Source organism: Carassius carassius, chromosome 5 (assembly GCF_963082965.1).
Source record: "Carassius carassius chromosome 5, fCarCar2.1, whole genome shotgun sequence".
In the NCBI taxonomy this organism is placed as follows: Eukaryota; Metazoa; Chordata; class Actinopteri; order Cypriniformes; family Cyprinidae; genus Carassius; species Carassius carassius.
In genome coordinates, this window is record NC_081759.1 from 19,528,126 (window position 1) to 19,582,405 (window position 54,280).

Sequence of the window (54,280 nt, forward strand, 5' to 3'; positions counted from 1 at the left end):
TTGGGGATGTCAACAGGGTTGCCAGATCTGTGTAACAAAACCAGCCCATTTGGCCAATCAAAACTAGCCTAAATAGCAAAACTCCAAATATGTTTTTATGTGCCCCTAATATATTATAGCTTTGTGTGAAGATAAGACCAAAGGTTTGGGGTGGACCATCCCTTTTATATATTATATATTGGTGAACGTGATTTCACTAAGTACTACAACATCTTCCTGGATCAACATCCTTGTTGATCCTGGAACAACATTTCTATCAACCAATCAGAATTGTGGGATAACTTTTCAGGAAATATCTGTTTTATGTTTACGATCAAGGTTAGGTGCTTCTACACTCTTGTTAATCAGCTATCATTTCACACAGATTTTAGGAATAAATTATGGGTAGGGTTAGGTTTAGGGGTAGGGACTGGGTTAAGTATATATTTTAGTATATCCATGATCAACAAAAGATGTTGATCCAAGAACATGTCTTACTTGGCAAAATCACGGAGACCAGTATATATTATATATCATGTTAACAAAGACAATCTCCAGATCAAAACCAAAAAAAGTATTAAAATATTAAAAGACAGTGTTACATTGTATACTAACTTTTACCTGTTGGGAGAACACCAGCTCATCTTTTAGCAGGCCATTTCCCTGAAGTAATCCCCAATCCATCCTTAAATCCCAGCTCACTGTAACTAGAACACCTGTACAGGTAGCCATGGCCCATATATACAGGTATATCCTCCCTTCCACAAGCAGAGCAGATCTCTCTATGACACACACACACACACACACACACACATGTTTGTTTCTGAAAATTCTGGGGACTTTTCATAGACTTTTATTATACTGTTATACTGACCAAACAATATACCCTAAACCTACCACTTACAGAGTTACACTTACAGATAAACATAATTTACTATATTATATATTTTATTTTATTTTTCCCCTTGTGGGACTGCAAGTACACACACACACACACACACACACACACAGAGAGAGAGAGAGAGACTGTTAGATTGAGTATAATCACATTTCAAGGTCCTTGATATTTGCCTTACATTAACCTAACGTCTAGATATGATTAGTTATTTGTTTGAAATATGAGAACATATTCTCATAAGCTGAGGGTGCAATCAGTTATTTTATGGTATTGTATGTCTTCTTAAACAACCAATACAATCAGTGTAGATCACAGATTACAGTAAGTGCAGGACATGTAAAGCTTTCTCTGTAAATAATGCTTAAAATATTATGCTCAAACAGCTACTATATAATCTACAATCTCAGAATTTCCTGACACTAAATGCTGTGTTAACTTTGCTAGTCAATAGTTTAATGCAGAAGACATTTGCTGAAAATATTTCTACCCATTCATTTGGTGTGTACCCTCTGGCCATGTTGTAGAGGCTGGCAAAGGTGACCATAAGAAACACAGTGAAGTATTTTCCTGCATTCAGGAGATGTAGCGTGTTGCCAGTGTCCCAGAAGCACCTCAGGCATTGTGCAAATCTCAGCCATGGTGGAAAGCATTGGATCAGACAGGTTACAGGCATACTATAAAATCCACAGTCCAGACTCACTGCAGACAGAAGAAAATCTCAACTAAAACAAGACAGGAATATAAAGAGGTTTCTTGAAACATATAGTTCTACAAACTTTGATAAGTAATTCTGCCCTAAAAATTAATTTTACTTTAATATGTGTCCCAATTTTAGTATATAATATAATATAATATAATACTGGAGGCACAAATATATTAGCAATTAGATGGATACCTGTAGCTAGAGGGCTGTCAGACCACATATCTCTCCAGTTGATCTGATATGTATAGAAGCACAGCAGATCCCTCAAGCCAAGGAACAGAGGGCTAAGACTGTTGAATTGATCAGCTAGCCAGCATTCTGCAAAGCCCACAGGCTGAAAAGGAGCTGCCAAGACCTTACTCTGTAATATAGACATTTTAATGCATTTACGAGGGTGATGCAAATGATAATGCACTCTCTTGAGAGCACTGCTGGTAAAATGTGCATTATCTGTAAAACTTTGTACAGCAAAGACAGCAAGGCTCTAGGCGAAAATACATATACCCTGATAATTAATACAGACAAGATTCCAGCATGAACATTAATGTGTCTCCTGGTCGGCTATAGAGGTGGAGTAAAAGAAACTGTAAAACAGAACGGTTTGTACCTACAACATTCTGAAATCTATTTTATATGTATACAAATGCTTTATATGTATTAAAAAAATATATGCTTCATTTAAAAAAAAAAAATAAATCACACGAATGTTAGCAGGATTCAACACAGCAGTGATATTCACCGCCACTGTTAGTAACCACAGCCCTGATTCAGACCAGCAGCATGCTTGCAAGTGTGATATTGCTCTTACAAAAGATTAATAAACAAGGTATGAAATGAAGATACTCATATTTTAGGAAAGTTACATTCTAGATGCAGGAGTGTTTTTTTATATGGTTTGATATGTTTTTTTTTTTCTTCTTTCTATTTTGCTCTGCCAACAAAAAGTGTCCAAATGAAACCAAAAGAGAATAAATCATAGGGCATCTCTGCACAAGACACAGTAGTGGTGCTTTGTTCATGGATAAATCAGTGTTTTTGCATGAATCAACTGAATGGATGATTCATTGAGGATACACTCTAAAAAATGCTGGGATACTGCCCTAGTGACAGTTCGGGTACCTTTTTGTTCGGGGCTTATCGGTGTAACCTTAAGAGAGAGCCACTTAATAATTCCCACTAATAAATACACAGACTAATAAAAAAAAAAGTCAGGTCCTATCTTTGCCATGTCTTACCATTGTGACTATGAGCCAGCGACGAGCCTGGGTGTGAAATATGGAGAAAGGGTTTAGTAGCAGAAACAGGAGGAAGCTGTGAAAAAGTAGTGGGTGGAGCGGCTGTGGGACTGACAACACAGAAGGATGAAGACTAGCCAATACACTGGTGCACCAGCACACAGTCAGACCCCCAGCCATCTGCATTACACAGGCAAACATATGAGGCCTCAGCACAGCAAGCACAGTATTACTAAACATGCTCTAATATGTGATTTCACCTCGATAATATGGTAGTATGAGAAGTGCTCTCTGGGATCCAGTCCAAAGATGAGCGGGTGGTTTATTGCTGATATATTAAAGCAGTACAGGTTCAGTCCAATCAGGAACAGAAATTCAATCAGCAGCAAACTTCCCTTGTAAAGCTGCAGCTGAGGCTTCATGAGCTCCAGGTCTGTTACACTGAACACTTTCAAGAAAACTGGATATGTTACCTACTTAGAACATACCAACTAACAAATAGATACAGAGGCACATGACTTGAAATATGCTATTATATCATAATTATATTTTTGCATGCATAGTATATGGATTATTAAGAAGGAATGGAGACTATGTAATAGAATATCAGATATTATATTACATTGTTATAGTTTGTTTACAGTTTACAGAAGAAATGGGGGAAATGAAAGATGTTACCAACCTCTGAAAGCTATAGCTGTAAGTAAAGCCATGATGAGGCCGCAAGCAAAGCCAATCCGAAACATTATCCACACTCCGGCTTTCTTTGTACAGAGGAAAAAAAGACTATAACGTAAAGCATTTAAATAATCCAAAAGTTATGTTTTGAACAAATTTTTTTTTCTATATATAATTCTGACTAAACTTGCTTCACTGGTCAAAAAGGACTTTAAATTCATGATGGAAGATCTAGATTATTCAGTACCTCTGTAAATTAATTCTCCATTAACTGGTGTTAAGATTAAATTGTAAAAAGCATGGGAAAGTAATAAATGCAAATGGTTACTACCAGACCAACACAAGATTGTAGAACATGTTAAATAATAAAATAATAAACCAAATTATGTCATCTAGCAACAAAAAATCTTGCATCTGTTTTTTGGTATGATGGATTTAGATTTCAGATTTTTTTTTTTTGCTATAGCATATTTAATGTGTGAGTGTTACAGTACAGCAAAAAAACAACAACAAAATATATTAATCTTTTAGTGAAGCAATAGTACACCCTTTAAAGCTAAATATTTTACTTTTAATGTATGTTTAAAAAAAAAAAAGTTTTTACTATCAGCATGTGCCAATGCAGTCACTTTTGGCATTAAAAAAAAACTGCTGTCAGGATTTAGTAAAGACGCGCAGTGAAAAGTTTATGAAAAACCTTATTGGATATGCATTCATAGGAGTTTCCTTTTCAGACACAACGTTTATGGGAGTAGAGTATTTAAATGAATCATGCAAAGTGATTTATGTAGGTTTTCCAGTAGTCAGTTTACTGGTATTTGTGCCATTATTTAACACTCAAGAATGAAAGAGTAACAATGTTTGTTACGGTCGTGGGGGTCACAGGGACTGAAGGCCAGACCCCCTCCGGCTCACTCATGGTGCTGTCACTGGTTCGTTAATTTGCACATTATCTGTAGATCAACTTTCCACTCCCACAGGTGCCTTTTTATTATTTTTTTGGGCATTGCAGTCTTAGGCTAACTTGCCCTGTTTAGTAAATCTGTCCCTTAGTCTGTTTAACTGGAAAACATGATTTAGTATACTTGCTGATTGACAGCCAATAGTTTTATTTGACAGATGAGACATTTTGTTATTACCGATGTTTTGTCCATTGGTGGGACCTCAAGTCTTTTCATCACTCTCAATTTGTCACCCCCTTCCAGCTGAATCATGAACGTCTGTAGAATCACATTCAGTGTTTTATCCAGGAGCTGGGAGTCTTGTGATGAATAAAGTGAACTAAAAGAATGGTTGCAGTGCTACATACTCACCTCCAGTTTAGACATGAGATGTTCACATTTGCCTCTGTCTGTGTTGAGCAGAGATGTGTCAAGCCTTTCATTTCTCCATTTTAGGCCATGTTCACAACCAAACTTTGAATCATAAATTGTGGTGATCTTGCAGAAACACTTGTAGTTGAATTCCTAGAAAAACAAAAAAGTACTGGCACAAATGGGCATATTTTATGCCATTTCATTTTTTAAAGAAAATATTGTATGTAGTAATTGTACTATGTGGTAAATTTTATTTGAAATTGCTAGTACAAATATATATTAAAACAGAAAAGTTATTTGTCATCAGAGAAATGCAGAGATTTATATGTTAACAATATGGAACTTCAAGATTTTTAAAGAGCACCTGGTATTTTTGCAGAAAGGCCAAGCTCAGGTATAGTTCACCAACTGCCATTTTGATTTGTTTTAGATGGGTTCTTCTTCTTTTGGTAGGTGGGACAACACTGATGACACAATTATCTCCTGGAACTTTGGATCCAGAAACTTCCTGAGCTACAATCCCAAGTGTTGCCAGTCTGTTTTGAGCTTCTGATAGCTTCTCTATAAAATAGAAATAGGTAATACTGAATATGTATCAACATGTATTGTAAATGATTCGCAAACAGTACTTTAGAGTTGTTTACCTGAAAAGAAGAGGTTCACCTTGTTCAGCTCTTCCTCACAGGTTTTGAAGAACTCTTTTTTCACAGACCTTTGTCGGTTTCCTATAAAGTGTTTCATTATTACTGATGGATGAATGAAAATGTAGTCATGATGTTATTCACTTGCTCCCTTCACACAGCCATTCACATATCAATCCTGTCCCTTTTTAAGCATTCAGCTTTGCCAAGTTATTAATGATTCATTTGACCTGCTTCACCTTTGATATTGTGAGGATACCTGCCATAGAAAGTCAAAATCTATCATGCATTTAATTTCAAAGGGAATAATTTATGAGATTATACTGCTGTATATGACAGTCATAAATATGTCCGGGCAGCATTTTATTATTATTATTATTTTTTTTTTTTTTTAACAGTGTGAAAATATAGCAAATATGCAAATGACTATGATACATTATTTTAATAGTGGAATACTCTCACGTAACTAGATTTCAGCAGTGAAATCGACCCAACATATTAATGCTCTTACCATAACAAATGAGCCTAAGCCTATCTTCCTTGTTCAACAGAGATTTCAGGGTCTAAAAAAACCACAACATGTTATCCTTTATTTGGTTAAGTAATCATGTTAAGTTGCGAATTCAACTATTAGAGTCTATAAAACCCTAAAAGTTTAAAACATAAAGAATGTATCAAGGAACAAGAACCCAAACTTACCTCATAGCTTATATATTGCTTTTTCCATTCAGGAATCATGTGTGAAGCTGGGTGGTCAGAAAATGTCATTTGGACTCCCTGCTCACCAGTACTGAGTGATCTTCAGTGTTTTCTCCATGTGTGTGTGTGTGTGTGTGTGTGTGTGTGTGTGTGTGTGTGTGTGTGTGTGTGTGTGTGTGTGTGTGTGTGTGTGTGTGTTGTGTGTGTGTGTGTGTGTGTGTGTGTGTGTGTGTGTGTTTGTGGGCCTTATAACAATAGAAAGTATGAGACGTGGAGGGAGGGGCAGTCACAGTGCAAGAGCACAAAGAATCACTTAACTCGTGTATAATTCAGTGGGTCATCTAAGCATTTAAGCACACTTCTCATACAGTTTTATGTCATGAGCTTTCTTATTTGAAGCATCTTCTCTCTTCAGCAGATAAACAAAACATTTAAGAAACATGTCATTTATTGATTGCATGATTGCTGTATTAATATAATGTAAAAACAGCAATCAACAATCCAAAAAATCCTAATCCAAACAGATGTTTAGTGAGCACCGGGGTCCAAAAATAATAATAATAATAATAATAATAATAATAATAATAATAATAATAATTTATGGGATCAAATTTAATCCTGGAAATAAACAAGTTGTAGGATTTAAAAAATAGCAAAATAAATAAATAGTTAGAAAATAAAAAGAATTGTATCACACGCTTGTATCATAATTGTAATTGTAATTCAATTATTAAAAATTGTTTTCACCAGTGGTTTTAGACTTTTGGAAACAGCTGAAGGTCCCACTGCTATCTATAATTATCAGAAAATGTACTGTTAACACTGTACTGTTCATTTTAAAAGCAATAAGTTAATTTGGATATTTACATTAAAATTTAAACCTGATTACTTACAGGTAATACACAAATGCACTGCCTTTTGTTGCTACTGTAAGAACTCATGTGAAGAGATTTACGCCTGTAAGTCTTGGGGGAACTTCTTGTTGGAAGTTGAAATTAAATAAAAAATCACCCTACCCATTCTAAATTAAACACAGTCAGATTTTCTAGTCACTGATTAATTCACAGTAATATTACTAAACAATGTGACAAATAAAGATGCCCACAGAGTCTCTCAGTGCAGATACAGGACTTTTGAGATTTAAATGAATTCATAAGAGAACAAAATAGGACAACTTGGAGTATTTTAGAATCAGGTCATATGGTGCCTGTTGAGAGGAAGCTTTCAAATAAAGAACAAAGATTGTGCGATTCTGATACAATAATTGGTCATAGTTATCAAATAAATCTGGCTAGGAAGTTGTTAAGCAAATTTGACTTGTACGATAATTTTATGTCTTATTTAAACTGACAAAGTCGGTATAGCTTTCTGCTTTTTAGTGAAGCTTTGATTTTCAAAGATGTGATAAAATTTAAAAAAACACAGTAAAGTATATATATTGTTACACAATGATTTTATTGCAGAGTTTCCACCTTATCCTCCACCATAAGGTTCTTCAAGTCTAAAAGCAAGATGAAGTACCTGGAACTCAGCTTGTGCACCTGAAAAGCTGCCTCTTAAAACATGAGAAGACAACTAAATTATTCACAGTTCTAGTTCACAGAACATCCTGTAAGATGCCACGGACAAAAGTGATGTTTGCAAATGTTTCCTGTATTTGCACAAAATAAAAGGCAATTTTATTTTGTAAAACCTTGGCCACACCAGACTAAAAATAAATATACCTCCATTATACATTTAATGATCGACTCATACATGTGTGAAAAACTACTTCAGTTTTGTTTATAGTAGGTTTCATAAGGCCACATTTCAGTCCATAGCCAAGTGTGCAAAGGCCACACACAGTTTTGTCTTACAAATTACAAATATTACAAATATTTAAAAACAAAACAATACACAATATGATAAATGTGTGCCCTTAAAGGGACAGTCCATCCAAAAAGGAAAGTTCTGTCATCAGTTGTTTCCACATGTTGTTCCAAACCTGTATGCATTGTCTTTCTTCTGTGGAATGCAAAAGAAGATATTTTGAAGAATGTTGGTTACTTAATGGTTTCATGGATAAAAAATACTATGTAAGTCAATGGGACTCAAAACTGCAATGGTTGCCAACATTTTTCAGAATATCTTTTTTTGTATCCACAGAAGAAAAGTCATACAGGTTTGGAATGACTTGAGGTTGAGGAACTGATGAGAGAATTTTCACTTTTAGGTGGACTATCCTTTCAAACAGCCTATCAACCATCAATAAATACACAAATAATATATTTGTTCCTTTAAAATGTTAAAACGGTAACCCTGTTGAATATTATTCTCACTCACTCCATGCCATTCTTCATTTAACTGAGAATTACTGAATCATTGCAGTTCAAATCGGAAGTAAATATCCTTCATGGGATCAATATTTTGGGGGTATGACCACAATGGGCTCTCCATTTCTAGGCCGCCACATTAGAACCTGGGCATCATTGGCATTAGGCTTAAGCAAGGCATTTGTTGGGATGGGTTCATTTTTAACTAGGACTTGAGGCTGTTCCTGGATCAGTGGCTGCACAACTGTGGCTCTTTGACCCAGAGGCTTCATTGGATCCACTTTAATGCAGAGCTCCATCCTCCAGCGGATGGTTCGGAGTAGCACCATCTCAGCTGTGGTTTCGTTCATGGCCACTAGCCACGTGGTGAAGCGTTGATCCCTCTGGATGGCGCTCAGGAGAGGGGGACTGCTGGTGGTGCCCACTGGGACACTCCACGTCACACTTGGGCAGAAGTTATCATTCATGCTGACGGTGAGTTTGGTGCTCTTCTTAGTGGGACCCACTACTGTGTACATCTCAGTGGTGCAGCCGTACCAGGGGTAATTCACACCATCTGAATCACTAATGGCCTGGATCTGCCCACATTTCAGCTCCGGGAGCTCCCAGCTGGATCTAAAGAGGGAAGATCAAACTTCTTATTCAGATGTTGTATAGAGAAGTGAGTTCATAAACTCTTGCATCACAATGTACCCTAGTGAAAGGGTGCTGTCAGAATGAGAGTCCAAAAAGCTGATAAAAAGACCTTTATAGAGTTTTATTGAGTCCTCTGTATCTATAATATTGCTTTCTCCACTGATCCTTTTATGAGCTGTGTTCTGATGGCAACCATTCACTTTAAAGGATCCACTGGAGAGCAAGTGACGTAATGCTAAATTTCTCCAAATCTGATGAAGAAACAAACTCATTTACATCTTGGATGGCCTGAGAGTGAGTACAATCATTTTTGGTTAAACTAGCCTTTAACAGTAAAACAGTTTTGTTTGTTTAGGTTTCAAATCAAGAAAGTTATAATGACTAAAAAAGATCTTAATCAACAGCCCTGTAATTTCCTAGAGAATGAATGTTGTGAATAATTTTGGTAGAAATAAAGCCTCCGCTAGGTCTCTCAGGACTGACGTTGGTCTTTACCGACAAGCCCTTTGTCCTGTTAGGGGTGTGTTCAGCTTTGCTGCTTTTAAGGAAACAATCTCAGGAAATTGCACCATAAACATTACTAACATCCTGAAAAAGCATTTTTACATATTTCCATTTTTATATCATGCCACCCCTAAACTACATAGAGTTCATTTTTCTTCAGTTCATTTTTACAATATTTCAATGATATTTTGCTGCCCTGTAAACCAAATGATGGAAGTTTCTGATACAGATATGCATAACTGTGTTGTTGTTTTATTTCTGCTTAATTTGCATCATAATGTGCATTATAAATGCTTATTATTCATGTTATTATTATTACTTTTAGGCAGAATAATTTTGCAATTTACATAGGTGTAAATTTATTATCATTTTTGTCTCGATTTTTAAAGTGTACTTTTTTTTAACCTGAGAATGAGTGGCTTTATTCATAAAGTAAATTTTTAAATAAACGTAAAGAGTAATAACCCAAAGAGTACATTAAATACCATATTTTACCAATGGATATTGTTGGGTGCAAATCGTCAGAGACCCATAATGTGTGCCATTTATGGGTTCACTTGAAAATAAAGGTTCCCAAAGGGGAGGTTGTAGAAAATAGAAACTTTTGTGCAGTGGAAAAGTTCTATGATTGTTAAAGGTTCTTCCTGGAACCATAGATGTGAATATTAAACCTTTATTTTTAAAAGTGTTTTTGGTAATCTAAATATCAGCCTCTAGATTCCCAGGGCTCAAATCAATAAAGTATTCAAGAGCTAGGTGTATATTTTTGTACAATGAACACACTTACACTCCTTCATTCCCATATATATTAAAGAAATCCATTTGATTGCAAGCCTGGATCCAGCCAACGGTCCAGATCTCTTTGCAAAGCATGGGTGGCACCTGCACTTGAGCTGATGCCCTGAAGTAAGGCGTGCGGTATCGCAGAACCACATTTGATGACTCATCGATGACAGTTGGACTGGCATCAATGGAGGCCTGCAGTTCCAGGACCGTGATGTTCTCATGAAAACTTGGCTTGAGCTTTACACTCTGTACACATCCCATGGTGGAGCCTCTTTAGACTGGCAGCACAAACACCCATCAGTATCCAGATGAAGCAGTAAAATTCATGATGAGAGAAAAAGGGCCCAAGTCTGTGGTCACAGTGCTATGACATGATTGTTGGCATGTCAGCAAAATGGATCATCTCACATGTCTAGTAATCTCTTAATACAGCATTAATAAATCCCAGGTCTTTCCCTACCTTCCTTCAGTCAAGCTAAAATAACAATAAAAACCTTACATGTTTAATCTTATAGTTATTATAATACATTTAAAATAAGTAAATATCTATATCGTGTTGGTTGGTTAAAATATATGTCAGTTCATACGTGCCTTTGACTTAAAACAGAATTATGTAAGAAGCACCTGACAGGTACCGTCCAACAGTGCGACATTACGAACTGTTACGATGCGCTCCAGTCAACAGTCTAGTGAGGTTGAGTCGCTCCATGACAAGAAAAATAAGCAACATTACTTGAAGTTGAAATCCATGGTCCCGTTACAGGTCCAACTCCACGCTGTGTCTTCTGACATAACTTGAGACCAAAATTTCTGGTGTCAAATCTTATGTCGTTGCTCTTAATTTCCGCGTCATATCTTGACAGATTTAAAGAGCGTGACCAGTCGGGTTAGTGTCGCCCTTGTCCTATTATGGGCTAGTCAGGTTCCTCTGGTGTAATACAATACTTCAGCTGTTGGCTTTTTTTTTTATCCAAGCGGCTTAGAATTAGACTTCCCTTCTTGGCGACGTTTTGCATCCTGGGTAGTGTAGTTTTGTGTCAGAGACATTCAACAGTCATCTTTTTTTTTTTTTTTTTTTTGAATGAATGAATGAAACAGATGATGGACCATTTTATGAGAAGCAAAATAGACTGCGGTGGATGACTTTTATTTATAAAGCTTATCGAGTACACTGTATAGATATTGTACTAAGTGGAACTATTAAATTCGAAGCCACAAATAAGCTTTCATTTTGACAATTTTCCAGACGCTCTTCTCTTGAAAACATTCAGGAAAGCAACAATAAAACAGCAAATAAATGAGGTGAGATATATCTAAATGGAGTAATAGATTTTTGGAACATTTGTTTTATAGGATTTTAACGTTATCAAAAGGGGCCTTTTTTGAAAATTTACATTTTATATGCTGATAATAGTTTAGAAACATTTTAGGCACTTGCTCGTGTGGCATAGTAATTTAAAGTTAAATAAACATTATACTATATTTACAATTTTTTCAAGCTTACCCTATTTTTTTTATTTCTAAAGCAAAGACAGTGATTATCTTAGCTGAGTGCCATTTGTTTATATAGATTTTCGGCAGCATGTGGATGCGTCTCATGTATCCAGGCGGCTGGAATGTCTATTTTTAGTATAACTGGAATAGAAGTCGCAACACTTAGAACAGAGCAAGATATGATCTGGGAATGGACATGGTAGACCGTCTCTCTGTGTGACGAACAAGACAGTAAAACACATTTAGTCCGCAGAAAATCAAAATGCCTGCGAATCAGACTCGATCCAGGGCGAGGGAACGAAGCAATGTGCTGAACAGACCCGAGTTTATGTCTCTAAATCAGCCTTTGAAGAGCACGAGCGCTGAAGCACGCGGCGCTGCACGGAGGCCGTCGCAGAGATACCAGCAAAGTCAAAACCAGCAGGGCGCAAACGCGCAGCAAGAGACGCCCGAGAACAATAAGGAAAAGAAGGAATTACCAGAAGAAGACTGTATGCAGCTAAACCCCTCATTCAAAGGCATCGCTTTGAACTCTCTTCTGGCCATTGATATCTGCATGTCTAAACGGCTCGGCGTGTGCGCGCACAGCACATCCTCTTGGGGAAGCGTGCGCTCTATGGTCAAGCTCCTCGCGCTCACTGGCCATGGCATCCCGTGGATCTTCGGCACAATTGTGTGTCTCACGAGAAGCAACACGTTGGCCGGTCAAGAGGTTTTGGTCAATTTGCTGCTAGGTGAGTTTTAACGCATTTCTAATGATTAAAATACTGGCGCTTTGGAGAACGTCCGAGTGTTATTCTGAAAATGTGTGTGGCTATAAAAACATCACTATTTTGGTCACACATATAGGCTACTATGATTGAGAAATGTATCTTTGTAAACCATACCACCAAAGTGACAGAGAGAGTATATTCTCATTTTATATAGGCTACTGACTTTAGGATAATTTTTAGGACACTGTAAATAACTAAATTCAGGAATTTCAGTGTTAGATACCCTACATGTCGTGTTGACTGGACATATTGAAATGCAATGTATATTTTTTTGACCCACTGTTTACATGTGAATTATTTGATTAAAATGACATTCAAATCAATCATGTACATAACTGAGAATGAAAATAAGAGAATGACTGAGTAAAATTGTAATGGTGATCAGGTCAATCACAGAAGATTTTGATGAATTTGAAATCACACGGGTTTTTTTTTTCAGCTTATGAGGATGCTGTTGGGTTTGTAGGTCAGTGGATGAGGGAATACAAGTATATGTGTTCTGAGTGACAGCTGCATGTGACTAGTTCATTACACTCCAACATAACGAAAAGCCACTCTAGAATTTATTATTTTAATTTCATTCTTTTTACGAAACTGAATGGAAACCCAGAAGGATGACTTTATTTGCTCTCAGAACACATAAAGTATTTCAGCATGGTAGGTCCAAACAATGCAAGTTAATGGTGACCAAAACTTCAAAAGCTCCAAAAAGCTCATAATTGTATTGTATTGTAAAAGTAATCCAATGGTTTACACAATTTTTTGAAGTGATTTAATCAGTCTTGACATCTTTATTTTATAGCTGTCTATTTGATCACAATTTCAAGCTTGATTACACTTACAAGTGCAGTCTTGTGCTCTGCGCATGTGCCAAATATAAACCTTAAAATATCAGTCTTGCCAGAGATGTTCCTATTATGGGACGAGACCAACCTCTTGAGCTCTACCATGGAGTAATCTTAAAGGTACCCTTAGATTATGTGTGCGTTGATAACCAATCACTAGATAGCATGGATGTCTTTGAGCATTCAGTAAATCGCTGTTTGCAGATAACATAGAAATCAATGCATCATATGCTGAAGCCTATTTGTCACAAAACTGGCTGTATATTTTAATTTTCCAGTTTATTTTTTCATTTTTAATTTTTTTTGTAAAGCCTAAAAATGGATTAATCAATGTTTAAACAAATGTTTAATGGCAAATATTAATTAAGAGATAAGCTCTTTCTTTTTAAAAACAATTTATTCACCATACTAGTCTGTCCTCTATTGACCATTGGTACTTTTGTCTCCTTTACAATGTTTTGGCCCTGTTTCTTTTCTGGTTTTTCATTATTAGCTCATGTTCCTGTCCTCGTTTAGTTTGATAATGTTCCTATGCACCTGTGTTTCCTCAGTTATCCTTTGTATTTAAGTCTCTGCCTTTGTGTTCAGTGTTTGTCGGGGCTACTTGTTTTCTATGTCTCTTGCTGAAGCTCCTGTTGTGGATTATTCCCAGTGTTTCCTTGATTAAAGACTGTTAAATGTTTGTTCGTGCCTCCAGTGTGCTCCCTGAACAGCGTAGTGTGACAGAAGACAGATACCTCTGTGTCTACCCTCCGTTTTTGTTTCTTCGTTTTTACCCAGTGTCTTTTTTTCCATGGTGCCCTATGGACCCCTTTGTTCATCCCAAATTCCTCCTCATCCTGCTGGAGCAGGGGGACAGATCTCTCAAGGACCATATGAGACCATATGTTCCTGTTGGTAGCTAACACCACCAGCTACCTGGACGATGTGCTCTGTGTGTTCTACGATGCCAGTTTAAACACTGCATGCAGAGCGCTGTGGTCTGAAGATAGTCCTCGAGAGGACTTCACCCCCTTTGTGGAGTAGTACCACTCCCGACCCAGAGCCCAGCCCACCATCTCCCCACAGTGTGGAGTATCAGCTCAAGCCCACCAATGACGGAGAGCCCATTCCCGCAGCGATCGACGAGTCAGCGCAAAGCCGAGCAACTGAGCAGAGGAAGAGAGACTCAGTCACCGAGTCCAGCCAGGAGTGGGCTTTGATCCCAGCAGGCAGCCCTGAGAGCCCGGATGCACACAAATGCATACCCAACCGCCTGCTCCTGGCAGCCCCTCTGCTCACCCTGAGCCCACCATCAGTACTGTGTGAGCGCCATAGGTCTGCTATCCTCCATTGTCGTCGTGGCTGAAGAATCCCTTACTTCCACCTCCAGCCTCCGAGTCAGTAGACCCAGCAGCTCCACCTTGGATCCTAGCTCCCTCACCACCACTGTCACCAGTCAATCCACCAGCTCCACCAGTCTCCATCGTCCCTCCACCTCCACCTTGGTTGGGCGTTGACCCACCATCGCCTCAGGACTCCATTCTCTGTCTCCGCCTTGGGTTCCCCCGCCACCTGCTCTGCCAACATTGTTCATGTTCCAGCTCCCTCATTTCGTCTCCCTGGCTCCTCTCTCCATTGTCATCTCTCTGGTCTCTGCCCGTCGTCCTCCTCCCAAATATCCATCCTCCTCCTGAGCATCCTCCCAAGCTTCTACCTTTGCCTCCCTTTGTTGTTATCTACAGTGCAGGGACGAGCCTTCCTGGAGGGGGCCGATATGTCAGGATTCTGGACCTGTTTTGCTTCTGTTTCTGTTACAGATTTTCCTTATTTGGCCATGTTCCTGACCTTGTTTAGTTTGATTATGATCCTATGCACCTGTGTTTCCTCAATTATCCTTTGTATTTAAGTCTCTGCCTTTGCGTTCAGTGTTTGTTGGGTCTGTTGTGGATTATTCCCAGTGTTTTCTTGATTAAAGACTGTTAAATGTTTCCTTGTGCCTCCAGCATGCTCCCTGAACAGCATAGTGGGACAGCACCACACTGTTAGGGTTTTTTCACATTTGTCTGCAGATTTTCATGAGCAAAACCTAGTAATTTCAATAGGAATCCATGTGATCAGGAATTTCAGGTAAGGGCAAAAGATTTCCTTATGCAGATTTTGTAACGGTTTTAAGTTTTCATGAATTTGCCACATTGATCACCCGAAAGCATCTTGGCTTGAAAGTGACTTTCTGTGAGCTATTCATTGCATAGATTTTTTGTCTGCAAAGTTTTGCAAAAAATTTCACTGTCACCACACCTTTAAAAAAATTTTTTGCCCAGACTTGGAGACTTGCTTTAAAGTGGTTTCTTTTTTTTCCCAACATTCCTTGATTTTTCTACTTATTTGTTATGTAAAAGCAATATAACACACTCAAAGAGTGTGTTAAAGCTGTATATCATGTCAGATGTGATAACTTGTGGCCAAATGAGCATAAACATTCCTGTGAGTTTGCTATTGCTTTAAAAATGTAAATGTACAGTAAATGTCATTGCTTTACAGCTCTCTTACTGGATGTGATGACTGTAGCAGGCATGCAGAAGTTGGTGAAACGCAAAGGGCCATGGGAAATGGCGCCTGGTTTCCTCGACTACCTGGCCATGGACATCTATTCTTTCCCAGCAGCCCATGCAAGCCGAGCAATCATGGTATCTAAATTCCTGTTGGCACACTTGGTGCTTGCAGTTCCCCTGCGTATTTTGCTTGTGTTATGGGCAGTCCTAGTTGGCATGTCCCGTGTGTTGCTAGGTCGCCACCATCTGACAGATGTCGGATGCGGCTTTGCCTTAGGATTCCTTCATTACAGTTTAGTGGAGATGGTGTGGCTGTCTTCCAACACTTGCCAGACTCTAATATCAATAGGAACATTCAACTGGAGCCCCCTCTACTGATCAGTACCTGTCTTTTGAAGGATTTCTAAAGTCGCCATAGGTGTTTTATTTTATTTTATTTTTTTCAGTTCATTTTAAGCACCCTACATCTATTCTAAAAAGTGTGTGATAGAAACATGTACTTTTCTAAAACATTAACCTAAGCAGCACACATCCATAAGTTTGATCTGAACATTTCATGTTCCATTTCTGCCAAAGCAACAAAAAATTTAAGAAATGCTTTGGAAAAGCATCAGGTGCACAGTTTTCCCTTTCACTTTAAAAGAAAGGATATGGATGCAAGTATTTTTTTATAATTGCTAACACTGATGAAGGCCAAATCAGTATGTGTGATTTATATCAATCAGCTGATGGATTTTACTGATCACAGTAAGTGAGCGAAACATTTGCTCAGGGATTACATAAAGCAGCATAATGAGTCATTTCAGATGTCTATTTTCTTGGAATTGTATATAATTTTCAGACTATTTACATTGCATTTGAGAAAAGTTGTAAATGAAACCACCACAGATAATTCTGCATTTTATGGACTATTTTGAGTGTCTGGAGTTTAAATACAATTGTACTGACATTTCATGATACTCTGAATGCATCACATTTATATGAATATAACTACTTAAGCATTCAAACTGAACATTTCAAACACATTTTTCACTATTACCAAAAATTGCAATGTTGTTTTTATGAAATTTGATGTTGTTTAATTCCAATAACTGCAAGCCCCAGATATGCCCTTTTGTATGATTTCCACAGCAGTGTTATGTATGGCATGGGCCTTTTGGAAATAAATTAATCCCTTCATTGAATTTTATAAATGATTATTGTAAACCAAACATCTTATAGTGTTGTACAGATTGAGGAAAAAAGATACATAAATCAAACAAGTTCTACATCTTTTATGAACAGAGTTTATTAATTTTGTGTCAATTTAAAACATGTGAATATGTATGCAAGACAATTATGTGTGTGTTTTGGATTCGTCATGCCTAAAAATGGAGAGATAAATGTGATATGAATAAAATACTTTTTATGGAACGTGATGACAACTTTGTGCATTATAACATTAAACAATCTCAAGAAAATCTCAAGGTTATGTCAAAAGCTTTTATGATCTGCAGATGGAAAATGAGAGACAGAGAGATGAAGAAAATCATTACTTTATTGTGATAAAATTACTGCATGTTTATGTGCAACAGAAGAGTTCAAGCTTTTTTATTGAGATGGTTACTTAATATCTCAGCAGCTGTCGATGTCAGTCTCCCCACCCTCTTTTGCTTGTAGCAGTGATCTGCCAGTTCCTGACCCTGACTCAGCAGTCTATAAATACCAGCAGGGGTCAGGCTCTGAGTCCATATTCATGCTACCGACTATTAGGATCCCAGCAATGCTCTTGTGACCTACATACACACACATGTAAAGACTGCTCACTACTGACATAGAGTTGATTTTTGTTTAATAAGCATCATACATTTTATAGAGTTTCTTTGAGCAAAATTCCACTGCAGATTGAGCTAAATTCTTAAAGGTATTAAAGTCAAATTTGGTCAAACAAAAATACTATTGTTCTTTAAGAACAGTTACACAACCTTAACACATGATGAAAAACGGATGAATGAATGAATGAATGAGTGAATGAATAAACAATAAATAAATAAAAGAGTTTAAGGAAATAGCCTACATGTTGATCTGTAGTTTTAAAATGAACTGTTTTCATTTCTCTGTCTAGTTTCAATAAATATATCTTTGGAATGTAATAAAAGTATTCAGTTAAACTCTAAATGTGAAGGTTCAGGCAAATTTTACATTAACATAAGTAATAAATACAACTCCAGCAGACATGCATTTATCTACTTTATTATTAGACTTTATTTTAACCTATTATTTACAGAGAGGACTAAGGCCAAAATCAAACCCTCCGATTTAAGATTATTCTACATTAAGTGTAAGCTCTACATATTAATTGACAAGTATTAATATAATTATTATGAAATGTATTGGACTTTTATCTAAATTTTAATTTACAAATGTAATTGAATCCCTAAATTCCAAAGATATATTTATTGACTATATGATGTTCAAAGAACATATTTTACCTGAAAAGAAAGAGTAAGTTTTAAGAGCATAAAAAACTTTATCGAGAAAAAAAATAGTTTCACTTTAATTTGATTGTCCCTTTAACACATTCTGTTGACTAAAAGTAACTTTGCACATACATATCTACAAAGTCTCACTAGAGTGTTAGTAGAGTGTTTGTAGACTGGTAGGGTTAGGGTTAAGTTGATGTTCTTGCAAAGTTACTTAAAATGTTTGTTGGGAGACCATCACAATCAAGAGTTATTAGATAATAATCAGACAGACAACTAATACTCTAATGAGAGTTAGTTGACAGGTGCAGTGTTACTTATTGTCAATAGAATGTTCATAAAGGCACCATCAAAATAAAGTGTTACCTACTTTTTTGACATTCACTATGATAGATAGATAGATAGATAGATAGATAGATAGATAGATAGATAGATAGATAGATGCTCTTCGATCCATTCTAAAAAGAAGATACACACACACACACATATATTTTTTTTTCTTCGTATAATTTAAGTATAATTTGTAATGAAAAGTAAAAAAAATAGTTTGCCATTCCATTATATTGTTGCGTCAGATACCACGCAGGGCAAATTAAGAGCTTTTACAATTCATAACGCAGTTTATTGAACAACTGAATTTAAGACACATTAAGAGTAAGAGTAAGATTTCTCTGCATATAATTATATATATAATTTATATATATATATATATACAAATATATATATTTGTAAATACACATACAGGCACAATACGATACAGGTTAATGCACGTTACGAGGGCTCGTTAACACGTGCCTTATACCCTGACGTATATCCGGTTTAGTTCACTAGCATAAAGAGCAGGGACGTGCACGACAAGCTGAACGCCCCGTTGTTGCCTAAAAATCAAACACTTCTGCAAGTAATCTTCGACAACATGGCAGAGAGCGACTGGGATACCGTGACTGTTTTGAGGAAGAAGGGATCAGCTGCTCAGTCAAAGTCTAAGCAGGTATTTCACAGCCATCTGCTAACGTCACGTTACATAGTTTGCTGACGCTATTAGATCACGTTTGGCAAACACATTGTTGCTGCGACCTGCGTTTAATTGTTTCGCCTCGAATAATGCGCAAAATGGCTTTAATCTGTCAAAGTCTAAAATATCGATCTGGGTATAAATGCATCAGAAATATAATCGTCGACTTAATCAGGGTAATGAACGATGTGGAAGCCCAATAAAAGCTGTTCACGGATGTACACGGAGTTTCGATTTATATAACGCAAGCAGTACTTTTGTTTCAGGCTATAACTACTGCTCAGAGGAAAGGAGAAGCCGTCGAAACATCCAAGAAATGTAAGAACATTAAAACCTTTTCGTGTGTATTGCGTGTATTTGCCAACTGGAATTCAATTTACAATTTCTGCTTCGAAGGGGCTGCTGGACAAAACAAACAGCATCTTGTGACCAAGAACACCGCCAAGCTGGACAGAGAGACAGAGGAGCTCAGCCATCAGAGAGTGCCTCTGGAAGTAGGGAAGGTGATCCAGCAGGGCCGGCAGAATAAAGGCCTCACCCAGAAAGATCTGGCAACTGTGAGTAATTTACAGATTTACTGTATAATCTGTAATTTATTCGTGTGTGTATATATATATATATATATATATATATACACACACACACAATTATAATTGTGTGTTTTGCAGAAAATCAATGAGAAGCCGCAAATCATTGCAGAGTATGAATCTGGGAAGGCCATTCCCAATAACCAAGTCATGGGGAAGATTGAGCGAGCCATTGGTATGATTTGCTATCTCATATACTGTATCTCATAGCTTAATGCCAGGGAGGGTCATTGTAGAAATGTTCTATTTGTAGACCGAAGTGTCACTTGAAATGTATTCTGCAGTCAAGTTTCTGATAACGGGAATCCCAAGATAAAGTTGATTTGTTGTTTCGGCCTGTAGTGATCTCTCTATGGATTCACCATTGATCTATGTAGAATAAAATCTGTGGGGTCGGTTTTTTAAGGTTTTTTTAAACCTTAGTCTCTTATACTCATTAGGGCTGTATGAAAAACAGTGAAATTACTTTTTTATTATTATTTTTTTTAATGCCATTTATTCCTTTGCTGGCAAAACTGTTTTCAGCAGCCATTGCACCAGTCTAAAATGTCACAAGATCCTTCAGAAATATCTTAATATGCTGATTTGCTGCTCATGAAACATTTCTCATTGTCAGTGTTGAAAGCAGTTGTGGTGCCTAATCTTTGTAGATACTGATGCTTTTTTTTCAAGATTTTTTAATGAAATAGAATGTTCAAAGGGACAATGTTTATTTAAAATATTTTTATTTAAAACAACAAAAAAATCTTACTGACTCCAAACTTTAAATGGTAGTATACAGGTGCATCTCAATAAATTAGAATGTCATGGAAAGTTCATTTATTTCAGTAATTCAACTCAAATTGTGAAACTCGAGTATTCACTGAAGTAGTTTGTCTTTGATTCTTTTAATTGTGGTGATTTTTGCTGACATTTAACAAACCCACCAATTCACTATTTCAACAAATTAGAATATGGTAACATGCAAAGGTTTCCTGAGCCTTCAAAATGGTCTCTCAGTTTGGTTCACTAGGCTACACAATCATTGGGAAGACTGCTGTTCTGACAGCTGTCCAGAAGGCAATCATTAGCCGTGTTTCCACTTTCGAGCTTAAACCGGGCGTGCTAGTACGTGCCAGGGCCAGTCGCGTTTCCACTGTCACTTCCGGGGCTTGATCGTGCCTCATCGGGGCTTCCTCGGGGCCAATGGCCAGGGTTTTTTGGCCCAACGAAAACCTTGGGCCAAAGCGGGCCAGCTGGGGCAAGAGGAGTGGTTATGAACAAAGGCGGAATTTCTCCGTGTCTGGAGAGCTCAGCGCTGCAGATCATTACAGAAAGATAACAGCTATAACCCCACTATTAAAGAATTTTTTAAATAAGTTGAGCTCAAAACTCACTCTTAGTCAGCAGTGAGTGTTTGAAATAACTATCCGATGTGGATTATAATCACTAAACAAGGCAGAAATATTTATAAGAGATGTAAAATACTGTGCACGCTAAACATTAGGCTAACATTACCACAGTAAACATGGTAAATGCAACCACTTGGATAAATCATATGTCAGCTTCTTATTCTCTATCACAATTGTGTATTTATTTAGTAACATATTTTATCTGTCATAAGTCTCGTCTCGAGTTTAGCTCCGTGTAGCATATGTCATCAAAATATAATGATGATTTTTGTTTGGGAACTTTTATAAAAATATAGAGTCTGCGCTGAGGATCATTTCAGAAAGCTAACAGCTATAACACCAGCATTAAAAACTTTTTTTTTTTAATAAGTTGAGCTCAAAACTCACTGTCAGTCAGTGTGTTTGAATATAATTTGAATCAATCCGATGTGGATTATAATCACCATACAAGGCAGAAATATTTATAAGCAGTGCAAAAGACTGTGCATGCTAGACATTAACATTACCACAGTAAACATTGTAAATATGACCGTTTAAAGAAATCAGACATCAGCTTCTTATTCTCTATCACAATCATGTATTTATTTAGTAACTTAAATTATCTGACATAAGTTTAATCTCAGGAGTTTATCTTCACGTAGCTGAACATAAAAATATAATAATGGTTTTTGTTCGGGAGCTTTTATAAAAGTAGAGATATTACCATTCATTCTAAATGTCATGTATGGGCTACTGTGGCTACAAATAAACAGAAACAGACTCTACTGAATAAGCAGGCTATTTTCATAAGCGTTAAATAAATAAAATAATAATAAATTTATTTCTGTGTGATTGAGTCCTGATAAATTCATTATGATCAATGTATCATTTATTCTATAGTAAAACATCGATGCTTTTGAATTTTAATATTTAACAGCAAACAAACGGCTGCTTTCGTTTTGTGATCGCGCTAGTTCCACTGACTGACTTAGTCTTCTGATAACTTCTCATTGTCGGCGAAGTGATGAGGTTGCATGACGTTGTTCCTGAGATGTGTGTAAAGGGCGTGTTTTAGTGACGCGGAGCTTCAGGCTCGACTGTGGAAACCCTGCGCTATTCTGGCCTCGGTGCTACTGGCCCGAGGCTATTAGCCCCACCCGGTAGTGATGCGCGGGTCGGGTTTTTTCCAACCCGCGGGTGCCGCTTTTATGAAATTATTTGGCTCGCCCCGCAAATAAAATAAAATTTCTTGACCCGCCCATGCATCGGGACACACGGAAGTTACGTTGCTACTTATACCTTCGTATCGTAACCTTATCAAAGAACCTAATAAAATATGAAAAAAAATCTATTCCAGATATTTAATATAGGCTATAGGTAATTGCACTTTGATGGTTTGTTCGTGAACAAATCTTTTAGGTGAACGAATCGTTCTCGTTTACATAATCCACTGACCATCGACAGTAAAAGACCCCTTTCTCGTTCAATGAAGTTCTTCCCACAGCTGCATCACTACCACCCGGCCCATTTTAAGCCCTGGCTCGCACTGGCCCGACAGTGGAAATACGGCTATTGACACCCTTCACAAGGAGGGTAAGCCACAAACATTCATTGCCAAAGAAGCTGGCTGTTCTCAGAGTGCTGTATCCAAGCATGTTAATAGGAAGTTGAGTGGAAGGAAAAAGTGTGGAAAAAAAAGATGCACAACCAACAGAAGCCCCTTTCACACTTCACGTCGGACTCGGCAAATTGCCGGAACATTGCCGGGTCGCCTTCTGTGTGAAGGCAAATGCGTCCCAGGATTGATTCCGGCATTGAACCCAGGTCGGGGACCTAGTAACCTGGCCGGGTTCAATCCCGGGACGAGCGCTGTGTGAACAAAAGCCAGATCTAATGCCGTGTCGTAGTGATGATGCAGGTTATCGCGCAACTCTTTTACTGGCTGTTTTGAAGGAAGATCAACGTTTGCGACAAAAAACTGCAAACTGTAATGAAGCAGAGATCAGTTAGTTCCTCACTTTCCGCGCTGACTCCGCGATCGTTCGCTTGCTTCAGTGAAAGTATAACGTGCCTAACGTTTTAGACTAATACATTACACGTCACGACCTGATGTCGCGTGTCATTACGGGACCTTTACGGGTTGTGTGAAAGCACGCACATATCCTGGGTAATCACTGGCAGTGTGCAAGTGCAAAATCTAGCAACCCGGGAACAGTTGCCGGAACACTTTACCTGTGTATTTGCCGGAATCGCAGTGTGAAAGGGGCTAGAAAGAACTGCAGCCTTATGAGGATTGTCAAGCAAAATCGATTCAAGAATTTGAGTGAACTTCGCAAGGAATGGACTGAGGCTGGTGTCAAGGCATCAAGAGCCACCACACACAAACGTGTCAAGGAATTTGGCTACAGTTGTCATATATTCCTCGTTAAACCACTCCTGTACCACAGACAACGTCAGAGGCGTCTTACCGGGGCTAAGGAGAAGTAATGGACTGTTGCCATTGGTCCAAAGTCCTTTTTTCAGATGAGAGCACGTTTTGTATTTCATTTGGAAACCAAGGTCCTAGAGTCTGGAGGAAGGATGGAGAAGCTCATAGCCCAAGTTGCTTGAAGTCCAGTGTTAAGTTTCCACAGTCTGTGATGATTTGGGGTGCAATGTCATTTGATGGTGTTGGTCCATTGTGTTTTTTGAAAACCAAAGTCGCTGCACCCGTTTACCAAGTAATCTAGGAGCACTTCATGATTCCTTCTGCTGACCAGCTTTTTGAAGATGCTGATTTCATTTTCCAGCAAGATTTGGAACCTGCCCACACTGCCAAAAGCACCATGGTGTTGCTGTGCTTGACTGGCCAGCAAACACACCAGATCTGAACCCCATAGAGAATCTATGGCCTATTGTCAAGAGGAAAATGAGAAACAAGAGACCAAAAAATATAGATAAGCTGAAGGCCATTGTCAAAGAAAACTGGGCTTCCATACCACCTCAGCAGTGCCACAAACTGTTCCCTCCATGCCACGCCGAATTGAGGCTGTAATTAAAGCAAAAGGAGCCCCTACCAAGTATTGAGTACATGTACATTAAATGAACATACTTTCCAGAATTTATTTATTTGTCTTATGAAGTATTCTTATTTGTTGAGATGGTGAATTGGTGGGTTCTTGTTAAATGCCAGCCAAAATCATCACAATTAAAAGAACCAAAGACTTAAACTACTTCAGTCTGTGTGCACTGGATTTATTTAATACACGAGTTTCACAATTTGAGTTGAATTACTGAAATTAAATTTTTCCACAACATTCTAATTTATTGATGTATCTATTGATCTTTTTAAACATTTGTTAAAATAACTATTATTTTTATGTATTAAAACATTATATTATGAAAGTACCACACTGCTTTTACACAAAAAAACTTTTTTTTTTATTCGACATTAATTCAAAGGAATTTTATTCCTTTTGTTTTTACTTGTTTAAATATATTTTTTGTTTCGTTTCATTTTTAGGCCTTAAGTTGCGTGGAAAGGACATTGGGTTGCCTCTTGATGCTGACCCCAAGAAGAAATGAGAACAAAATCCTCGAAAGATCCACCATTCACTGAAACCTTTCAGTACTTGTATGATCTTTACAGTTAATCTTTATCAATTGCTGCATTACTTCATATTTTCCCGATCCAATGGTGGATCAGACATGCTCATATTGGCACCCACACAAAAGGCTTATTATCTAACGTTTTATGTCAGATGATGAAGACTTGGATTTAATATTTTATTTTATTTTTTAGCTTGCTCACTGCTTTGAAATAAAAACTTAATTTCTATGTCTGATTAAGTTGTCTTCTAAATGATTCTGTCCTTTTTTTTTTTTTTTTTTTTAATAACTCGTTATTTGAAATATTGGGAATCTCATTTGTTAAACGCATAGTTTAACATTAATTCTTTACTATAATAAAAAAAATGTTGTACTATGCAAATTAACTTGCACTCGGAACCATTAAACGTCTCGTGGTTGTAGTCGGACTCTCATTCAAGCGGACGTTGTTGCCACAGGCAGCCGCTGGCGTTGTTTTTAGAAGCTGATGTTGTTGTTTTTTTCTCTCGATTCACTTAACGAGGAAACCGTGAACGGTTGATCAAATCTGAATACAACAGGTTCTCATAAAACTACTTCATTTCGATATTTCAACCATCAGCGGGTCTTTCACTGCTAATTGGATACAACATTGCCAGCAAAACGCCGAGGGGATTAGCATCACTGCCTCGCTTTGCTTTTGCGCAACTGGTGAAGACAAGCGTTTGAAGTCGCTGTTCTCCTTTCATCAATCCTGCTGCCTCAAGACAATTTTCTAACCACATGATTAAAACCGAGGCGACATTTGGCATGTCCACCGCCACGAGAGCTCCATCAATCAGTCTGTCCGCCCTTCAACGTGCCTCGCAATGACGGAGCGCGGTCCTTTAGCCGAGAAGGCGCTGTCGGAGGGCTTCGCGCGGCTGCGCTTCAAGGACGCCTCGCTGCTGATCTGGCAGCAGCAGCAGATGGAGCTGGAGAGGGCGCCTCCCACCAACTACCTGAGCCGCAGCCAGAGCTCCCGGTACAGCCGCTACGGCAACCAGTCAGTGGTGATACGAGACAAAACAAGACTCAAAGACTCGGACAGCACTGGACAGTCCCGGGTTTGTGCCGTTATGTGATCCCGACATTCTTGTTGTGACTGACAACTCGCTACACATTTGAGTTTTACTGTCAAGTTTAAAGTAGCTGGGATCTGTCCACATGTCATTACTCAGACAGTAGCGTGCTCATGTTTACACTTGAGTTTCATAATGTATTATACAGTATTTATTTTACATTTATACAGTGCAACGGCAGTATCGTTGGAGGAACAATACCTTTTTATTATGGTTACAGACAAACGAGTACCAAAACTCAATTTTACCAATTAAAAATCTAAATTTTGACCCAGATTAAAAGTGAACACACAGCATCGTTATATCATTGGATACCACAATTGAACAAACTCTATATAATCTTTTCAAAGTATGTAATCTCTGGTAGATACATTAGGCAAAAAAAAAAAAATTGTTGCAAAATAAACATTTTTATTACTTAAAGGGTTAGTTCACCGAAAAATGAAAATTATGACTCGCCCTCATGTCGTTCCAAACCCGTGAGACCTCCGTTTATCTTCAGAACACAGTTTCTTTTGCTTGTCTCATACGCAGGTCGGGTTGGGGCAGGTTAAGAAATTGGCACTTTATTGTGGGGCGGGTTGGGGCAGGTCACTAAAAAACAAATTTTCTTCATATTACACAAATACGCCAGCAGTTGGCAAAAAGGAGTGTCTTATGTGTTATGTCTTAAGTCAACGAACGCATTTACTTGTGACCAAAACTGATTTGGCTTTAATAAAGTGTGTGCATGATCGCATTAAATACTCTAAATAAGTTGTTCAGATTATCGAAGCACAAGGTTTTATCGGGGATTAAACGTGGAGTTATGTTCTGTATTCTAAATATGAAAACAAGCGTATGTGCACCAATAACTGCGCTTTGTATCTGCTGATTGCTGATCGAGATTTACATGCTTGGCCGACTGACCCTGTATAGGTACTCTCATTAATTTCATTAATTTCGTTAACTACATTCAACAAGTCACATGCTCCGTCACATCTTGAGTAACTCAAGGATGAAACCGTTCACAGAGCTGTTCACAAGTTGCGCATGCGCTGCTAATAGCGCCGCGCTCGCGCGCTGCTGTGGGAAGAACTTCATTGAACGAGAAATTAGTATTTTACTGTCTATGGTCAGTGGAAAACGAGAATGAGTCGTTCACCCAAAATATTTGTTCACGAACGAGCAATCATAGTGCAATTACCTATAGCCTATATAAAATATCTGGAATAGATATTTTAATATTTTATTAGGTTCTTTTGATAAGGTTACGACACGAAGGTATAAGTAGCAACGTAACTTCCGTGTGTCCCGATGCGCGGGGCGGGTCAAGAAATTTTATTTTATTTGTGGGGCGGGCCAAATAATTTCATAAAAGCGGGACCCGCGGGTTGGAAAAAACCCAGACCCGCGCATCACTAGTAGTGATATCCGGTTCGCAAACGAATCACTCGATGTAACCGGATCTTCTTGAACCAGTTCACCAAATCAAACTGAATCGTTTGAAACTGTTTGTGTCTCCAATAAGCATTAATCCACAAATGACTTAAGCTGTTAACTTTTTTTAATGTGGCTGACACTCCCTCTGAGTACAAACCAATATCGCGGTAGGGCTGGGCGATATATCGAATATTAGCGATAACATCGGAATAATTTTGACGACGATGTACAATTTGAATATATCGGGAATATCGAATATTTCAAATTCAAGCATACCTTCCCAAAAGAACGCGCCGAATGTCCAAAAAAGGAACCTGTAACTGCTGACTGCTCTATGCCCCTCTACTACGAGAGCTGTAATGATAGCGGTTGCCAGATAACAAGAGTTTAAATCTCCGAATCAGAGCTCCACTGTTACAAGGATACATTTTCTGCCCGGTGTTTGCTTATTTTAAGCAATCTGGCAACCATGCGCACGTGCTCCTCATTGCGGAAGAGCCGCCGACGATAATCTGAAAACACTAACAAGCTGGAATTGAGCGATCTAATGAAAGCGTCGTTCAGACGGTCTGTGTTCTGTCGTGAGATCTCAACTGTATTGTTTGCATTTGTGATCGCAAAATAAATGCACTTACTCGACCGCTGATGTTTGAATAGAGAAACATATGCTATGGCCATTTGGAATTACTATTGGGGAATTTCACTGATATGTTTACCAGTTTCCATAATATAGACAGAGAGAATGCAAAAGTCTTTGGTATTCTTTTATATATATTTATGTATAAGAGCTATGTGCTTCAGCAACTAGCTCCCCATCTAAGAGGGTTTTTAGTGTCAGTAGGAACATAGTTTCATGCCACAGTGCTTCTCTTAAAACCACAGACAGTTGACAGACTTGTGTTCTTAGCTTAAAAAATTGTTAAAATTTTTTACATAAAATGCTTATCCCAGTTGCATAGTTTAAATTGTGAATTGCATGCACTAAAAAGAAGAATGCACTTTCTGTAACTGTTACTTAATTTGCACTGCCTCAGTTACATATAGGCCTACATGTATTCATTTAATAAAAAGCAGTAAGTGATCTCTTGGTCTAGATTTTTTAACTGCTTAAATTAGCTGTTTAATCTAAATAGTTTTTTTTTAATGGGCAAAAGAAAATCATGTTTTATTTTTTATTATTTAAATGCAAATGCAAACATATCGAGATATATATCGAATATCGTAAAAATTTTGACAATATCGAGATATCATTTTTTTTGTATATCGCCCAGCCCTATATCGCGGAGTAATTCATTTACTCAAATCGCCAATGACGTCATAACGTCAAGCGCAAAAGAACCGGTGAACCATTTTCTTCAACCGGTTTATTAAATCGAACTGTCCGGAAGAACCGGTTCGCAGAAAAGAACCGAACTTCCCATCACTACTGGTGATCTGAAAACCGATGCAACGGGTTCTTGACTTGTGAACGAGTCAATCTTTCGTTCATTATCTGGCTCGGCGTTCATCTTCAGTTCTCTCTTTACAGCAGTTCAGTCAGTGTACTGTTTGAGTACATGAATTACTCCGGGATATTGGTTTGTTTGAACTCCGAGGGAGTGTCAGCCACATTAAAAAAGTTAACAGCTTAAGTCATTTGTGGATTAATGCTTATTGGAGACGCGAACCGTTTCAAACGATTCAGTTCGATTTGGTGAACTGGTTCAAAAAGATCTGGTAACATCGAGTGATTCGTTCGCGAACCGGATATCATTAAACTGCAGTGTTTTGAAATCTCACAACAGACACGGAAGAGAAGACAATGCTGAAGGGACAGAAAGCTCTCGGACTAAATCTCCAATATCTTAAACTGTGTTCCGAAGATGAACAGAGGTCTTACATTTTTGGAACGACATGAGGGTGAGTCATTAAAGACATTTTCATTTTTGGGTGAACCATCCCTTTAAGACCCAACATCTATCTATCGCTCGAACTGCATTATACGAGTGGCACAGTATAAATAAACGAGATCTATATCGAATACATATGTATTCCTCAGTTAAAATATAGGCTATCTTGTATTCATTACTGTGGGGGAAAATGCATTGTTAATTTGTTTTAACTTAGAAACCTCAATAATTTGTCCTCGGCTCTAACATATGATTTCTATATGACAAAGCAATTTAAATAATTCACTAATAATATACCTTTTAAGTATGAAGTATTTATGGTTCATTTTATGGAGCTTTGAAGCCTCCCAAAATATAAAAATGTTTGTTAAATCAAGATTTATATGAGGTTTACAAACTAAAGTTGGTACATTTTGACAACTAGACCGCAGTACACTCCTCAAGACAGTATTTTTTAATTTTACTTTTTTTTATGTCTTCTAAAAAGAAAGTATATGAAAAAATTAACTGCATTCAAATAAATATATCTAGATAGTAAAAAGACACTCCTATGGGTTTTTGTGATTTATTTATGAAAAAACGAGGGGCTCAGTGTCCAAATCTCAGATTAGCTTATACATCAGATATTACCACGTAAGTCTGTGCCAAAACATACTTGTCAACTTGCTTTAACTTGAACTTAACATATGCAGTACTACCAATTTAAAAATTTTACTCTAAAGAATGACATTTACATGTTATAAACTGCTCAAAAAGTTTAAGAAATATACTGTAAATTGGCACGCAATACACAAATGTTCTCTCTCGCTCATAAAAACGAACCAAAATACTTAGACCCAAGACAGAGTTGACTTATAAGTAGTGAATATACATTTATATCTGTAATTATATATCTTATGTATCTTTATATCTCTGTCTGCATCATGAAGCTCAGTTTTATTTACTGGGCTCTGCTGGAGGAACTGATGAAGAGGAGCTGTAACAGAAATCATCTTTGAGACAAGATAGGTAATAGTCACAAGAAACATGTAATGCAATACAGTGCTATAATGAATAAAATCAAACCATAATTAAAAGCATCCTACATATAAGAAAACCAATAAAAACACTTTACATAACGATTTTTTTGTGTTTTCATGATTAAAAATAATAATAATGATAAAAATATACACATTGTCTTCAACTTTGATTAGTTATACCGGACCAAGCTGACTTTATTTTAATGTGCCAATTAAACCTAAGGCAACAAGAGCACATCCAATGATTTTGAGGGGTTCAGAGTTAAATTCAAGGCTGTTGAATGAAATAAAACCTTGCAAAAGCTACAAACCCAGTGAATGAGTGGCATTACTGCAGCCACAAGTAGAAAATGAAAAGAAGAAAAAAATAAAACTAATACATTCATATTTTTTTATAAAGATTATCAGTCATTGTCCATTTCCAAACTATTCTGAATACATATGTCCATTTCCAAACTATTCTGAATACATAGCAAGAAGTGCCTAGGTACCATTGAAAGCATTCAATACACCATTTGAGAAAAACTAAAGTAAAATAAAGTTATTAAAGGTGCTGTATGTAGGATTGACACTAGGTATTGCAGTCCAAATTCCAAATATTGGAGAGGGTTTTTGTTATTTTATTATTTGGCTCCTCTTCCTCAGACTTGAAGCACATGTCATGCAGGTTGTCAGATTGACAACACAAACAGGAACAAGCGCACTTAAGATGAATGAAATTAAATACGCTGTGTTTTCCACCAACTGGCAACCCAAGGTGCCGGAATACAATTGGGTAAACTAGCAGTGGGTGTGTTTCACAAACCAAAACAAAGATCAACATTCCGGCCCGGAACACACATTTTCTAAAGGAGAATAACTGACTGTAGCATTGTTTTTCAGATAAACAAGCAAGTTAACTTTCATAAATATCTGCAAACAAATGGTATTTTATGCTTTAGTAGAGTCAAAAACTTACAGCACCTTTAAAACCGAGAACATACATTAGTTGTAATATTCTCAACTAAAAAGAACCGTTATCAAACACATATCCTTCTGAAATGACATCTAGCACAGCTGCTTAATCTTGTCAAAGAGAATGGTCCAATTTTGTCTTTTCTTAATGGAGATCTTCTCGAAGTAGTTATTTGTCCAAGAGACCTAATATTCAATTAGTTTTACAATGGAGGAGTTTCACAGAGGCTGATTCATTTTAATCTGCAGCCTTATGGGCTGAATGTATTTTTGTAATGTAATTTTTGCCATCACTTTTGAAAAATATAATCCCATTTCATATTTATTTGAACTTAATTCACAACTTTGACTGTTCTATGAGTGGACTTAGTAAAATGAGGCATTTCAGATAGAAAGTAGGAAATTAAAGCCTACAAATTAATAGTAAAAAAAAGTAGGAAGACGACCAAATAGAAAGCAAACAAATGAGCGTATGATACAGATTAAAAACGGACAAACGAAAAATTAGACATAATTCTATATCAAATACTGAGCTGACAGCACCGGAAAATAACATTTACACTGTTGAAATAGCCAAAAATGATTGCGAAGCCTCTGAAAATGGTTTAATAATGATAATAAAGAGTTTCCAGATGTGGTCTAGAATACTAGTGAGTTATGTTGAGCCAAATTTCTTACATTTAAACTGGTCAACTGGAAACATTTCTGCTGAAAAACACATAACTTTGTGCCTTGCTGGATTAAAAAAAAAAAGATACTCTTAAAAATGGTAACAATGAAAAGTATTATCAAAGTCAGCAATAGAAATGTGGAATGAGCTGAAAAGTCATGCCAACATGACAGAACCACACCAGAATGAGAGAGCCGATAATTCATTGTTTGTTCCTTCAGACTTTGTATAGCTACTCAATCAGTAAAATACAGCCAGGCATTTGTCAGTTTTTTTTTAAGTAATGCATGTTTCCAATATGGATCTAACGAGCAGCAACCTAAAAAAAGATGGGGAAAAAAAACAACGGATACAGACAACCGTTTCACCTCCACAACTGACGTATTTTCAAAAAAAATATCTTTTTTTTTGTCTTTTTTTCCCTCTGATGATACCAGGCGTTTCCCTTTGAGGGCCAGCGAGAACCTTAAAATCGCTTGAACTATTCCAACTCTCCTATTTGTCTGAGCCAAGAGCATCCTACAATCTATTTTAAAATATCCTCTGCCATCTGCAATGCATCTAGTTCTTTATAAAATGGGCCTTCAGACAGATACTATCATGACAACACACTACTCGTTAGAAAATAGAGGAGGTTGAAGTATGTGACGCGCCGATTGGAGTTCAGTCTGAGTCACTGCTCTCGGAGCTGGAGCCGCTGGAGCTGGAGCTGCCCGAATCTGAAGAACTGCTGCTGCCACTCAGCCGAGATGGCCCGCCCCCCTGAGCTGACCCCGCCTTCTCTGCTGGGAACAGGGAAGAGATTGCAAGGTTCAATATGTATGAGGAAAACAAACACTGAATGTACATATTTTATGCAAATCATTTCCGTTAAGACTGTGTATTACGATAAAGCAGAGACATGCACAAAGAAAGCAAAGAACTGATGTCGAAAGGACAGAATATATTACGTGCCCACCAAAGGAGCTGATATCAAGTGAAGTCAGTTAGTTACAGCACATACACAACCACTTTTAGCAGTTATTAGCCTCTCTAGCAGTTTTGACCAAATTAGATGACTTGTCCAAAGCAGGGCTCAACAGCAAGGTTTTTTTTTTCTACCAGCAGTTCAGATATATAATTCTTGTCAAATACTTTTTACTGGCCCCTACACACAAAAAACTTGACATTATTAAAATAAATAAAAAAAATTATAATTTAATATTTACATGTAGAACTTTGAAATTCTAATTTCACATTTTTATTTAAGAAGTACAAAATACATCTACAAAATACACTACTGTTACAAAAAATAAGTCTCCAGTGCTCACCAAGGCTGCAATTATGTGATCCAAAAATATGGTAAAAACAGTAATATCAAGAAATATTACTGCAATTTAAAAAGGTCTATTTTAACATTATAAAATATATTTTATTTCAGGGATGGCAAAGCTGAATTTTCAGCAGTTATCACTCCAGTCTTCAGTGTCACATGATCCTTCAGAAATCAATGGAATATGATGATTTGGTGCTTAAGAAACATTTCGGATTATTATAAATTCTGAAAACAGCTGTGCTGCTTAATATTTCCATGGAAAACCTTACTTTTTTTTCTTAATAGTATATTTTGATGAGCAATTAAAAGGATAGTTCATCCCAAAATGAAAATTCTTTCATTAATTATTCACCCTCATGTTGTTCCAATCCCGCATCTTCAGAAAACACATTAAGAAATATTTGCTGAAATCTGACATCTCTCTGACCCTGCATAGACAGCAACGCAACTGAAATCTTCCCAGTCTCAGAAACGTAGCAAGGACATAAAACAGTCCATGTGACATCAGTGGATCAACTTCAATTTCGCGAAGATACGAGAATACTTTTTGAGCCCAAAGAAAACTTAAATAACAATTTACTGAACAATTATTCTCCTTTTTAGAGAGTACCATGATGCATATGCGCGCTTTCTACAGAATGTAATCAGCGTTGTTTACATTCAGCATGTGCATGTTTTTTTCCTGAATGTAAACAATGCTGAAATGTATTAGAGTATAGTTGAGCCACTGATGTCACATGGGTGGTTTTACCGATGTCCTTGCAACGTTTCAGGGTCTTGGAACTAGGGATGGGACGATAACCGGTTTTATTGATAACCGTGATAAAATGTGCTGAAGGTTAGTAATATCGTTTAAAAATGAATTATCATTAAAACCGTGTTTGATTATCGCAGTTTTAATAACTCACTATTAAATCATGTCCAGCCAGCAACAGTCTAACGCAAGCGCAGCGCACAATGTTTTTTTTGTTTTTTTTCGAGAAGGAATGGCGAAAGTCAGTGACTTTTCTATGCTTTTCTATGCTTCTACACTTTTCATTGTAAGGAAGGAAATGCCACAGAATTTAATCTTTCTTTAAATTAAGTGCATAGAGTTGCTTGTTTTATTAGTTGTTTGTTGATTATTAAATATAAAACTTGCTGAAATGTTTTCAGTGTGAGCATCAACTATTTTTGAACACTTTCATCTCGTGTCAACAAAACCGTGATAATATTGATAATCGTGATAATTTTAGTCACTATAATCGTGATATTAAATTTTCATACCGTCCCATCCCTACTTGGAACATTGCAGTTGCGTTACTGTCTATGCAGGGTCAGAGATTAAGATATTAAAGGTTTGGAATGACATGAGGGTGAGTACTTAATGACAGAATTACAATTTGTGGGTCAAATATCCCTTTAACATCTTTGTTAATTTGGATCATTTAGCTAATAAAAGTATTAACAGCAACAACAACAAAAAATATATAAATAACTGACCACAAATTTATAAAAAACATCATATAGACAATTATTAAAACCAGTAACTCCAAGACAACTATAAATTCATAAACATTTTAGTTTTGTAATTTAAATACATTCTTACTGAATCTACCAAGACTATTAAAAGTCATAGACAAATAAATATTATTCAAATTTAAACAAGAGATTTAAAGGGTTAGTTCACCTAAAAATTTAAATCAGGCTGCATTTTACTCACCCCCGAAACATCCTAGGTGTATATAACTTTCTTCTTTCAGTCAGCAGTCAGTGGGTGTTGCAGTTCATCAGTCCAAGAGACGTGAAATAAAAAGCACCCTTCTATGTAAAAAAAAAAAAAAAAAAAAAAAAGTCTCACACAGCTCCGGGGGGTGAACAGAGGCCTCCTGTATCGAATCAATATGTTTTTGTAAGAAAAATGTTCATATTCCAAACATAATAATAACTTTAATGTAGCTTGCGCCAACAGTTAGTTGTACAGGGAAGCAGTTCCAGCAGGATGACATATGAGGTCAGCGTTGCGCATGCATCAGTGAGTATCGTGAAAACCAACGTTTGTTTACAGGAGCAAACAAAGCAAAGCTTCCTTACTTTAGCAAAGGAAAATCAGTCTCCTATAGGCTTATATCAAAATCCTCCGACATTCTCCAACACAAATCCTCGCTTTTTGTACTTCTAATTAGTGACTGTTGTTTTGTTTTGATTTCTCTGCTGCGTTTCCGCGTGCGTCACTTCTGAGAGATGCATACGCAACGCTGACCTCATACGTAACTCCACCGGAACGGCTTCGTTAACTGTGAGTGCAAGCTAGATTAAAGTGATTATTACATTTTGAATATGGATATTTTTCTTACAAAAACGCATCGATTTGCTACAGGAGACCTGTGTTCACCTCCTGGAGCCGTTAGAGACACTTTTTTTTATTTTTATGGAAGAGCGCTTTTCATTTCAGGTCTTTTAGACGGAAGGAATGCAACACCTGTTGAGTGCCATGAAACAGCTTGAAAGATCAAAGACAATTTTTTATAGAAACTGGATTCATCTGAAAGAAGAAAGTCATATACACCTCGGGGGTGAGTAAAACGCAGCATAATTTTTGGGTGACCTAGCCCTTTAATCTAGTTAACATGTTAAAGTTGACAAACAGAATTTGCAAGCAAATTTTTAAAGAAGAATATATATATAAATATATATATATCAATTAGTCCAAAACTGAGGCCAGCGGTCCATCCTTGTTGTTGAGCCCTGTAAACCCTTTCCATTGTGTGAGTAGCATTACATATGAAGATCTGATAAAGGCCCTTCGATCAAGTTAGTCAGATTAGTGAAGCAAAAAGCCTATCCTTATCTCTGCTTTCTTATCCTACCGCCTAGATCTAGCTAACCCAGTTTGGTCACCTGTCTGCTCACATCTGCACATTACCACACAGGTACCTTTTTTAGGTGGTTTCTTGTTGTTGTTCAGTTGTCCGCTCACGTCCTGTAGCCTCTTTTCTAACTCTTTCTTCTTTTCCTGAACCAGTTCCTCTTTAGACTTGGCACTCTTTTTCCCAGTGCCCGCTGCAGGAGACACACAGCGGTGACCGGTGAGTAACGGGTTGCCCTCGTAGCCCACCGCCGTGGCAACAAGCAGCAAAAAGCACTATACTACACTGGTTTTTAACTCCATGTTGAAAAATTTATGCTAAAGGAATCTATCGGGTTCAGTGCAAGTTGAGCCTAAATGGTAGCATTTGTTTATTACCATAAAAAGAAATTTAGCTTTATCCCTCAAAAATCAAAGGTCCATTTAGGCACCAACAAAGGAACTGAACGGGGACATTTTTTGCAGGATTTAAAAGATATGGGATTATATTGTAAAACAATTAAATAAATAATACATAAATGTTAACAGAATAAGTTGAAAGTGATCATAATCTTTCAAGTTTATTTGAAGACTATTATTATCATTGTTTAATAAATTAAATATAACTAATTTAATTAGTTGTAATTTAAATTAACTTTTTGAAATTTAATTTAACTTAAAAAACAGGAAAAGTTTAGTAAGCCATTTCTTCACACTAAAACCATGCTAACACATTGTTTACATCTACATTTTCCCCCATTGAGGAACCAATTTTTAACGATAACCGATAAACCTTTGAAAAGAACTATAGAGAACTATTAGGATGGCATATAGAATTATTTCAACTTGTTATTTTTTAGTAATAATATTTAACGTTGTAATTCTTGGTGAAAAACTGCATTACCCATGATTCTGCAAAGTAATCTTCACCCATTAGATCTGGGAAAACCTGTCAGATGTCGTGCTGGGACGTTTTCAGGAAATTCGAAAAATAGGTTGAATGTCAATTTTTTTTGTCAAAATTTGGGCTTAATTCAATATGTATCATAAGCCTACCACCAAAATTACAGACCCTTAATTTCTTTGTAAGTGGGGATCATATAAATAATGTTCCACGCTTTATGTCCTAGTTCGAACTTTATAACTCGAACTCAACAATTGCGAGTTTGTCAATTCTGAGGGAAAAAGCCAGAGATGTGGGATATAAACTCATGATTCTGAGCCGAGAGAATGACAAGTTGATTTTTCTTATCAGAATTGTGATATATAATGATGTCGGGAAAAAGGCAGAATTTTGAAATATAAATTCAAAACTACCTTCTTTTATTCTTATTCAATGGCTTCCATACACTACTACTATAAAATGTGATTTTCTGCCACCAGATACAAAAACGTCATCGCTGTTCAGAGGTGGGTAGAGTACCCAAAAACTGTACTCAAGTAAAAGTAAAAGTACTTCTAGAAATATTTACTCAAGTAAAAGTAAAAGTACTAGTCTTGAATAGTTACTTGAGTAAGAGTAAAAGAGTATCGGATAAAAAATCTACTCAAGTAGTTAGTTACTAGTTACTTTGGGTCATATATACTGAGCCTATTTTTATTTAGATATATAGATAAAATGTATGTAATGTATGTGTGCGTGTATAAATGTATATATTTCATCAGCCTTTACTCCAATTTATGTAATTTATTATAAAACCCTGTCTGTTTACTTAAGTAACAGATATAGGTGTCATGCCATAACATATTTTTAATACGACTGACTTTATATTAAATGTGAATTTAACATTGAAAGTTAATGTGATATAAATATTGCTACTAATCTTTCATTGTTCAGAAAGAGAGCAAATAACATTTACATTATTAAAGATAATTTTCACTGACAGTCTAGATTTCAATCACTCTCAGAAACTCCCATTAAAATCACTGAAACTGTTAACACTGTGAAATCAATATCTTAATTAAAGATTCGTACACACATCTGCACTTTGTTGTTCCTGCGAGAGAATTTGCCAGAAAGAGGTATTCAGTCAGTGAGCGAGTGAAGGAAGCACCGGCATTTTAGCGATGACTCATCTGAACGCCTCTGATTGGCCAATGCTTTAATAAGCTCAAAAGAATCATGTGTGATTTGTAATGCGCAGCGCTGTATAAACGCATCTATCTCTGGCTAAGCGCCAGCAAGCAATCACAGATCTGAATTTAGCAGCTGATAATATGACTCGCTGAACGTACTTGCACCAGTGTGATTGTATTAAAATTAATAAAATCTTAATCGGCTATTTTTTGTCTTTTGGAAGCTGCATTCAACTTGACTCCCCTCTGTTATAAGCCACACACGTACAACAAGCTAATGTCACAGTGGTATCGTGTACTGTAATCGAATGTAGCCCAAGTTATTACCTGTTAAACAATAGACAGCACACGCGGTGTTCATCTAATAAGGATCTCCATCGCTAGCAAATAATAGCCTTTGCAGATTTCAATTCAGTGCAGTTCCAGCCACGTTTTCAACGCTCTTTCTGTTCTTAAACGTTACAACTCCGAGTGAACCACTTCAGACGCTCAGCGCGTGCGGCAGGGAACTGAACGACTCATTCAAACGGATTCATGAACCAATTCACTCGTTTGCCAATTGGTTTGATCAAGCCTTTGAACAGAATTGACTCAAAAGAATGAATCATTCGCGAATGGGCATCGCTCATTGCCCAGAGGCGCGTTTGGAATAAACTGAAGCATTTATAACATTTATTGCATTAAGATAAAGTAACGAGAGGAGCGTCGCCCACAGTAACGAAGTAAAAGTACAGATTTTTCCCCAAAAATTTACTCAAGTAAGAGTATTAGTGCTGCACGATTAATCGCATCGCAATCGCAATCGCGATGTCAGCCCTTTGCGATTATATGACGGCAAAATGTTGCGATAAAATAAATAAGTGTGTGTGAAGACAAACTTTCTGAGAACAGTTTGCCGATTTTCCTTGCCGAAATCTGATCTGACAGTCTCAGTAAAGGCGTGTTGCGTCTCGTGCCGTGTCGCGTGCGTGGTCACTTGTGTGTGTGTGTGTGTGTGTGTGTGTGCGCGCGCGCACTGCGCAGCGCGAAAATACCAGAGAGAAGATGGATGCCGAGGAGATCAGCACTGATCTGGTACCTAAAAATTACTCTACCTCTGTTATATGGCGGTATTTTGGATTTCGGATTACTGACACTGAGCAGAGAGAGGTACTGTGCAAGATTTGCAAAATCAAAGTTGCTACATCACGAGGCAATACGACAAATTTATTTCAGCACCTGAAACATCACAGAGAAAAATATGAGGAATGCATGACGGTGAAAGAGACAACCGAAGGAAACAAGGCACAAGCTGTTCCCCGAACAAAACAAAACAAAATTACAGATGTGTTTGCAAGCATCACGCCATATGATAAGTCTTCGGCTAGACATAAAGAAATCACTGACTCCATAACGCACTGTTTGGCAAAAGACATGATGCCCATACATGCCGTTAATAAAGTGGGGTTTCAGAAAATGATCCACACACTGGACAAGAGGTACCAACTGCCCTCTCGAAACTATTTCTCTCAAATAGCGATCCCTAAACTTTATAACTCGCGCCGTGACGAAGTTCAAAAGGAAATGGCTACAGTGACGTTCTTTTCAACCACTACGGACCTGTGGTCAAGCAGGACAAGTGAACCGTATATTAGCTTGACTGTACACTTTGTCGACGAGGAGTTTGAATTGAAAAGCCGCTGCCTGCAAACATCGTATTTCCCCGCCGACCACACAGGAGAAAACATAGCCTTGGGCTTGAGAGAGGCACTGGCTGCGTGGGACCTCTGCGAGGAGCGTCAGGTCGCCATAACAACAGACAACGGCACTAACATGGTCAAAGCAGTGGAGCTTAATCAGTGGACTAGAATCCAGTGTTTTGGTCATAGACTTCATTTGGCCATTGGTAAGTTAAATTGCTTTCATATTTCGTTATATTACACTAAAGCAAATATTTTAAACTACTGTACTTTTATAAGCAAATAACTTTGGGTTAGGGGCAGTTGTACCATTGATTTAATGAAATAAAATTACTTGAAATACAATGTAAAATTCTGTGTGTCACAAAAGATGGCCCATTTCATTTAGGGCTATTAATTAGCATTAAACATAACTCTGTAAAAGATGGATGATTGTAAAGAACAAATCTGCCATTGCCATTTTTGCCTACTACTCCAATATAATTAATTAGGCCTAGAGTTGTGACATGATTTAGTACAAATATTAACTGTGTGTGTGTGCTCTTGTTTTTGTGATATGAGGATACAAATTGTGTATAATAACATGCGTATTACACTGGTATTACAATTTAAGGTGTTCAAATAGCTTAAAAAACATAAAAAACTATGTTTTATTAAAAATGTAAAAATGCAGCATGTCTCCTGTGATGGGTAGGTTTAGGGAAAGGGGCAGTGTGTGTGTGTGTGTGTGTGTGTGTGTGTGTGTGTGTGTTTTATGCTATTCATATGAACTGGGCATGGAATCAGAACGTGAATATTAAACGTTTTTGTAATGTGTAGTGAGTAAATGTTTTTCATCTATCATTCACAGAAAATGCTCTGAAAAAGAATGCACAATGCATTAACAGAGCTACTGGGATATGCAGGAAGATTGTGGGCCACTTCTCCCATAGTTGGAAGAAAAGAGTGGCCTTGAGGGAAGCACAACGAGAGCTCAACCTCCCAGAGCATGCCATGGTGACAGACTGCGCAACACGATGGGGTTCCTCTCAGAAAATGATAGAAAGAGTCCTGGAGCAGCAAAGTGCATTGTCCAAGGTTCTCTCTGCAGACCGCAAAGTGCGACACCTACTCCCTTCTTGGCAGGACCTGGAGGTCTTGGAATCTGTAAACAAGGCACTCAGCCCTCTACAGGACTTCACGGATGCCTTATCGGGTGAAAGTTATGTGAGCATATCTTGTGTGAAACCTGCGCTGCATCTTCTGAACACCTCAGTGCTGGCTGAAGACGAAGCAGACACTGAGCTGACCAAGTCACTGAAATCCAACATTCTTAGCTACCTCAACAGCAAATATGAAGGCATTCAGGACTTGCTAAACTTCACCACTTTCCTAGACCCAAGGTTCAGAACACAACACATCTCCGAAGAAGAGACCCAGACCTTAAAGGAACGAGCCATATCCGAGTTGATCGTGAGTGAAACTACAGAGTTTACTGGTAAAAAATTATTCAATGTAACAAATTTCTAAAACATGTGCATTGTTTATTGTTTCAGGAAATTCACGGCCAGCAGTATGTAGCCCAAAGCCCTGCAGTGATGGAGAATAGCAAAGATGTGGAAAGTCCACCTGCTGCTAAAGCCAAGAAGAAAACTCTGGCCAGTTTCTTTAAGGAAACCACATGCACAGCACCAAGAGCACCACTGTCCACATTCGATTCCATGGCACAGTTAAGAGAAGCAGTGGCCTCTGAAATCAATGTTTACATTTACATGCCATGTGTAGACCATGGAGAAGATCCACTGAAATGGTGGAAGACACACAAAGTCAGCTTCCCTAGGCTATGCAAACTAGCACAGAAATATCTGGGCATACAAGCAACAAGCTCTGCATCAGAGAGAGCTTTTAGTGCTAGTGGCAATGTTGTGTCAAATCATCGCTCCTGTCTGAAACCAGAGAAAGTCGATATGCTTGTGTTTTTGTCAAAGAACCTCTAATGCGATAAGATTAGCCTAACTGTTTAGAAAGAGGATTTGGAAGTACCTGTTGGTCATTTAAGATTTAGTGGTTTGGGTTTTCAACCGTGTATACAGAGAGTATATGTTACATCCTGAGTAAATGTCCATCCATGTTTGTTTGGACAAAAATGTTAAAAAAATCTTATTTTTGTGAAAATGTGTATGTTTTTATTTGTCTTATTTATTTAGCTTTACTTTTGAGAAAATAAGTTTACATAAATGCAAATGTTCATTTTTTTATTTATTTTGAAAACATTTCTAGTTTTACAAATACACATTTTAGCATTATCACTAATCTGTGTGTGCATTTTCCTTTAAAACCCATCAAGTTGACTCATGATACAATTTATTATAATCGCAATCGCATATCGCAATATTGACCTCAATAATCGCAATATGACATTTTCCCCAAATCGTGCAGCCCTAAAGAGTATAAAGTACCCATCTTTAAATATACTCCGAAAAGTATTCGTTACCCCAAAAAATTACTCAAGTAAATGTAACGAAGTAAATGTAACTCGTTACTACCCACCTCTGTCGCTGTTTGACCGAACATGAGACCGAAACGGGTCTATACTGGTCTAAGTACATGTGGTTAATTAATATAATGCAGTACTTAATTGTATAATAATACTACACCTTAAAATCAAGGGTAACCTGTCGTTCTTCTCTCATTTTTGTCTGATTTACAAATACTTTTCACATCAACTTGTGTAATGTGATTCACCTGGAACCAAGGTGTGCGGGCACTGTTGCACGCCACTGAAACAACAACGTTTATTTAACACTGACCCTCTAATTGAATTTTTATTTTTTGGAAAAGGAATGACAAGTGGAAATTGCTTTTTGTGGTAATCAACATTAGGCCAAAAATGCTTTCGATTGAGCTCAACTCGTAATGAACCCAGAATATTCCTTTATGAAGTATGAATAGCGCAGTGTGCACATTAATTACATGTACACTGTACAATTTGGAAATTCATAGTCTAATCAAATGTTCTCTATTTTATATTGATGTACTCTTTAAACCCCTTGAATCTTCACTTGAAGGTATTAATACCAGGGAAAGCACAAATAAGATAATCCACCAAAAGTCATGCAACACACATTGGAGAAGGTGAGTGCTCCCAGCTCAAAGGAGGAAATAGCACAGCCCATTTCAGCTTTTAGAGCAGACGGACCAGGCAAGAAAAGGGAGTTGCTTGTCTATGAAATACTGAAATAAGCCTAGACTAGCATTACCGCAACATCTGCAGAGAAGGAAAAGAAAGGCACTCACGTAAAGGTTTGCGTTGCTTTTTCTGTAAACACGACTTGACGTATCGTTCCAGCTCACGCAACGTGGAAGGCTTGAGCGTTTCAAAGTCAATCTCGATCTCGTCTGGGTTGGAGTCTCGCAGCGAGGGCTCACGCGACTGGATGATGTGGACCACGCGGCCCAGTTTTTCACCCGGCAGACGGTTGATATCCAGGCTGAGCTGCCGTTTCTCATCATAAGACATGGGAAGAGACTCCTCCTCATCAGACTCGTAGTTTGCAGAGCCAGGTTTGCCCCCCTTTTTCTGTTGCCTGTGAATTGGAGGTGTAGTTTGCACAAAGGCTTTGTAACCTTAACTCTATGCATAAAACTGAACTGGAATGTTGGGATTGAGATAACAGTTAGCTTACATCACCACTACTACCAATAAATGGTACATTGTGTGTTACTGCATTGCTTTGACTTATACTCATGTCATATTTCAATATTATAACTTAAAAACTGGTATTGATCCACATACACAAGGCAGGCCAAATAATCAACTGATATTTTCGGTTAATAACTCTGCCTGCTTGGCATACTGGCAAGTGTTTGCCTTGTTTTCTAGCCCTTTGTTAGATTTTTTTTTTCTTCAGCAGAACGAGATAAACTTAATTAAGAAATAATGTCACAGAGAAATAATTCAGCAATAATGAAAGATGGCCTCAATTGTGTGAGATAAACTTATGGCAAGAGATATACACTACCATTCAAAAGCTTTGAATCTGTAAGATTTATATATAGTTTTTTGTAAGAAAGCAGTTATTTTCATATGGTAAAGGTGCATTAAACTGACCAAAAGTAAAATTAAATACATTTACAAAGTTATAAAACACATAACAAATGCTATTCTTTTTTAACTTTCTATTCATCAAATAATGTTGAGAAAACTAGTTTCCACTTACCAATATTAAGATCACAACTGTCTTTAACATGGAAAATAATCAGAAATGTTTTTTTTAAACAGGAAATCAGTATATTCGAATGATTTGTGAAGGATCATGTGAAGACTGGAGTAATGAAAATGTAGCTTTGCCATCACGGAATTAATTTCCTTTTAAAATATAAGAGTTATTACAATAGTATTTCAAAATATTCGTGTTTTTACTGTATTTTTGATCAAATAAATGCAGCCTTGCATAATCAAAAACAAACCCTGATTGGTAGAGTTAATTCCCAATTATGAGAAATTACAACAAGTTTTAGTCTGAGGTGGAAACAGGCTTCCATAGTTTTCAGATATTTTAGAGGGATCCTGAATAAATATTATGTAAATTAAAATGCATTTCTGCACATCCCATTGCCTAAAACCTCTATAATAAAATACAGAATGTATAATATGGCCTGATACTAAAATGAATGGCTAATTACTTGGTATCATAACATATAGATACATAAGCATTATTTACAATATCTGTTGCCATTCTTTTAAGATATCACACCAAATCCATAACCACAACCACTAAATGGGATCACAAATGTATCATAAAGTTAGTTATAAACATCCCAGCTGTAGAAAACAAGCTAACCTCGTGGTGGATGTGCTGTTGGGTTTCCGCGCAGAGGTCTTCTTCTGCTGAGTTTGCTTATTTGGTTGTGAGGACTTGGCCTTTTTGTCATCTTCCACCTTGACCTTGGTTTTGTCTTTGTCCTTCTCTTTTTTCTTCTTCTCTTTTTCTTTCTTCTCTTTCTTTTTCTTTGGTTTGCTCACAGGACCCTGTGACAGAGCGGCTAGCTGTTCATGAACAGCCTTCAGCTGAGGAGGAAGGTGGAGGGAATGGTTAGCAAGCAGGGGGATGGGGCATGCTGCATCGATGCTAACGTAAAAGACTAGGATCTTGGCTGTGCGGGGAAAGATGACGGGACTGGTGATGAAGGGAAGAGTTTAAAGGATAATGAATGACATTTGCCACCTACATATCTCTCATTTTCATGGAAATACTCTCCCGAGAAAAGAGGACTCTTATTTTGAAACATTCACCAAGCCTCGAATAATTCTATTAGCTTCTGAATTCTTTGCAAACAAAATAGTCATAAAAATGTGTTAAGCACTTTAAAGTTCCAGCACATTAATCAAACAATTCTTCAAAGACGATATCATTCTCCATTTATTAGTACAGTGTTTCTGAGAAACCCACATGTAAGCAGTTTAAAGTAAATGAAATGAAAGTGTATGTGGCTAATAAATCATCCCAACATATGAAGACATGAACGCATAAATGTAATTTCCAGAGCTGTTCTGAGTCACTCCACAAACTTTTCATGGTCTAAAAAAAAAAAAAACCTGTCAAACACATACATTTAAAAGATCTTTCTGACAAATAAAAATTTGGTTCAACTTGAATAATTTCAAGACATATTTTTGTATACTAAAATGTACTTTTCAAAATATTTCAGAATATTTCATACAAATAAATTTTTCGTCAATCTATAGAGTTACGTTGTGCAGCATCTTATTTGACAAAAATGTAAAAGTTTTATTGTAAATTGTTCATTTTAATTTGATTACATTTTTTAGTTTTACTATTTATTTGAAGTCACCATTTTTGATGATAAATCTGCATTTAATCATAAAATATAGAATCCTGAATTTTTTTTTACTTAAAACGCAATTCAGGGGAAAATAAAATTTATTTAATGGGGCCCTAAATTTATTTGTGAGCAAAGAAGTTATGCATATATTCATTCTCATGAATAAATAACAAACATGTGGAATGCATGTTCTAAAACTGTGATAAATATCGATTTTGTATGATATGGGGGAAAAATCTTGTGATAATATTTTTGGCCATATCACCCAGCCCTCATTCACCATTATTTCCAAATGCAAACTATTGATCTGAATGATTCATCTGTGTATGTTTCAGACTTCTTCCTAGTGACCTCTCCTATCACTTCATCAACTTTCTTACAATTAGCTGCAAGCTCACATTCAAATCAGCCTCTATCCAATCAACAACCAATGAACAGAATCAGGTCTCCGTCTTATTTTGTAAAAAATCCTTTCTACTTTTAATCTATTTCATTGCAACATTTAACCTCATTTACAGACTGAAAAACCATAATCATTTGGAAGCACTGGAGACCATGTCCCGGCAAAGATTTGGATTCTCACTGTCAAACATGCCAATCAATGTCATTCACAGAGCAGAAGAGGGTAACAGAGCCGAAAGACTAGCTGAGAGACAAAGCAAGCTCACTTGAGGGAGATGCCCAGCTCAAATCCACCCCATAAAGCACCACCTTAACCCTCTACCGCACACATAAGAAGCAGCTACGAAAATGAAGGAGTTAGTGGGATTGGGGACCGGGAAGTAAAAATATAATTCACCTGAAAATGTTTGGCACACCCGTTTTTTGTCCCCGCCCTGTTACCATTGGGGTGCTCCACAGCGAATTGCTGGTAAAAAAGTGAAATCAACGGACAAAATAGTCATTCTCAAAAATGTATTTTAACAACAGACTGTCAAGATGAGAGCAGAGTTACTACAATAGACACCAATACGTTTGACACTGAGAGATTAAAAATTGTCATCTGAAGTTTGACAGCATGCAGGCCAATGTATACCAAGATGCCAACACAAACTGCAGAGGCGGTAGAGGGTTAAACGTTCAGTCCAGGGTGAAAATGGGCACTCATTTCCAAAACATTACAAAAACAAGAGACATAAAGGAAAAACAAAAAAAAGTCCAAATGACTCTGACACAAGCAGCCAGACTGAGGAGGTGGTGGTGAATGTGAGGGGGAGTGGATGTGGCCTCTGCCTGTCTCTCCACCCTTGGTTTGGATCTTGGTCCTCAAGTGGTGACACCCACCTGTTTGTCACTCACCTGTTCCTGCAGCTCAGCCAGCCGAGTGGCCCGTTCCTCCTCCGAGTCGGAGCTGGAACTGGAAGAGTCGGCGCTGCTCTCGCTGCTGCCGGTGCTCTTGCTCACCACTGCCGTGGCTGATACCGCACTGGGCGAGGACGGCTCTGCGGGTTCATCGGGCATCTTGGCGAATTTCATCTCAAACACATCCTGCAGGACATGGACAAACAAGATTGGTGAGATCTGAAAGCTCATGATAAGGCACAATGGCTCATTGTCAAGCAATGCACCTGCAGTTTTCTTGCCATGGCAACGACCTCATGATCGGGTGGGTTGTATTTGTAACAATTTGAGAACATTAACCGAATATCTGCTGCAAAACTTTGGGCGTCTTGGTATTCTCGACTGTCCATCTTTTTCTGAAAAAAAAAAAAAAGCTATAATAAGGTAAAAATAAATAAACATACACATATATACACACACACACACCCATATATATATATATATATATATATATATATATATGGTGAATTAAGGGGATATTTTTTTCTCAGTCCTTTCAATTCAGGTGCCCCAATTTATCTGAATTCACCATATATACACACACAAACACGCAGTACTGTGCAATTATCGTCAAGTCAGTCTGGAATAACATGAAGAAACAGAACAAGCAAGTGCCTAGAACTTTGAACAGTACTGTAGCTTTGCAGGCTTCTTGGAAGTGACTCGGAGTCATTGCCACTCAATTCTTCTGGATTGAGTCTGTCTCAGTTTGTTCGGTTTCTTTATGTTATTCCAGACTGACTGGACGATGGTGAGATCAGATCTTTTTGTGGAGCACTGGCTGTTGTCAGACTCCTTGTGCAAACAAAAATCTCACTGGGTTATTATAATTAATGTCAAAAATTATGTCTGGAAGTGTAAACGTATATTTCCTACTGATACACTACAGCAAAAGATAGAAATAACTGACTTAAAAACATTTCTTTTGTTGGTGAAAATACTAGTGGCCTAAGACTTTTGCACAGTACTCTATATGTGTGTGTGTGTGTGTGTTTGTGTACCGTGTGTTTGTGTGTATATATATACACGTGTGTAATAAATAAAATAAATATTTATTATATAATTTATTTAGAATGTTTATTTATATAAATACAATTATTTGTTTTTAAAAATTTGTTATACATTTTTATAAAATTATACATTTATTAATGTTATAATTCAAATAATACAAACTACTGTGTGCAGAAATAATAATTCACAGAAAAGTTCTTTATATAAATATAAAACTATATCACTAGAAATTTAATACTACTAGTTTATATAAAAGTTTTTATCGTAATATAGTGTTGAAGTTTTACATATGTAGGCATTTTGAATAATATATATAGCATATTATTTTCTTTTTTGTGTGTTATATAGCTTATGTAAATAAATATATTAGATTCATATGAACATTTACTATTATATACTCAAATGCCATCTGTCTTGAAAAGGTGAAATTGTGTGCCATACTTTGACAGTGCTGAGGTCCATTGGTTGCTTGATGATTTCGTGATAGTCATGCAGCTCGAGGGCCTCTGCATCTACAGGCTTGTAGAAGGGCCAGGCGTAGGCCGCATGCTTCTTGGAAAGCATCTCTTTAAGGATAGTGTCACAGTATTTGAGATGATCATTGAGCTTGTTTTTCTTGTTGCCTTGTTGTTGGACATCCCCATCCTCCAGGTCCTTTTTGGGAGGTTTAATGGGTCGACCAGTGCTCTCTCGTCTGGAAATGACTTTACTATGTTTGGACTCCAACATCGCAGTGGGCGACTCACTTCTGCTGGCAGTGATCGCACAGGTTGTGGGTGTGGTAGTGTCTGCTTTCCGCTTCACACCTTTCTTCTGAGAAAAATTATATTGGCATGTGTGTTAGACCACAATGAAAAAATAAACAGATGTTCAGTGGGGTACACTTAAGGAAGCCTTTTATAAGTGGTCCGGTTTAGGGTCAAATTGATCACCCATCAAACATGTTTTTTAGAGAACGAAAAAAAAAACCAGCCTACAAATAATTTTATTGCACAAACTATCACAGTACTCACAATGCATAATAATGGGAACATTGCTCATAGTAGGTGATGTGAAATGTATGCTGAAGGAAGTGAATCTGGCTCAAACATGGTGCTTTAGGAGATGAATTTGGAGATGTGACATCACATAAGAGGTTTTAGTGTGCTGACAGTCTAACAGCTACTTTTAGACTGTTAACACTAAAGCACAGCATGCTGTCACAAAACTAAAGACCTCTCAAAGAAGTTGCATCTAAATTCTCTAAATTCATTCCCTTTAAAGCCTAGCTGCTAAAAATAAAGCTAAAAATAGAAGGAATATTAGAAGGAAGGAATATTATAATTATTTATAATAAAAAATAAAAACAATTACATAAATATTTAATGAATAAATAAAAATAGTCAGTTGCTATATATAATAATTCAAAACTGTGTTATATTTATAAAAAATCTCTGTTTAATGTAAAGAAAAATGTTGTATATAAATGTTTAGATAAATAGATAGATATTAATACGGTAATGTCTTATAATTTATAGATAAATATTTAAAAATAAATAGTCATATTGATCCATCCCCAAAACAATTGTTCCCCCTCTTGGCAACAGATGACCTCAAAAAGTACTCTGCTAAGACAGAAACAATGAGAAGGACAGAGCAAATAAAGACCTGCAGCTTCCACATAGTTTGAGCTGGTCTTACTTTGACAACTGGCTGTGCAGTTGGGATCATGGATGTGGCAGGGGGCACAGCTTGGACATTGGAGGTGATGGTCGAGACTGGAGTCGCAGCTATTACAGGAGTCTGAGCCGGCTGAGGAGGGGAGCTCGGACATGACGAGGATGGTGAGCCAGTAGTCAGTGCTATTGATTGTTGGATTTCTGTTTGGATGTGATAATGACAAGGTCAGCTGGAATCTCTTCAAAGGTTTTTTAATGGTGACATCCAGTCAGTTACCTGAAGCAGGGGGTGCTCCAGGTTTCCGTGCTTTACCCTTCGGTGGTGGGGGTAAAAGTTCCACCTCCTCCTGGGGCATCTGAGCTACCTTTTGCAGGAAAACCTTTTCCAAGGCTTGAGCCATGAGAACAATGTCATCTGTTGGCTAGGACAATATTTCAAGGGAATTTCATTTAAATCACACATTATAAAACAAACTGGTAAAAAAAAAAAAAAAATTAAATTAAAAAAAGAGTAAATATTAAGAACTTAAATCTACCTTGTTATAGATATAACAGTTTGTGAACATAGTGTTAAAATCCTGCATGCATTCTCCAGCAGTCCAGTAGTAGTTATTCTCAAGTCGCTTCTTTATGGTTCCCATGTCCATTGGATTCTTGATAATTTTATGGTAGTCCTGTATGACAAAGATAATAAAATAGACAAGCTGTTATGCACTGGTTGGAGGAAAACAAACATTTATGGGCAATGTAAAAAATTTTTTAGATGTTCAAATACTAAATCTATTAGCATGTCTTTTATATTTGATTTCCAAGAAATAACACTGTACACATTAAAATTATTATTATTTTGATAATCCCAATACAACAACATCAAAAATGTTCTGACTCAAAATCTCTGACTCAATTAACTGCATGAATTTGGGACAGGACTATTTGCAGCCCAATCAATAGCAGATGGGACCCTTTAAAAGCAGTCAATATTTTTGCAATTCCATTTGGTAACACTAGAGGCACAGAAATGACACAAGACACCTTCAAGTCAAAAACAACAACATTGTGAAAAATTATTACAACTTAAAATAACTTTTCTATTTTAAAATGTAATTTATTCCCGTGATGACAAAGCTGATCATTTTGTGGAAACTGTGATGCATTTTTTTCAGGATTATTTCATGTGTAGAAAGTTCAAAAGAACAGCATTTATTTGGAAAATAAATATTTTGTAGCATTATAAACGCATGTACTCTCACTTTAGACCACTTAATGTGTCCTTGCTGAATATATATATATATATATATATATATATATATATATATATATATACATACATATATATATATATATATATATATATATATATATGTATGTATAGGGTGCAATTTGTGAAAAAAAAACAGAGGGGGGGGGTGTTTTGAAACATTTTAATTCATAAAAATAAATCATGAGAACATGAACTATATGACGTCATGCGCTAATTAGCATATTTATGACGTAAGTGCGTCGTATTGTATTACCTCCCTATGCTCACATACTGCAATTTAATTTAGCCATTTAATTTAATTCTCAATAAAACTGTTTTTATTACTATATTTTAATGTTTCTGTTGTCAGACAACGGAATGAATACTACAATGACTGAAACGCGGTCCATTAAGACTACATAACCAGCTCTCAAACATTAATCTGCACTAATGAAATCAAATACACATACGATAAAGTCAGTGGTTGTGCTGTGACTGATGTCGGCTATACTTGTTTGTAAAATAGAGTTAGAAGCAACAGAATATCTTTTTTTTTCTTTTTTTTTTACTGAAAGTGCTGTTCCTCTCTGCGCTCGCTGAACAGAGCAGATACAGACTTACAGAGAGAGAGGCTCGCGCTGGGAAAGAGAGACCTCGCGCTCGTACGGCAGCACCAGAGAGTCTCAGAGACTAAATAATAATTGTCCAAAAAGTCGCTAGATTTGTCGCTAGTCACTTTAGCAAGTCAGTCACAAGTTAGCAACTCCACTGCCCAGCGGACTCGGCTTTAACCGTTTCGCAAGTGTTGATAGGCTATTACTCGTGAGGTGTAACCAATCAGATAGCGCCGTGGACGGGACATTGAGCAAGTCTGCAGAGTGGTGAATACAGAGAGGCTGCGTGCCAGCCAAAGTAGCGCATTTTAAAATAAAATTGATTTTAATCACACCACGGATCAGTGATAAGTTTTGTGACCCGTCTCGCCAATAGTGTAGCACAACTGTTTTCAATGTTGGTAATAATAATATGTAATAATGTTTCTTGAGCAACAAATCAACATCTTAGAATTATTTCTGAACGATCATGTGACACTGTAGACTGGTGTGAAGGCAGCTGAAAGTTCTGCTTTGCCGTAACAGGAATAAATTAATTTTAAAATACATTTTAAAAGAAAACAATTTGTTCAAATCAAAATAATATTTCACAGTATTACTGTTTCACTGTATTTGATCAAATACATGCAGACTTTGTCTTCATAAAAAAAAAAAAACAATTTGTAATAATTCCAAACTGATAGTGTATATTTATGACATGCAATTTCGGGAGTGTATATTTATGAAATGAAGCCAGAAACTATTTACTCACTGGCAGATTCAATTTGATGGCATCCACAGGTGTGTAAAAGGGCCACGCAAACTGATGCTTCCATAGAGTCTTCACAACCACATTCTGCATGTATTGTAGCTGGTTGGTTTTTCGGCCAGGCTTACCAGGGTTCGTGACCTCAGGAGGGGGAGGGTTCACAATAGGTGGAGGCACCTGTGCAGGGGATGTGACTACAGACATACTGCTCAGTTTAGGGGAAGACGTTGCTTGAATGACGTCTGTACGTCTCTTAGCTCAGTTACAATGATCCTCTTGCTGCTCCTTAGTCCCACCTCGACACACACATCCCATCTCAGGACCTGAGTGTCCGCATGCTGCCAATAAACGTAGAGAAATAACTTATTAAATATACGTGAAAAAATATAGATATGTATGAGAGTGCATGTCTACACATATATACACACATACAGCATCAATCGAAATGTAACTTCAGAATCATATCAATTTACAAAGCCACACATTATACTGCAATATTACAAATGTATTGCTATAATATACATTGTAATATCATTTAAAACTAGACCACAATCATGGTGGAAGTTCACGTGCATGTTGTTAAAACAGTAGTTGTATTCATTATTATTTATAATCACTCACACACTGAAAATAAGTTTAAGGTTATTTATTGTACATTTTCCAGTTACATGCATCTTCACCAGTAACTTAATGTAGTTAAAAGTCTAAACTACAATATCGGGGGTTCACACAAATGAATGGTTAAAAATAAAATAAAGAAAAAGCTGAAAATTTCTGTGCACTTGTGCATTTCATTCGAACTACTTTCAATAGTTTTAAAAACCAACAAAGAGAACAAAATTTCGCTTGCCTATGAGAGGCCATGAATAATTGCAGGTTTAGTCGGAATTAAACCAAAACATCAGCTAGAGAATTGCGCCCCTGCGCGCCCTTAAACGGAGCTTTCGAAATGTAAATCTGACTGGAAACGCATTTGCAATTGCGCGTTAAAGTAACTGCATCAGGCGTGTGTATAAGTTCTTGAAAAGATGGCGGGCACGGGAGAGACAGGGCATCGAGTGAGGAATGCCGAGGATCGAGATCGAGCCCCACCATGTCTCTAACACAACCATTGTGTGTGCATGCCGTTCAGTCAGCTAGCTACTCAGCGGGCTAATTTTAAATCATCCCACAATGCATCCTCCAGCTCGGTTCTTCCGCTTGATACAACGAGAAAAAAACATGTACAGCAAGCTCTGCGTTTCACGGATCGAAACTGCTGCGCGTGAAAGAAGGTTTTGTTACATTGTTGTTGCAAAGCGCCGCTCATCAGCTCTACTCTGTCAGATGAGATCCTGCTAGCCACATTCAGCTGTGTTTCCCCCCAAAAGACCAATATACATCACCTAAACTCAATATAAACTTAGATCGGAATGCGGTAAACGTAAATATGCATGTTGTACTTTATTACTTTCACCCCAAGCGGCTCCGGTAGCGTTTTCCTTGCAGATTTTCGGGTAGCTTTTATTGCGAAGAAGCATAATAGATGGCTGGGGTCGACACTGGTTGGGTAGTGTTGGGCGCATGCGCGCTACGGCGCACTGTATTGTGGTTGTTGTTGTGTAAATGAATAACTGTCGCTCTCTGCGCCGCTTAGCCTTTATCGTTCTCCTGTGCAGTATACAATGTTGTTTTTTGTTTATTCCAAGTAAGTGACATGATTACAAGATACAGTCCGTTTGTCAAAATGTATAAAAACATTGAAAGGATTTGTTGTGGGTTGATGACCTTATTAGCGACTATCTATCTATCTATCTATCTATCTATCTATCTATCTATCTATCTATCTATCTATCT

At 37.2% G+C, this 54,280-nt stretch overlaps 5 protein-coding genes and 1 long non-coding RNA gene across 16 annotated transcripts; 3 read left to right on the forward strand and 3 right to left on the reverse strand.

Annotated features, from left to right (window-relative positions):
- Positions 1-5,453: 5,453 nt before the first annotated feature.
- On the reverse strand, positions 5,454-6,262 carry LOC132140322 (uncharacterized). Its single transcript, XR_009433775.1, has 3 exons — positions 6,150-6,262; positions 5,962-6,013; positions 5,454-5,534 (listed from the first exon to the last, which is right to left on the reverse strand). It is a non-coding gene; the product is annotated as an uncharacterized LOC132140322 (long non-coding RNA).
- A 1,682-nt stretch (positions 6,263-7,944) lies between these two features.
- Positions 7,945-11,900, reverse strand: LOC132140934 (protein FAM78A-like). 3 transcript variants are annotated; one of them, XM_059550015.1, is made up of 3 exons: positions 11,012-11,900; positions 10,389-10,665; positions 7,945-9,076 (listed from the first exon to the last, which is right to left on the reverse strand). In XM_059550015.1, the coding sequence occupies exons 2-3, from the start codon at positions 10,646-10,648 to the stop codon at positions 8,548-8,550; spliced, it is 789 nt and encodes a 262-aa protein (XP_059405998.1). In that variant the 5' UTR covers positions 10,649-10,665; positions 11,012-11,900; the 3' UTR covers positions 7,945-8,547. The 3 variants fall into 3 exon arrangements, with proteins under 3 accessions (XP_059405998.1, XP_059405997.1, XP_059405996.1); XM_059550014.1 differs by having other exon boundaries at positions 10,389-10,862; XM_059550013.1 differs by having other exon boundaries at positions 10,389-11,900.
- Positions 11,901-11,997: 97 nt separating this feature from the next.
- plpp7a (phospholipid phosphatase 7a (inactive)) lies at positions 11,998-17,217 on the forward strand. The gene is made up of 2 exons (XM_059550012.1): positions 11,998-12,615; positions 16,023-17,217. Exons 1-2 carry the CDS (start codon positions 12,144-12,146, stop codon positions 16,409-16,411), a joined length of 861 nt encoding a protein of 286 aa, XP_059405995.1. The 5' UTR covers positions 11,998-12,143; the 3' UTR covers positions 16,412-17,217.
- A 2,092-nt stretch (positions 17,218-19,309) lies between these two features.
- On the forward strand, positions 19,310-25,291 carry edf1 (endothelial differentiation-related factor 1). Its single transcript, XM_059549111.1, has 5 exons — positions 19,310-19,486; positions 19,777-19,828; positions 19,907-20,067; positions 20,179-20,272; positions 24,970-25,291. The coding sequence occupies exons 1-5, from the start codon at positions 19,412-19,414 to the stop codon at positions 25,029-25,031; spliced, it is 444 nt and encodes a 147-aa protein (XP_059405094.1). The 5' UTR covers positions 19,310-19,411; the 3' UTR covers positions 25,032-25,291.
- Positions 25,292-25,555: 264 nt separating this feature from the next.
- Positions 25,556-26,442, forward strand: LOC132140325 (putative uncharacterized protein BRD3OS). The gene has a single exon (XM_059549112.1). The coding sequence runs from the start codon at positions 25,904-25,906 to the stop codon at positions 26,156-26,158; it is 255 nt and encodes an 84-aa protein (XP_059405095.1). The 5' UTR covers positions 25,556-25,903; the 3' UTR covers positions 26,159-26,442.
- A 5,190-nt stretch (positions 26,443-31,632) lies between these two features.
- On the reverse strand, positions 31,633-54,060 carry brd3b (bromodomain containing 3b). 9 transcript variants are annotated; one of them, XM_059550019.1, is made up of 13 exons: positions 53,887-54,060; positions 52,448-52,782; positions 50,379-50,516; positions 50,120-50,264; positions 49,865-50,043; positions 48,626-48,994; positions 47,401-47,529; positions 47,132-47,320; positions 46,632-46,700; positions 44,830-45,056; positions 43,283-43,572; positions 36,341-36,466; positions 31,633-32,894 (listed from the first exon to the last, which is right to left on the reverse strand). In XM_059550019.1, exons 2-13 carry the CDS (start codon positions 52,646-52,648, stop codon positions 32,773-32,775), a joined length of 2,184 nt encoding a protein of 727 aa, XP_059406002.1. In that variant the 5' UTR covers positions 52,649-52,782; positions 53,887-54,060; the 3' UTR covers positions 31,633-32,772. The 9 variants fall into 9 exon arrangements, with proteins under 9 accessions (XP_059406002.1, XP_059406003.1, XP_059406000.1 ...); XM_059550020.1 differs by having other exon boundaries at positions 31,633-32,891; positions 48,626-48,997; XM_059550017.1 differs by having other exon boundaries at positions 48,626-48,997; positions 53,895-54,059.
- Between the last annotated feature and the right edge of the window lie 220 nt (positions 54,061-54,280).

What these genes read in the sequence shown, in the direction of transcription:
- LOC132140934 (XM_059550015.1), bottom strand. Translation starts at nt 10,648, where the DNA reads ATGGGATGTGTACAGAGTGTAAAGCTCAAGCCAAGTTTTCATGAGAAC. An exon ending in ATATATGGGAATGAAGGAGT is followed by an intron (nt 9,077 to 10,388) that starts GTAAGTGTGTTC and finishes TTCCCTCTTTAG; the next exon opens with ATCCAGCTGGGAGCTCCCGG.
- plpp7a (XM_059550012.1), top strand. Translation starts at nt 12,144, where the DNA reads ATGCCTGCGAATCAGACTCGATCCAGGGCGAGGGAACGAAGCAATGTG. An exon ending in TTTGGTCAATTTGCTGCTAG is followed by an intron (nt 12,616 to 16,022) that starts GTGAGTTTTAAC and finishes ATTGCTTTACAG; the next exon opens with CTCTCTTACTGGATGTGATG.
- edf1 (XM_059549111.1), top strand. Translation starts at nt 19,412, where the DNA reads ATGGCAGAGAGCGACTGGGATACCGTGACTGTTTTGAGGAAGAAGGGA. An exon ending in CTCAGTCAAAGTCTAAGCAG is followed by an intron (nt 19,487 to 19,776) that starts GTATTTCACAGC and finishes CTTTTGTTTCAG; the next exon opens with GCTATAACTACTGCTCAGAG. An exon ending in CCCAGAAAGATCTGGCAACT is followed by an intron (nt 20,068 to 20,178) that starts GTGAGTAATTTA and finishes TGTGTTTTGCAG; the next exon opens with AAAATCAATGAGAAGCCGCA.
- LOC132140325 (XM_059549112.1), top strand. Translation starts at nt 25,904, where the DNA reads ATGACGGAGCGCGGTCCTTTAGCCGAGAAGGCGCTGTCGGAGGGCTTC.
- brd3b (XM_059550017.1), bottom strand. Translation starts at nt 52,648, where the DNA reads ATGTCTGTAGTCACATCCCCTGCACAGGTGCCTCCACCTATTGTGAAC. An exon ending in ACTGTTATATCTATAACAAG is followed by an intron (nt 50,265 to 50,378) that starts GTAGATTTAAGT and finishes ATATTGTCCTAG; the next exon opens with CCAACAGATGACATTGTTCT. An exon ending in CAAGAAACCACCTAAAAAAG is followed by an intron (nt 32,895 to 36,340) that starts GTACCTGTGTGG and finishes CCCTGTTCCCAG; the next exon opens with CAGAGAAGGCGGGGTCAGCT.